Here is a 72,089-nt window from a genome sequence, read left to right on the forward strand (position 1 = left end):
TAATATTGAGAGGAACCACACAAAGTGACAGAGGGAGTGATGGAGAAAGTAAGAGATGAGGGGAAGTTGAGGAATTCACGCTAGTGGTAGTCATAGTGCCTGCCAGAGGGGGGGGGGGGGGGGGGGGGGGCAGGGAGGAGTGTGTGTGGTGTGTGACAGGATTTTAAGACCCTGAGTCACTTCGAGGGGAAACTGAACCAGACCTGGCTGGACTGACACTTTAAGATTGTCAAAGTAATCCAAAGGCTTTCAGTGCTCTCACTTTGTTATTTATACTTAGAAAAGTCAGTAGGTCGTTGTGAATGGTGCTGGGTTCTGTGTGTGCGAGTATGTGTGTGTGTAAGCCAATCCCAAGCCAACTGTGTGGTCCAAGCTATCTGGTGACTCACCAATTGTAGCTTGTTGATTGACAACCCCTTCCTAATGTGCCTTTCAGCACATCTAGTGTGTGTGTGTGTGTGTGTGTGTGTGTGTGTGTATAATCTCCTTCCCGTTGTCAAAGCAAAACCATAAACAGACCATACATGTGTCTATTTTAGCGTAACTGTAGCTAGCTGTAGGTATATCCTCACTACATATAGTAAATCCTACTATATTAAAAGCAGACATTTTGTAGAGTTCTATAGCAGTTGACATACACACTCTCCAATACTCACACACAGGGTCAGATCTGATGTACTGTACACACACCGCATGCACGTGTGTGCACAAACACACACACAGTACACACAGACAGTACAAACAAACTGGAACTGACATTACTCTCTGTGGAGCCATGGTTATCTAGAGTGTGTTGGATGACATACCAGAACAGCCAGACAAGGCCAGGGCCAAAGCCATACTAAAGGGCGGATAGATTGATAGGCAGGCAGGCAGGCAGGCAGGCAGGCAGGCAGGCAGGCAGGCAGGCAGGCAAGCAGGCAGGCAGGACAACAACAATGCAGCATCTGTGTCCGCTCTCCTTGAGCGATTACATTCCCTAACCCAGCCAAACCATTCTATGTTTTCTTCTTATCCCCCTTATATGGAAGAGGCTCTCTCTCTTTTACTTCCTTGAAGTGAACTAAAACATATACTGTTCGTATACTGTATCCGTTTTCTGGGTGTAGGTGCAGGCTTTTGTTCCAACCAAGCACTAACACATCCGATTCTCCTAATGAAAGTCTTGAATAAAGACTATGATTCATTTATTAGTAGAACCCACCACGTTACTGGTTGGCCAGAACAAAATATTGCTGTGGCATGTACATTATAACCTGAACTATAATAGCTCAATGAACGTATCAGTCATGAAACTGAGTGTTTATATAGTCGTAGACGTCACAGCATAACTGTTCTCAGATTAGCTTTCTTGGCGCAGACTGACACTGATACTGAATACGCGAAACTGCACATGCTCACGTTCAGTAAATATTTATACCACATGTTTTATAATATCAAATATTTGCCCGCCGATATTCAGTCCAGCTCAAAACTTTCCTCAAGCATTTCGCTACACTCGCATTAACATCTGCTAACCATGTGTATGTGACAAATAAAATTTGATTTGACACGTCACAGAAAGGCCGTCTGCCTTCAACGTAAGATTGTTTACCCATCTGATGCATGGATGTCCCCTATCTACGGTTGAACTAAACTGGATAGTTGAATAGAGTCTTGGCAGTGGCATTCGACATTGTGATCAAAACTTTGCATTGTGAATCATTCAGTGCAATCCCAGATAGATGCAGTGCAGTGCTAAAAAGCCAAAAGCAATAGCAGCTACATTAAAAACTGGGCTTTTTAAAAAATAATGTATTTTCTACCGTCAAAATATCCTCCAATGTGTCTGCAAGCAAACCTGAGCCCATAATGTCCATTCTCTACCACCACAGCTGTTCAGTCCTCACTCTGTTTTAGAACATCCGCTTCTGCTATCAGCCCTTATCCACATCCTGTATGCCAACCTATAAGAAGGCATGCCCTGTGCTGTGCCCTGTGCTGTGCCCTGTGCTGTGCCCTGTGCTGTGCCCTGTGCTGTTCCCTGTGCTGTGGCCTGTGCTGTTCCCTGTGCTGTGGCCTGTGCTGTTCCCTGTGCTGTGGCCTGTGCTGTTCCCTGTGCTGTGCCCTGTGCTGTGCCCTGTGTTGTGCCCTGTTCTGTGCCCTGTTCTGTGTCGTTCCCTGTGCTGTGTCGTGCTGGTGAACAGCTGGCTGGGGAACCAAAAACTACAGGGAACAGATTGTGGCAAAACATTGAGTCGAGTGCCATAATTGGTTTTGGCCCGAGGCTAGGTGTTAGTTAAATTGGGAGGTATTGAGTTGGACTCTGAGAGAAAAATAATCCATAAAAGAACAAATGGGTCACAGGATGGTGGAGTGAATATTGTTTGGCCAGAGTGATATGGGTGTTAGCCCAACAAATCAACAGAGGGAGAGAGGCCAAAAGCTTGTGATGTCTGTCACTGGATAATGGGACTATAGCCTAGACCAGAGGCACATAAAATCACTTCCTTCTAAAACTTGTCACACAATAATACAAATCATGTGTGAAGGGAAATACTCCAATACTGTATTTCACATCAATATCCATGTAGTAGAGGTGATTTTTCAACGCCGATACCGATTATTGGAGGACCAAAAAAAGCCGATACCGATTAATCAGCTGATTTTTATTATTTATTTGTAATAATGACAATTACAACAATACTGAATGAACACTTATTTTAACTTAATATAATACATAAATAAAAACTATTTAGCCTCAAATAAATAATGAAACATGTTCAATTTTATTTAAATAATGCAAAAACAAAGTGTTGGAGAAGAAAGTAGAATTGCAATATGTGCTATGTAATAAAGCTAACGTTTAAGTTCCTTGCTCAGAACATGAGAACATATGAAAGCTGGTGGTTCCTTTTAACATGAGTCTTCAATATTCCCAGGTAAGACGTTTTAGGTTGTAGTTATTATAGGAATTATAGGACTATTTCTCTCTATACTATTTGTATTTCATATCCCTTTGACTATTGGATGTTCTTATAGGCACTTTAGTATTGCCAGTGTAACAGTATAGCTTCCGTCCCTCTCCTCGCCCCTGCCTGGGCTCTAACCAGGAACACATCGACAACAGCCACCCTCGAAGCATCGTTACCCATTGCTCCACAAAAGCTGCGGCCCTTGCAGAGCAAGGGGAACAACTACTCCAAGTCTCAGAGCGAGTGACGTCACCGATTGAAACGCTATTAGCGCGCACCCCGCTAACTAGCTAGCCATTTCACATCGGTTACACCAGCCTAATCTCGGGAGTTGATAGGCTTGAAGTCATAAACAGCTCAATGCTTGAAGCATTGCGAAGAGCTCCTTGCAAAACGCATGAAAGTGCTGTTTGAATGAATGCTTACGAGCCTGCTGCTGTCTACCATCGCTCAGTCAGACTGCTCTATCAAATATCAAATCATAGACTTAATTATAACATAATAACACACAGAAATACGGGCCTTTGGTTGTTAATATGGTCAAATCCGGAAACGATCATTTCGAAAACCAAACGTTTATTCTTTCAGTGAAATATGGAACCGTTCCGTATTTTATCTAATGGGTGGCATCTCTAAGTCTAAATATTGCTGTTACATTGTACAACCTTCAATGTTATGTCATAATTATGTACAATTCTGGCAAATTTATTACGGCCTTTGTTAGGAATAAATGGACTTCACACAGTTCACAACGAGCCAGGCAGCCCAAACTGCTGCATATACCCTGCTTGCACGGAATGCAAGAAAAGTGACACAAAGTGACACAATTTCCCTGTTAGCAGGCAATATTAACTAAATATGCAGGTTTAAAAATGTATACTTGTGTATTGATTTTAAAGAAAGGCATTGATATTTATGGTTAGGTTTGGTGCAACGACAGTGCTAAATCATCACCCGTTTGGCAAAGTAGGCTGTGATTTGATGAGAAATTAACAGGCACCGCATCGATTATATGCAACGCAGGACACGCTAGATAAACTAGTAATATCAACAACCATGTGTAGTTAACTAGTGATTATGTGAAGATTGATTGTTTTTCATAAGTTTATTGCTAGCTAGCAACTTACCTTGGTATCTTGCTGCCCTCGCGTAACAGCTAGTCAGCCTCCTTGTGGAGTGCAATGTAAGGCAGGTGGTTAGAGCGTTGGACTAGTAACCAGAAGGTTGCAAAAACGAATCCCCGAGCTGACAAGGTAAACATTTGTCGTTCTGCCCGTGAATAAGGCAGTTAACCCACCGTTCCTAGGCCGTCATTGAAAATAAGAATGTGTTCTTAACTGACTTGCCAAGTTAAAAAAAGGTGTAAAAAAATTACAAAAAAACGGTGTCCAAAAATACCGATTTCCAATTGTTAGGAAAACTTGAAATCGGCCCTAATTAATCGGCCATTCCGATTAATCGGTCGACCTCTAACATGTAGTCTATTAATCAATGGTTATATGTAATGCGTAGTTTGATGTGTAACTAAAGAAAAGCCAGCCCTTACCTTTTGGAGAAATTCCAGAATTAGTATGGAACATGCTTCATTTTGCTTTCACGTGTGTGGAAAAAAGTAAGAAAGAGTATCTAAACCTCTCTCTCTATCTCTCACTTTTTCCCTCTGTCTTTCAGAATGCGACCCATGAGATTGGTGAGGAGGTGGAGGACGGGGTGGTATACACCATCACCCTGCGGAAGGTGCAGATGCTCCACCACCGCCACCATGTTGGTGGCAGCGGGGCCGTTAAGGGCCAACGCTGGCTAGGTCTGGACGCATCGCTCAGCCTGTATGAGACGTGCAAGGTGCGCACCATCAAGGCAGGCACGCTGGAGAAGCTGGTGGAGTACATGGTGGCGGCGTTCCGGGGCAACGACTCCACCTACGTTACCATCTTCCTCTGCACCTACCGCTCCTTCGCCTCCACCAAGCAGGTCCTGGACCTGCTGCTCAACAGGTGAGTAGAGGGGGGGAGAGGGAGGGATACATTGGTGCATAAATGGATGAATAGATGGATGAATTTACCGATGTATGCATGGGTGGATCCATTAGTTGATTGGTGGAAGAATTATAGATGGATGGAAAAGGTGGGTGGATGGAGTGATGCATGAATGACATGATGAATGGAGGGTGTGGATGAATACATGTCTTGATACAGGGATGGATATATGAATGGATGGATGGATGGATGGATAGATAGATAGATAGATAGATAGATAGATAGATAGATAGATAGATAGATAGATAGATGATAGATGATAGATAGATAGATAGATAGATAGATAGATAGATAGATAGATAGATAGATAGATAGACGACTAACAAACTGATTTCCACCTGTCTAATGTCCATTGCTCGTGTTTCAAGGCCCAAGCAAGTCTCTTCTTCTTATTGGTGTCCTTTAGTAGTGGTTTCTTTGCAGCAATTAATATCCTCTGAACAGTTGATGTTGAGATGTGTCTGTTACTTGAACTCTGTGAAGCATGTATTTGGGCTGCAATCTGAGGTGCAGTTAATTGCCCATTTCCGAGGCTGGTAACTCTAATGAACTTATCCTCTGCAGCAGAGGTAACTCTGGGTCTTCCTTTCCTGTGGCGGTCCTCATGAGAGACATTTTCATCATAGCTCTTGATGGTTTTTGCGACTGCACTTGAAAAAGCATTCAAAGTTCTTGAAATGTTCCTCATTGACTGACCTTCATGTCTTAAAGTAATGATGGACTGTCATTTCTCTTTGCTTATTTGAGCTGTTCTTGCCATAATATGGACTTGGTCTTTTACCAAATAGGGCTATCTTCTGTATACCAACCCCACCTTGTTCAGGTATGCCAAGCTCCAGCACCTGCCTGGCTCAGAGGGCCACAGACTGACTCATGATGATCGCACAGATCTGAGGAAGTAAGTCTCTGTCTGACTCAGAAACACATTGTGGACAATACTTCTCTCAAATAGCCTCCTTTTCAACACATACTGTACAGTGACATAAAACAGAGAAACTTACATCATTTTCACATTTTGTTGCCAGGAATGTGTAATATTTACACCTACAAGACATTATTCTAAGACATAAGAAAGGAAGCCACTTAATCTGTCCTACAAGCTAGTATAGTTGTAGGATCTTAATTTGATCACTCTTTTGTTGCTGGGAATTTTATTTCGCCGCAGGAAATGCCGATGAACTTTATGATTTACATAGATTCACTGAAAACCTGCACTAACACACTGTTAAGGTAACAGTATTCCACTTTTAATGTAGCCGCATTTTGACCAGCTAATATCCTACCCACTGATCAAGAAACATTATGGACTAAACACAGGTCAAATTAAAATCCTACATCTGTGTACCTCTTTTTTCTCCTTGCCACCAGCACTATTCTGCTGACGTAAGCAGTTTCGCCATTATGGACATTGGATATGTTTCTATTGTGTACAGTGGGGCAAAAAAGTATTTAGTAAGCCATTGTGCAAGTTCTCCCACTTAAAAAGATGAGAGAGGCCTGTCATTTTCATCATAGGTACACTTCAACTATGACAGACAAAATGAGAAAAAAAAATCCAGAAAATCACATTGTAGGATTTGTAATGAATTTATTTGCAAATTATGGTGGAAAATAAGTATTTGGTCAACTACAAACAAGCAAGATTTCTGGCTCTCACAGACCTTAACTTCTTCTTTAAGAGGCTCCTCTGTCCTGCACTTGTTACCTGCATTAATGGCACCTGTTTGAACAAGAACGGTGAGCATAAATCCCAGAACCACACGGGGGGACTAGGTCCTCCACCTGTTACCTGTATTAATGACACTTGAAACAGTCACACTCCAAACTCCACTATGGCCAAGACGAAAGAGCTGTCAAAGGACACCAGAAACAAAATTGTAGACCTGCACCAGGCTGGGAAGACGGAATCTGCAATAGGTAAGCAGCTTGGTTTGAAGAAATCAACTGTGGGAGCAATTATTAGGAAATGGAGGACATACAAGACCACTGATAATCTCCCTCGATCTGGGGCTCCACGCAAGATCTCACCCCGTGGGCTCAAAATGATCACAAGAACGGTGAGCAAAAATCCCAGAACCACACGGGGGGACCTAGTGAATGACCTGCAGAGAGCTGGGACCAAAGTAACATAGCCTACCATCAGTAACACACTACGCCGCCAGGGACTCAAATCCTGCAGTGCCAGACGTGTCCCCCTGCTTAAGCCAGTACATGTCCAGGCCCGTCTGAAGTTTGCTAGAGAGCATTTGGATGATCCAGAAGAAGATTCGGAGAATATCATATGGTCAGATGAAACCAAAATATAACTTTTTGGTAAAAACTCAACTCGTTGTGTTTGGAGGACAAAGAATGCTGAGTTGCATCCAAAGAACACCATACCTACTGTGAAGCATGGGGGTGGAAACATCATGCTTTGGGGCTGTTTTTCTGCAAAGGGACTAGGACGACTGATTGGTGTAAAGGAAAGAATGAATGGGGCCATGTATCGTGAGATTTTGAGTGAAAACCTCCTTCCATCAGCAAGGGAATTGAAGATTAAATGTGGCTGGGTCTTTCAGCATGACAATTATCCCAAACACACCGCCCGGGCAACGAAGTAGTGGCTTCATAAGAAGCATTTCAAGGTCCTGGAGTGGCCTAGCCAGTCTCCAGATCTCAACCCCATAGAAAATCTTTGGAGGGAGTTGAAAGTCCGTGTTGCCCAGCAACAGCCCCAAAACATCACTGCTCTAGAGGAGATCTGCATGTAGGAATGGGCCAAAGCAACAGTGAGTGAAAAAAGCAACAGTGTGTGAAAACCTTGTGAAGACTTACAGAAAACATTTGACCTCTGTCATTGCCAACAAAGGGTATATAACAAAGTATTGAGATAAACTTTTGTTATTGACCAAATACTTATTTTCCACCATAATTTGCAAATAAATTCCATAAAAAAATCCTACAATGTGATAAACAGGCCTCTCTCATATTTTTAAGTGGGAGAACTTGCACAATTGGTGGCTGACTAAATACTTTTTTGCCCCACTGTATATATCTTGCCTGTCCTTCTCAGAATTTAATGTATGCTAGTCTCCTTTATTTTCACTCTCCTATCATTTTCCTGTACTTGATACACCCCTCTGTCTATGTACTTTATCTTTCCTATCTCGCAACTCCATTTTCCTCTTTTTTTTATTATTAAAGGTAAAGAAATTTGCCATCCAAACACATGTATTAAACTCTCTCTCTCTCCACAGCACAATATCCTCCATCTTGGGGGCATGGCTTGACCAGTACTCTGAGGACTTCTGGAATCCTCCGGAGTACAGCTGCCTGCGACGTCTCATCTCCTACCTGCACCTCAACTTCCCGGGATCGGACCTGGAACGCCGCGCCTGCAACCTCCTGGCCCACTTCCACCACCGGCAGCTCCAAGAGCCCGAGAGTGAGTGTAAGACACTCACCTTACCCCCGACTAAACTTATGTCCTTTGAACCCTGACCCCAGCTCCTAAACATGGTCATGTAGAGTCCATATAATTCGTATTAGTGGAAGGCCAGAGATATTTTGGGTGGTACTCCAAATAAGAGAACACTGCTGTTTGTGAATCCCTTTTTGTGTTAGACAAAACTGTGTGACGTGATCATGTAGTAAAGTAGGACCAGCACAGTCAGATGCTCTATTACACACACACACCTGTATTAGCTTACGACATTTCGAGCTACATCTTCAACGAAAGTTATATCTGAGGGTGGTCACTTCACTACGTTAAGGACTTTACAAACCCCAGCCGCTCATAAAAAGTGGTGAAAGTGTGTTTGACTGTTACGCACGCCTCTATGAAGAGGGAACGCAACACCCTGCTACAACTAAACTCTCTGTGAAGTGAAAAAGGTATGAACTGTAGGTGCGAGTAAGAATGACAACAGACAGAATGTGGTACCGTTTACAAGGACTTTATTCCTTTACACGGTAATATGGGGAAAAGGGGCTGGACGGAAACAAAGCAAAGAAAGTAAATCTCAAAGCCCCCCCCCCTCTCCTATCTTACCTGCCTACCCACTACTTACCTAATTTAGCACCACCTGGTGCCCTAACCAAAATACAGGGGGTTGTCCGTCCAGGTCTTACCTAGTGTGCCTAGACAATGAATATACTACGGGTATATGTATGCCCGCGGGCCTCTCGCCTAAGCACTCCCAAGGTGCCTTCCCCTTTCCCCCTGGGAACAAATGAAACAGAATATTAAACAATTTCACAAACAAACTAAGAAACAAAGGACATCAAATAAGCTCTATCTGAGCAACAAACTCACAAAACATACCAACTTCCCAGCAATGAACTCCCAGCAAAATCTCTCAGTAATCCCTACCTCCAAAATCTCTCTCTCCTGAACAGAACACTGGCTTTTATATAGCTTCAGAATGAATGTAACTGGAGACAGCTGTGTCTTGACGAGGGGGCGGGGTCAGCTCTCCAATTAGTCGTGGAGTTGACCAATCAGCTGCTTGAGGGATTTCAGGAAGCCATTTCCTGAAATAAAACACATGCAAATACACAAACTACAACACATAAACTGGGGAACGTAACATTGACGTAATTAAGCTAATGAGTTGTGATGTCACCCCTCAGTGCTGGATCATGGCGGCTATCCTTTCACCTTATTGGAGGAGAATGGCTACGAGGATGACCGACTGGACTTTCTGAACTTTGACCCGGCGGTGGTGGCCGAGCAGTTCACCCTCATGGACGCGGTAAGATGACAAAACATTACAAAAACTCAGATTCCCAGCAGCACATGTCCTTGTACTAACAACATATCCTTATACAGTATTAACTCGATTTTTAAATTACATTTAGTCTATTATTTTCCATTATCATTTTCCACCATTGCACTTTATAGTGTTAAGTTACTTTCTCATTGTTTTCAAGAAGTTTGTGTATTTTTCCACGCCAGATTTGAAGCAAAATGAAAAATGAAACGCTGTAACTCTGTCATCTTGTGAGCATTGGAGCCCAGATAGAGTCCTGCACGGGTCAGTTTTTTGGAGCCGCACCCCGCCCCATCACAATGTGATGCAGCCACATTGACGACTTAAAACCCTTTGGGAAAAAGCCTTCTAATTAGCCTTCTTCTTACGTAATGAAAGCATAATAGCCGACATAACAAAACACAATATGGTTTAGATAATCAAATAGTTTAATTGAAACTTAAATGAACAGTTCCAAGAATCAACTAGATTATATGCTGAAAAAATTGCCTAGGCTACAGTTATTTAGTAGGCTATTTGCTACTGAAACTTTTACCAGCCTCACAGGTCTAAACTTTATATGGCTTGTGTATGGTCTAAATGACCTAAAGCCTGAATTAACATAATAATGAACAAATAGTTACCTGAATTATTGTAAATAAATACCTGCTTGCACTTTGTATCCATCTACCGGGTTGTTGTCCTCCTTGTCCACAATGACTCCAAAATTCTTCCAACCCGGGGATTTCACTCGCACGTTTCCATGATGGTGTAGCCTATTCCACCATCATAACCTTTCTTTTTATTTCTCCTGTTACTTTAGATATTTTCGCATGAGCTAGGAGTCAGGGAAAATAAACTTTGCAACATATTGTGGCGTGGTGGAAGGGAATATATAAGCCCTGCACGTGGACAAATTAGGAATGTTTCAGCACCACACAAATAATGGATAGTTCCCCGCTCCACTCTCTCGGCTGCGTGGCTGTCTGCCTCACCGCTCACTTAGCCTAATGGACTTCGCAACACAATTCATCACAACAAGCTCCTGTGTTTGTAAAATATATATTATCTTGATTTAAAAATGTTTTCGAGAATGTTTTCATTCCACCAGTTGATTTTTTTGCTGGTCAACGGCTGGGAACCGTGGGTATGTGACCTGATGCAGGACTATAAGCCGTGTTAGTTATCTTAGGAAGTGAAGAGAGACAGAAGACACCGAGGGCTTTATGCCCACTCTGCTGCTGAGTGTCCTACGGACTTTTGTTAGGAGACTGGAGTGCAGCAGACACTTTTATCATTCCTCCTCGAAGTCTTCTAAAGGATCTGCCTGCCTCTCTTTTCTCTCTCTTCTGTCCATGAGAGTGAAAACATGTTAAACTCATCTAAAATACATTACTGGTTGTGACAAGAGACCATTTTGTTTTATAGTTCTTACTCCCCTTTTTCCTCATAGGAGCTCTTTAAGAAGGTGGTCCCCTACCACTGTCTGGGGAGTATCTGGTCGCACCGGGACAAGAAGGGCAAGGAGCATCTGGCACCCACCATCCGTGCCACTGTCACACAGTTCAACTGCGTCACCAACTGTGTCATCGCCACCTGCTTGAGTGAGCGTCTGCTCAAACCCACACAGCGGGCCAAACTGGTGGAGCGCTGGATCGAAGTGGCCAGGGTGAGGAGCTGTTGTTAGCAGGAGTTGTTCTTGTTGTTGTTGTGGTTGTTGTTGTTGTTGTTGTTGGCATGAGATTCTGAGGTGTCCTTGGCTTCAGTTCCTGCAGAGGCACAGTGTGTGTTGTGTAGCATGATGACTACAGTACCCATAATGCTATGTTCAAAATATTTATTTGAGTAAAAAAAGTTCTAATGCTTCCCTTTCCTTAATAATACATTGGATTGATATGCCACCGGTGCTTAGTTGGGTTCATTGATATCTCCTTGATATTCATAGTCTTTTTTCCCTTCAGGAGTGTCGAATCCTGAAGAATTTTTCTTCGCTACGGGCCATCCTTTCTGCTCTGCAGTGCAACCCGGTCCACCGGCTGAAGAGGACATGGGATGAGGTGTCCAGGGAGAACTTTCGCATCTTCCACGAGTTGTCAGAAATATTCTCAGACGAAAATAACCATTCGCTCAGCAGAGAGCTGCTCATCAAGGTAGGATGTGTGTGTGTGTCTACAGTACCAGTAAAAAGTTTGGACACACCTACTCATTCAAGGGTTTTTACTTTATTTTGACTATTTTCCACATTGTAGAATTAAAAACTATGAAATAACACACATGGAATCATGTAGTAACAACATTTTTTTTAAACAAATCAAAATATATTTGACATTTGAGATTCTTAGTAGACACCCTTTGCCTTGATGACAGCTTTGCACACTCTTGGCATTCTCTCAACCAACTTCACCTTGAATGCTTTTCCAACCGTCTTGATGCCGTTTCCACATATGCTGAGCACTTGTTGGCTGCTTTTCCTTTACTCTGGGGTCCAACTCATCTCAAGCAATCTCAATTGGGTTGAGGTCGGTGATTTTGGAGGCCAGGTCATCTGAGGCAGCACTCCATCACTCTCCTTCTTGGTCAAATAGCCCTTACATAGCCTGGTAGCCATTGTCCTGTTGAAAAATAAATGATAGTCCCACTAAACGCAAACCAGATGGGATGGCGTATCGCTGCAGAATGCTGTGGTAGCCATGCTGGTTAAGTGTGCCTTGAATTCTAAACAAATCACAGACAGTGCCACCAGCATAGCACCATCAAACCACCTCCTCCATGATTCACTGTGGGAACCACACACATAATCTGTTCACCTACTCTGCGTCTCACAAAGACACGGCATTGGAACCAAAAATCTCAAATTTGGACAGATTTCCACCGGTCTAATGTCCATTGCTCATGTTTCTTGGCACAAACAAGTCTCTTCTTATTATTGGTGTAATTTAGTAGTGGTTTCTTTGCAGCAATTCAACCATGAAGGTCTGATTCACACAGTCTCCTCTGAACAGTTGATGTTGAGATGTGTCTGTTACTTGAACTCTGTGAAGAATGTATTTATGCTGCAATTTCTGAGGCTGGTAACTATAATGAATGTAATGATCTTATCTTCTGCAGCAAAGATAACTCTGGGTCTTCCTTTCCTGTAGCGGTCCTCATGAGAGCCAGTTTCATCATAGCTCTTGATAGTTTTTACAACTGCACTTGAAGAAGCTTTCAAAGTACTTGAAATGTTCTGTATTGACTGATCTTCATGTCTTACAGTAATGATGGACTGTCGTTTCTCTTTGCTTATTTGAGCTGTTCTTGCCATAATATGGACTTGGTCTTTTACCAAATAGGGCAATCTTCTGTATACCATCCCTACCTTGTCACAACACAAATGATTGGTTCAAACGCATTAAGAAGGAAAGAAATTCCACAAATGAACTTTTAACAAGGCACACCTGTTAATTGAAATGCATTCCAGGTGACTACCTCATGAAGCTGGTTGAGAGAATGCCAAGAGTGTGCAAATCTGTCAACCAGACAAATGGTGAAGAATCTTAAATATAACATCTATTTTGATTTGTTTAACACTTTTTTGGTTACTACATGATTCCATTTGTGTTGTTTCACTGTTTTGATGTCTTCACTATTATTCTACAATGTAGAAGAAAAATCCCTGAATGAGTAGGTATGTCCAAACTTTTGACTGGTAATTGTATGTTGCTGGCTTTTGGGCAAAAAAGATATTTGAAAAGTCCCAAAATAAACCTGTTGCCGGCCAAAATGACCGGGAGGAAAAAAATCCCATTGCAATTTAATGCTTTTTTATTAATGGAGTTACTAGTAAATACGTTTGACCATCATGCTCATCGTTCTATAGGTTAATTTGTATTTATTATGGATCCCTGCTGGCAGCTACTCTTCCTGGGGTCCAGAAAAATTAAGGCAGTTATACATTTAAAAAACATTATAATAGATTCACAACAGATTTCACAACATATTAAGTTTGTGCCCTCAGGCCCCCTCTACTACTACATATCTACAATACAAAATCTATGTGCACGTGTGTATAGTGCGTATGTTATCGTGTGTTTGAATGCATGTGTCTGTGACTATGTTTGTGTCCCCGCTGTTCCATTAGGTGTATTTTTAAAAGTTTTTAAAATCTAATTTTACTGCTTGCGTCAGTTACTTGATGTGGAATAGAGTTCCATGTAGTCATGGGTCTATCTAGTACTGTGCACCTCCGAGAGTCTGTTCTGGACTTGGGGACTGTGAAGAGACCTCTGGTGGCATGTCTCGTGGGGTATGCATGGGTGTCCAAGCTGTGTGCCAATAGTTCCAACAGACAGCTCAGTGCATTCAACATGTCAATACCTCTCCCAAATAAGTAGTGATGAAGTCAATCTCTGCTCCACTTTGAGCCAGGAGAGATTTACATGCATATTATTAATGTTAGCTCTTTGTGTACATCCAAGGACCAGCCTTGCTGCCCTGTTCTGAGCTATTTGCAATTTTCCTAAGTACCTCATTGTGACACCTGACCACATGACTAAACAGTAGTCAAGGTGTGACAGAACTAGGGCCTGTAGGACCTGCCTTGTTGATGGTGCTGTTTAGAATGCAGACTGGCTCTTTATTATGGACAGACTTCTCCCCATCTTAGCTGCTGTTGTATCAATATGTTTTGATCATAACAGTTTACAATCCAGGGTTACTCCAAGCAGTTTAGTCTCCCCTTGCTCAATTACTGTCACGTGTGCTCCCTCTCCGGCTTCTAGGTCACCAGGCTGCTCGTTATGGCGCACACCTGTCCCCATCGTTACATGCACCTGCACGTCATCAGACTCACCTGGACATCATCACTTCCCTGATTACCTTCCCCATACATGTCACTCCCTTTGGTTCCTTCCCCAGGCATCATTGTTTCTGTTCCTGTGTTAGTTCTGTGCGTTGTTCGTGATTCTTATTTTTTGTATAATGTTGTGTTTAATTATTAAAACACTCACTCCCTGAACTTGCTTCTCAACTCTCAGCGCACATCGTTACAGAATGACGCCTCACCTAAGGGAAGCATCAGGGAATGTTTTTTTTTCTGGTGTGAATGATGTCGGGTCCGGGAGCCACTACAGATTCTCATGCCTCAGACAGATGGCCAGGCTTCCCTGCTACAGCCAGCTCATCGGGCTTTCATGCCTTCACTGGATCGCCAGGCTCCCCTGCTTCCATCGGCTCGTCAGGCTCTCATGCCTCAGCCGGATAACCAGCTCCCCTGCTTTAGCCGGTCTGTCAAGTTCTTGCGCCCCAGCCGGTGACAGGTTCCCGCGCATCAGCAGGGGTGACCGGTCTGCTCCTGATCCCCGGGATAGTATTTTTGGTCGGTGTCCTGCGGCTGGAGCCGTGCGTCAGAGAGGGGGTACTGTCACGTGTGCTCCCTTTCCGGCCTCTAGCTCACCAGGTTGCTTGTTATGGCGCACACCTGTCACCAGCATTACGTGCACCTGCACGTCATCAGACTCACCTGGACTCCATCACTTCCCTGATTACCCTCCCTATAAATGTCACTCCCTTTGGTTCCTTCCCCAGGTGTCATTGTTTCTGTTCCTGTGTTAGTTCTGTGCGTTGTCCGTGTTTCTTATTTTTGTATTATGTTGTGTTTTATTTACTAAAACATTCACTCCCTGAACTTGCTTCCCGACTCTCAGCGCACATCGTTACAATTACCATGTTATTCATTGCAAGATTTAGGTTAGGTTTAGGGTTTCGTGAATGATTTGTCCAAAATACAATGCTTTTCGTTTTTTAAATATTTAGGACTAACTTATTCCTTGCCACCCATTCGGTCACTAACTGCAGCTCTTTAAGTGTTGCAGTCATTTCAGTCACTATGGTAGCTGACGTGTGTTGTGTCATCGGCATACATAGACACACTGGCTTTACTCAAAGCTAGTGGCATGTCATTAGTAAAGATTGAAAAAAGTAAGGGGTCTAGACAGCTGCCCTGGGGAATTCCTGATTCTACCTGGATTTTGTTGGAGAGGCTTCCATTAAATAACACCCTCTGTGTTCGGTTAGACAGGTAACGCTTTATCCACAATATACCAGGGGGTGTAAAGCCATAACACATACGTTTTTCCAGCAACAGACTATGCTCGATAATGTCAAAACCCACACTGAAGTCTAACAAAACCGCCACAACAATCTTTTTATCATTGATTTCTCTTAGCCAATCATCAGTAATTTGTGTCAGTACTTGTTGAATGTCCTTCCCTATAAGCGTGCTGAAAGTCTGTTTGTCAATTTGTTTACTGTAAAATAGCCTTATATGTGGTCAAACACAATTTTTTCCAAAAGTTTACAAAGCATTTGTAACAGGCTGATTGGTCAGCTATTTGAGCCATTAAAGAGGGCTTTACTATTTTATTTATTTAACCTGTTGCGACGACCAAACCCGGATCCGGGATTCTATTTATAGACCTAAGCTCATTACCATAACGCAACGTTAACTATTCATGAAAATCGCAAATGAAATGAAATAAATATGCTATCTCTCAAGCTTAGCCTTTTGTTAACAACACTGTCATCTCAGATTTTCAAAATATGCTTTTCAACCATAGGAAAACAATAATTTGTGTAACAGTAGCTAGCTAGCGTAGCATTCAGCGTTAGCATTAGCGTTAGCATTTAGCAGGCAACTATCACAAAAACAAGTAAAGCCTTCAAATAAAATAACTTACCTTTGAAGAACTTCTGATGTTTTCAATGAGGAGACTCTCAGTTAGATAGCAGATGCTCAGTTTTTCCAAAAAGATTCTTTGTGTATTAGAAATAGCTCCGTTTTGTACATCACATTTGGCTACCAAAAAAAAAAAAAAAAAAAAAAACGAAAATTCAGCCCTCAAAACGCGAACTTTTTTCCAAATTAACTCCATAATATCGACTGAAACATGGCAAACGTGGTTTAGAATCAATCCTCAAGGTGTTTTTCCACATATCTCTTCGATGATATATCCTTCGTGGAAGCCTGGTTTCTCCTTGCTCTCAAATGGAAAAATAATTGCACCTGGCTTTGCGCTCCAATTTCGACGCAGGGACACCAGGCGGACACTTGGAAAATGTAGTCTCTTATGGTCAATCTTCCAATGATATGCCTATAAATACGTCACAATGCTGCAAACACCTTGGGGAAACGACAGAAAGTGTAGGCTCATTCCTTGCGCAATCACAGCCATATAAGGAGACAATGGAAAACAGAGCTTCAGAGATTCTGCTCATTTCCTGGTTTCGCCTGTAGAATGAGTTCTGGGGCACTTACAGACAATATCTTTGCAGATTCTGAAACTTCAGAGTGTTTTCTTTCCAAAACGGTCAATAATATGCATAGTCGAGCATCTTTTCGTGACAAAATATTGCGCTTAAAACGGGAACGTTTTTTATCCAAAAATGAAATAGCGCCCCTAGAGATCCAAGAGGTTAAACTTTATTTAACTAGGCAAGTAAATTAAGAACAAATTCTTATTTACAATGAGGGCCTACTATCCTTATGTAGGGGAATACCTTTTGCTTCCCTCCAGGCCTGAGGGCTTACACTTTCTAGTAGGCTTAAATTGAATATATGGCAAATAGGTGTAGCAATATCGTCCACTATTATCCTCAGTAATTTTCCATCCAAGTTGTCAGACCCCGGTGCCTTGTCATTGTTGACAGATAACTATCATTTTTTAACCTCTTACAGTTCTTGTCTTTCATAATTTGGTCAGATATACTCGGATGTGTAGTGTCAGCATTTGTTGCTGGCATGTCATGCCTAAGTTTGCTAGTCTTGCCAATTAAACAATCATTTAAATAGTTGGCAATATCAGTGGGTTTTGTGATGAATGAGTCATCTGATTCAATGAATGATGGAGCGGAGTTTGCCTTTTTGCCCCAAATGTCATTTAAGATGCTCCAAAGCTTTTTACTATCATTCTTTATGTCCTTTATCTTTGTTTCATAGTGTAGTTTCTTCTTCTTTTTTTCAGTGATTTTTTTAATTTGCAGTACGTTTTCAAATCGGTTGTACAGCCAGACCTATTTGCCATTTATTTTGCCTCATCCCTCTCAACCATACAATTGCTCAATTCCTCATCAATCCACAGGGGTTTAACAGTTTTTACAGTCATTTTCTTAATGGGTGCATGCTTATTAGTAACTGGAATAAGCAATTTCATAAATGTGTAAAGTGAAGCGTCTGGTTGCTCCTCATTACACACCATGTACCAATAAATATTATTTACATCAACAACATAGGAATCGCTACAAAACGTATTGTATGACCTCTTATACACTGTATTAGGCCCAGCCTTTGGAACTTTGGTTTTCCTACATATGGCTACTACATTGTAATCACTACATCCAATGGATTTAGATACGGCTTTTCAAACACATTTCTGCAGCATTAGTAAAGATGTGATCAATACATGTTGATGATTTAATTCCTGTGCTGTTTATAACTACCCTGGTGTAGGTTGATTGATAACCTGAACCAGGTTGCAGGGACTAGTTACAGTTTGAAGCTTTCTCTTGAGTGGGCAGCTTGATGAAAGCCAGTCAATATTTAAATCACCCAGAAAATATTCCTCTGTTGATGTCACATACATTATCAAGCATTTCTCATATGTTATCCAGATACTGACTGTTAGCACTTGTGGGTCTACAGAGACTATATTGAGCATACAGAGCCTATTTTGAGCCGGATTTCTCCTGCAGGGAGGTGGTTGATGGTGGTTGGTGGTTGATGCTGGAGTAAAACGTGCTTTTATAAGCCCATTCATTGCCCAACAATTTCAAATGCAATCGCCTGTTAAAAACTGTTTCTATATGTGCTCAGGCACGCACTTACTCAACATGATCAGAACAGAGAAACCAGACACATGCTCATTGCTCACATGGAGCACTCCAAACAAAAGGCAAATGAACTAATTACAAATCTAGAAAATGATTGTTATGAAATCAACCAAAACTTCTCACAAGTGTAGCAGCTTGTGAACTCTCCAAAAAACATTACCACTCCAAGAATGAGAATGGTAAATGACTGTAATTAATACATGCATTAACATAAATTAATGTAACCAAATGATCAGGATAAACGGTACATTTACGACTGGTGACGTGTAATGGGGAATATATTTTTTTTTAAATCAAAGGGCAAACAATTCACAAAATGAAACAATGAATGCGCAAGAATTGGAGGGAGACAGCTGAGCCATTCTGGAGAGCGACTCGCCTATATCGCCACACACCCCTCCCCCTCTTCTTGTCTCAACATTTTAAATTACACTCAAGACACATTAGCTTCACACATATTTTAAAGATGCTTTTCACTGATAAGCGAAACTCAATAATCAGCTATGCCTATTGTCACGCACGCTGCCCAAATAGTGGGCTTCTCAAATAGGCCTACGAGCTTGTGATTTGAAACATTCCACAGCAATTTTTTAAAAGAATCTATTGATCCTCTATTCTTCTGTGGCCAAGTAATGCTTTCTGGTGAAGTATTTTGAATGATTTTATTTATAGACACGATTCTGTGTATAAACAGGAGTAATTATATAATTTATTCTCATTTATTACCATTTACTTCCTTATTGGACCCACCGCTATGACATTTCTCTCCTGTTCTATTGGTTTTCATATTTCTTTTGTTGTCCAGAAAACAAAGGAACAATCCCAGTCATATTACCTCTTTCTAAGTTTCTAACAGTGATTTTTATCTCTTTCACTAATGGAACCGCTATCAGGTGCCCTGTTTAGAATGGTGTTTTCCCAGGTGTTCTGTTTAGAATGGTGTTTTCCCAGGTGCGCTGTTTAGAATGGTGTTTTCCCAGGTGTTCTGTTTAGAATGGTGTTTTCCCAGGTGTTCTGTTTAGAATGGTGTTTTCCCGGGTGTTCTGTTTAGAATGGTGTTTTACCAGGTGTTCTGTTTAGAATGGTGTTTTACCAGGTGTTCTGTTTAGAATGGTGTATTCCCAGGTGCTCTGTTTAGAATGGTGTTTTACCAGGTGTTCTGTTTAGAATGGTGTTTTACCAGGTGTTCTGTTTAGAATGGTGTTTTACCAGGTGTTCTGTTTAGAATGGTGTTTTCCCAGGTGTTCTGTTTAGAATGGTGTTTTACCAGGTGTTCTGTTTAGAATGGTATTTTCCCAGGTGGTCTGTTTAGAATGGTGTTTCCCCAGGTGTTCTGTTTAGAATGGTGTTTTCCCAGGTGCTCTGTTTAGAATGGTATTTTCCCAGGTGGTCTGTTTAGAATGGTGTTTTCCCAGGTGCGCTGTTTAGAATGGTGTATTCCCAGGTGTTCTGTTTAGAATGGTGTTTTCCCAGGTGGTCTGTTTAGAATGGTGTTTTCCCAGGTGCGCTGTTTAGAATGGTGTTTTCCCAGGTGTTCTGTTTAGAATGGTGTATTCCCAGGTGTTCTGTTTAGAATGGTGTTTTCCAGGTGGTCTGTTTAGAATGGTGTTTTCCCAGGTGCGCTGTTTAGAATGGTGTTTTCCCAGGTGCGCTGTTTAGAATGGTGTTTTCCAGGTGTTCTGTTTAGAATGGTGTTTTCCCAGGTGGTCTGTTTAGATTGGTGTTTTCCAGGTGGTCTGTTTAGAATGGTGTTTTCCCAGGTGCGCTGTTTAGAATGGTGTTTTCCCAGGTGCGCTGTTTAGAATGGTGTTTTCCAGGTGTTCTGTTTAGAATGGTGTTTTCCCAGGTGGTCTGTTTAGATTGGTGTTTTCCCAGGTGGTCTGTTTAGATTGGTGTTTTCCCAGGTGGTCTGTTTAGATTGGTGTTTTCCAGGTGGTCTGTTTAGATTGGTGTTTTCCAGGTGGTCTGTTTAGAATGGTGTTTTCCCAGGTGCGCTGTTTAGAATGGTATTTTCCCAGGTGGTCTGTTTAGAATGGTGTTTTCCAGGTGGTCTGTTTAGAATGGTGTTTACCCAGGTGGTCTGTTTAGAATGGTGTTTTCCCAGGTGCGCTGTTTAGAATGGTGTTTTCCCAGGTGCGCTGTTTAGATTGGTGTTTTCCCGCGAATCGCCTTATGGCAAAGGTTTGAAAACAACCTTTTATTGGCTGCTTCATTACACGAGTTGTTGAGATGCATTACCTTAACATCCTGTTAAGATGCATTACCATAATCTAAATGTGATCTCTGTCATTCTGAGCATCGTGGGTTATGCACCCAATGCATATGGGTCATGTATATTTTGCAAATGGCCGGTAAATTAAAATCTTCCCGGTCACGTTGTCCGGTGCCACATTTTCCTAACAGAAACCCATGCACACCTATATGTGTGTGCGTGCATTATGTATTTGAGGGGCAGAATCATTAATAAATATGTTATACACCTACACACAGTTGAGTGATATGATTTCCTTTGTGTGGGGTCACATCCCTCTAGGACTACTCCTACACACACACTGATGGTGTCATCACTCAGGATCAGATGACAGGGTGTGGCTGACACACTACCCCCTGCAGTAAGTAGCATAATAGGGTAACTAACGTGTGTTGCGCTTGGTGCCCAAAAAGGGCATTCTGAAATTAAATTGTGACACATAAAACAAGACTTTATTTAGGTAGTTGAATGGACAGCAATACAATTTCTCCACCATCAAATTGAAAAACAAAGTATGGAATTCTGTCGTCAGGAGTTTCCCATCTTAATGTAATATCTTGGTGAAATGTCTGGTCATCTTCCCTATGAGTAGAGTTCTTACCTAACAATGTATGGTGCTTTGTGCACTTGGGAACATGATTAATTTAGCTAATCCATTATCAACTGTTATGTAACAGAACAGAACGATGTAAAGGGCAGGTCATGGGTGGTTGGTCTTCACTTGGACGTGGGGGTGTGTTTGTTTGGAGGGATAGTAACTAAGCCCGCTTACGCACACTTGGACCTCAAACCCTAACATTCCCCAAATTCCAAAGCACACACAGACACAGATGTCAGGGCATCTAGAGGTAGCCATTATGTGTGTATTAAGGATGGGTAGGTGTGTTATTGGGGGGGTGCGGAATCCCCCAGTGACATCATAGCATGGTGGTAGGCTGTGCCAGTTGAGGATATGCCTACTCTGCCTGTTCCTCTGAAGTAGAATGTGGGAGTCTGTATGTTCACCATTTCATAGCTTGATAAAGGACAGGATGTATTCCAGGAAAAAGTGTGTATTCTTCCATTTAATTAACCATGTTTAACCAAACAAAAACAGAAACCAGTGTTATTTGATCGCTGAAATAGGGGCTTAGGCATTTGATCTCACTGGGTTTTTGTTGTCTGTTTTTCTCTCTGTCTAGGAGGGCACGTCCAAATTTGCCACCCTGGAAATAAACCCCAAACGAGCCCAGAAGAGACAGCAGCAGCCCCGAGACCTGGTAAGGACATTAAGATAGAAGGAATGCAACAAAGGAGGGGGAGATTGACTGGACAGAGAGAGAGAGATAAAGGACTAAAAAGATTGATGAGGAAGATAGAAAAAGTGGCTTTAGGGAAATGGAGGATGACATGAAAAGCAGGGAGGGAGTGAAGAGAGAAATTAAATGACCTGGCAGACAGAGGGCAGGAGAAGAGAGTAAAGGGGAGCTCAAAAAATGAAAGTGAAAGCGTGAGAGTCAGAGAGAAAAAGAGAGAGAGGGATATGGAGGGGAGGGAAAAGAGAGAGAAGACAGAGAGATGGAAAGAGAGAAAAACAGGGAAAGAGAGAAGGGAGAGAGAGATAGAGATATACAGTTGAATTCTGAAGTTTACATACACTTAGGTTGGAGTCATTAAAACTCGTTTTTCTACCACTCCACAAATTTCTTGTTAACAAACTATAGTTTTGGCAAGTCGGTTAGGACATCTACTTTGCAAGAAACAAGTAATTTTTCCAACAATTGTTTACAGACAGATTATTTAACTTATTATTCACTGTATCACAATTCCAGTGTGTCAGAAGTTTACATACACTAAGTTGACTGTGCATTTAAACAGCTTGGAAAATTCCAGAAAATTATGTTATGGCTTTAGAAGCTTCTGATAGGCTAATTGACATAATTTGAGTCAATTGGACGTGTACCTGTGGATGTATTTCAAGGCCTACCTTCAAACTCCGTGCCTCTTTGCTTGACATCATGGGAAAATCAAAAGAAATCAGCCAAGACCTCAGAAAAAAGATTTCCAAACGCCTGAAGGTACCACGTTCATCGGTAACAAACAATAGTACATACACCATGTATGTACACCATGGGACCACGCAGCCATCATACCGCTCAGGAAGGAGACGCGTTCTGTTTCCTGGAGATAAACATACTTTGGTGCAAATCAATCCCAGAACAACAGCATAGGACCTTGTGAAGATGCTGGAGGAGACAGGTACAAATGTATCTATATCCACAGTAAAACGAGTCCTATATCGACATCAGCAAGGAAGTTACACTCAGCAAGGAAGTTACACCAGCTCTGTCAGGAGGAATGGGCCAAAATTCACCCAACTTATTGTGGGAAGCTTGTGGAAGGCTACCCAAAACGTTTAACCCAAGTTAAACAGTTTAAAGGCAATGCTACCAAACACTAATTGAGTGTATGTAAACTTCTGACCCACTGGGAATGTGATTAAAGAAATTAAAGCTTAAATAAATCATTCTCTCTACTATTATTCTGACATTTCACATTCTTAAAGTAAAGTGGTGATCCTAACTGACCTAATACAGGGAATTTTTTACTAGGATTAAATGTCAGGAATTGTGAAAAAGTGAGTTTAAATGTATTTGGCTAAGGTGTATGTCAACTTCCGACTTCAACTGCCTGTTTCAAGAGACAGATAGGGAGAGAGAGAAGGAGGTGCCAGATGTAATGAAAGCACTCCCATCTTGGCCCTATAGACAAGACTGGCGGGAGTAATTGGGTTTTGTCAATTAACGCGGGTAAGATCCATCGAACAGAAAACAAGCAGCCCCTCTCTCTGTTCTCACTGAACTCTGCTGACGCATTCACTTTAACACACATACACACACACACACACACACACAACACACAGGTGTGCATAGTCATTCATAGACAAACACATACACACAAACAAAACGCTCTCCACTTGCCCTTTCACTCTCACTTGTCTTATCCTCTTTAAAATCACTGTCTTTGAAATTGGCCCACTTTGTAGCAAATGACTGTCATGGATGTATCTAATATAGATAGCTTAGAGGAGCAGTATTTTTCTTTTCAAAATTCATAGTTATTTGCTCTCTATCGGTGGAGGATAGAAGGGAGACACACCTTGTCACGCCCTGACCTTAGTTATCTAGGTAGTTTGTATGTCTATGGTTGCCTAGATTGGTTCTCAATTAGAGGCAGCTGTCTATCGTTGTCTCTGATTGGGAACCATATTTAGGCAGCCATATTCTGTGGGTACTTTGTGGGTGATTGTTTCCGTGTCTGTTTCGGTTTTCACATTTATTGTTTTGCATTTTGTAGTGTTCTCGTTTGTCGTCTATATTAAAGATATTGAACACTAACCACGCTGCATTTTGGTCCTCCTCTCCTTCAGCGGAAGAAAACCATTACACACCTATCTAGTGGTTATTTATGGAATCATTCTTACTCGCAAAAGGCTCACAGCTCGTTGATCCAGAGCATCTCAAACATGCATAATGGGTGACTTGTCTGGTGAATATGCAGGCCATGGAAGAACTGGGACATTTTCAGCATCCAGGAATTGTGTACAGTCGTGGCCAAAAGTTTTGAGAATGACACAAATATTAATTTCCACAAAGTTTGCTGCTTTAGTGCCTTTAGATATTTTTGTCAGATGTTACTATGGAATACTGAAGTATAATTACAAGCATTTCATAAGTGTCAAAGGCTTTTATTGACAATTACTTGAAGTTGATGCAAAGAGTCACTATTTGCAGTGTTGACCCTTCTTTTTCAAGACCTCTGCAATCCGCCCTGACATGCTGTCAATTCACTTCTGGGCCACATCCTGACTGATGGCAGCCCATTCTTGCACAGTCAATGCTTGGAGTTTGTTAGAATTTGTGGGTTTTTGTTTGTCCACCCGCCTCTCGCGGATTGACCACAAGTGCTCAATGGGATTAAGGTCTGGGGAGTTCCCTGGCCATGGACCCAAAATATCGATGCGTTGTTCCCCGAGCCACTTAGTTATCACTTTTGGCATTGTTCCTCACCAAACTGTTCCTGGGTGGTTGGGAGAAGTTGCTCTCTTAGGTTGTGTTGGTACCGTTCTTTATTCATGGCTGTGTTCTTAGGAAAAATTGTGAGTGAGCCCACTCCCTTGGTTGAGAAGCAACCCCACACATGAATGGTCTCAGGATGCTTTACTGTTGGCAGGACACAGGACTGATGGTAGCGCTCGCCTTGTCTTCTCCGGACAAGCTTTTTTCCGGATGCCCCAAACAATCGGAAAGGCGATTCATCAGAGAAAACGACTTTACCCCAGTCCTCAACAGTCCAATCCCTGTACCTTTTTCAGAATATCAGTCTGTCCCTGATGTTTTTCCTGGAGAGAAGTGGCTTCTTTGCTGCCCTTCTTGACACCAGGCCATCCTCTAAATGTCTTCGCCTCCCTGTGCGTGCAGATGCACTCACACCTGCCTGCTGTCATTCCTGAGCAAGCTCTGTACTGTTGGTGCCCCGATCCCGCAGCTGAATCAACTTTAGGAAACAGTCCTGGCACTTGCTGGACTTTCTTGGGCACCCTGAAGCCTTCTTCACAACAATTGAACCGCTCTCCTTGAAGATCTTGATGATCCGATAAATGGTTGATTTAGGTGCAATCTTACTGACAGCTATATCCTTGCCTGTGAAGCTCTTTTTGTGCAAAGCAAAGCAATGATGACGGCATGTGTTTCCTGCAGGTAACCATGATTGACAGAGGAAGAACAATTATTCCAAGCACCACCCTCCTTTTGAAGCTTCCAGTCTGTTATTCGAACTCAATCAGTATGACAGAGTGATCTCCAGCCTTGTCCTCGTCAACACTCACACCTGTGTTAACAAGAGAATCACTGACACGATGTCAGCTGGTCATTTTGCATGTTAAAAGGGACTTTGCAAATAATTGCAATTCATCTGATCACTCTTCATAACATTCTGGAGTACATGCAAATTGCCATCATACAAACTGAGGCAGCATACTTTGAAAATTAATATTTGTGCCATTATCAAAACTTTTGATCACGACTGTAGTAGTGATATGCAACTTTACAGTTTCATTTGACTGTAATTACAGTGTAGTCATATGGTCAGTTGTGCAATTATTAAATTGGGAACAATAGCCAACTGGAGATAGTTATTTAACCTAATCATTGTACACAGAGGGAGATTAATACATCTTTTTATTTATTTTCATCTACATGTGTCCTCAGCGGGGGAAAAAGTCTGTAATGCATTATTTCATCACTAGCAAAGTCATGTACACACACACACACACACACACACACACTAACCCCAGTCTCTGTCTGCCTGTGTGTGTGTGTATTTCAGAGTGTGATGCAGGGGACCATTCCCTACCTGGGTACTTTCCTGACAGACCTAGTCATGATGGATACTGCCATGAAGGACTACCTGGACGTGAGAGTCACACACACGCACGCACGCATGAACACACACCTTCTTAAACAATTTCTGTTCTAAAGAACATATTTTCTTGCTTACAGGGAGGGCTGATACATTTTGAGAAGAGGAGGAAGGTAAGGAATGCAACATGTATTTAATGTGTGATGATGATGAAGATGAACACCGCATACTTACCCTTATATTTCCTCTGGTCTTGTAGGAGTTTGAGGTGATTGCCCAGATCAAGCTTCTGCAGCTGGCCTGCAACAATTATAACTTCACCCGCAACAAACGTTTCCGACAGTGGTTCTCCTGTGTGGACAAACTCACTGAGGCCGAGAGGTAAGAGAAGGAACAGACTATTCTGTTAGAAATACATTAAATAATATTTTCATAAACACTAGAAATAGATTATGGTGGGTGTGACAAACAGTATGTATTAGAATTAGAATGGGAGAGAGGAGAGGATTATGAGAGGGACAGTGGAAGAGAGGGAAGGGGAGGACTAGACACTTGAAAAGACAGGAACACACACATACTCTTCTTCGTGTGCTTTCCACAGCTACAGTCAGTCGTGTGAGATCGAGCCGCTGTCAGAGTCGGCCTCAAATACTCTGAAAAAGAAGAACACAGGAATCATCAAACGCTGGAGCGAGTGAGTAAAGAAGGAAATCCTCCCAAAATGATTGCAGAAAGTATTTCCGCTCAATGGGTGCAATATGGGTCCGATTCAGTCTTAGGAAATGTACATCTTTTAGACTTACCGTATTCATTTGCGTAACGTGCTCTGCATGTGCTACCTTGTCTGAATAAATGTTATTAAACAACTGAAAACCCTCACACTTGTTGGCCAAAAGATTTTCTCGTGGAGTTTTCATACAGTAGGATTTTCAGTATCTTAAGCCATCCCTTTAAATACACTGTACCTTTTTAGTTAGAATTTTGTCAACAGAATTACTAGAATATATTGAGAGAACGTGTTCAGAATATTAGGGATCAATGAAAGAAAGCCATCTAAATATATGCATATTCGTCTCTGTTTCAACACCAAGTGGTAGATCTAAAATTACTCTGATCTTGTAGATTAGTTAGGTTTAGTAAAGTATTTAGGAATCATAGAAAACAGATTTGGAGAGCCTTTACGCACAAAAGAAAGATTCATTCTGAAAATTGCCACATTCATTTCTTCAACCGATTGTAATATTGGAAGATTAGTGTACAAATAATTATAATAGGGAGAATAGTGTGCAATAGTAGACTATACCCTCCTCTGTTGCCTGCACTAACCATGGAACTGTGTGATGACACAGCCAAGTAATGTTTAACATGATAGAAATAGGGAAAAGAGTATGTCGGGCTAGCCTATAATTAAGACATTCGAGAGTGCCTACTTTACTGTGGGAAAGTTGATATGTTGATATGATTCAGTTTGTTGCCATATGACTGGTTTCACATTTGTCTCCAGTGCTCATAATAAGACAATATAGATCTAAAACAAGTGTAATTTATATTTACAATCCCCTTATTCAAATGGATTACTCATTTACTTACCTCTGATCAATAGCTTTGTAAGTTATAAATTACAGTGCATGGAAAATTGTATTATTTCTATTGAAAAAATGAAGTAGGTGCTTTTCCCACCAGTTCTCTCGACCTTATTCATGGTTCCATCACGCGTAAAGGTGGTGGAGTTATTAGGGAATTAGTCAAGGTCAGAATATGGTGTATCTGTAGACATACCTCTGCCACACCTTCAAGTTTCCAAGTTTTAATGTCACATGCACAAATACACTGAAATACCTTTCTTGCAAACTCAAAACTCAATAACAATGTATTACTAGAAAAACCCCACAAGAAATAAAAAAATAAGAAATATGAAAGTAAGTAAGTGTTAGGTTCTAATTTTCAGAGTAAATAACTCACGGACACCAGAGAAGCTTAACCATGTTTAATTATTACCAAAGGGACGATACAGCTGCATTCAGACAAAAACATGTTTCCACCACCACAAGTATACAGTGGGGAGAACAAGTATTTGATACACTGCCGATTTTGCAGGTTTTCCTACTTACAAAGCATGTAGAGGTCTGTAATTTTTTTATCATAGGTACACTTCAACTGTGAGAGACGGAATCTGAAACAAAAATCCAGAAAATCACATTGTATGATTTTTAAGTAATTAATTTGCATTTTATTGCATGACATAAGTATTTGATCACCTACCAACCAGTAAGAATTCCGGCTCTCACAGACCTGTTCGTTTTTCTTTAAGAAGCCCTCCTCTTCTCCGCTCATTACCTGTATTAACTGCACCTGTTTGAACTCGTTACCTGTATAAAAGACACCTGTCCACACACTCAATCAAACAGACTCCAACCTCTCCACAATGGCCAAAACCAGAGAGCTGTGTGAGGACATCAGAGAAACAATTGTAGACCTGCACAAGGCTGGGATGGGCTACAGGACAATAGGCAAGCAGCTTGGTGAGAAGGCAACAACTGTTGGTGCAATTATTAGATAATGGAAGAAGTTCAAGATGATGGTCAATCCCCCTCGGTCTGGGGCTCCATGCAAGATCTCACCCTGTGGGGCATCAATGATCACGAGGAAGGTGAGGGATCAGCCCAGAACTACACGGCAGGACCTGGTCAATGACCTGAAGAGAGCTGGGACCACAGTCTCAAAGAAAACCATTAGTAACACACTACGCCGCCATGGATTAAAATCCTGCAGCGCACGCAGGTCCCCCTGCTCAAGCCAGCGCATGTCCAGGCCCGTCTGAAGTTTGCCAATGACCATCTGGATGATCCAGAGGAGGAATGGGAGAAGGTCATGTGATCTGATGAGACAAAAATAGAGCTTTTTGGTCTAAACTCCAATCGCCATGTTTGGAGGAAGAAGAAGGATGAGTACAACCCCAATAACACCATCCCAACCGTGAAGCATGGAGGTGGAAACATCATTCTTTGGGGATGCTTTTCTGTAAAGGGGACAGGACGACTGCACCGTATTGAGGGCAGGATGGATGGGGCCATGTATCGCGAGATCTTGGCAAGGTATCGCGAGACGATTGAAGATGGGTCGTGGCTGGGTCTTCCAGCATGACAACGACCCGAAACACACAGCCAGGGCAACTAAGGAGTGGCTCCGTAAGAAGCATCTCAAGGTCCTGGAGTGGCCTAGCCAGTCTCCAGACCTGAACCCAATAGAAAATCTTTGGAGGGAGCTGAAAGTCCGTATTGCCCAGCGACAGCCCCGAAACCTGAAGGATCTGGAGAAGGTCTGTATGGAGGAGTGGGCAAAAATCCCTGCTGCAGTGTGTGCAAACCTGGTCAAGAACTACAGGAAACGTATGATCTCTGTAATTGCAAACAAAGGTTTCTGTACCAAATATTAAGTTCTGCTTTTCTGATGTATCAAATACTTATGTCATGCAAATTAATTACTTTAAAATCATACAATGTATTTTTCTGGATTTTTGTTTTAGATTCCGTCTCTCACAGTTGAAGTATACATGCTTTGTAAGTAGGAAAACCTGCAAAATCGGCAGTGTATCAAATACTTGTTCTCCCCACTGTATATTCTCCACTTTAGGCCCCTCCTCCTTCTCTCCAATCCTTACATCTTATAGTTTCGACAGGAAGCGGGAAATCGGGTAATAAACCATAATTTCTACCTTCAGGGGATCTGACCTGACCTCAACCCCTCCTTTGCCTAATCCACATATGTCCATCCGCTTCCCCTATAGCAATCCTGTGACTTTCTCCCATTCACTCAACACGTTCCAAAGCCATCTGTCTCCTACAGATAACCATTAACTTCGGATATAAAAACCAGTCACTTTCACTCCTTTATATGCTATGCTTCTGAGTATTACAATGTTCCAAGTTTCACCCAGAATCTAACATAAGTAAGTAAGCATTCTAGATACAGGAAATATATATTTTTATGTCAGTTCCAATACCATATTTACAATGTGCAGGGATACTTGAGTGATGGAGGTAGATGAGTATAGCGGTAAGGGGACAAGGCAACAGGATATAAGATAAGCAGAGTAGAAGCAGCTTGTATGTGAGTGGGTTTGTGGGTGTGTAGAGTCAGTTTAAATGTGTGCGCATATTATGTGTAAGTGAGCAAATGATGGAGTGAGTGTTTGTGTGTGTTCATTTATTCCATCTCCACCTCAACCCAATGGCGAGTGAATAGCATGCTGTTCTCATGCTTAAATTCAAGGTCAGAATACGTGTATCGAGGAAAGTGCATAAAAAGGGAATTACATTCCAATTACACGTGCTTAACTCGGGCCGGAATTCCCTTCTAATGATTTGCAGTCGATTTGTGTCAATGTTTCATTTATTTAACTCATTCTTCTTTCTCTTACTCTTCCTCTCATTCTGCATTTTCTTTGCCATCTCTCCCTCCTCCCTCTCCATCCCATTCCTTCACACCCTCTTTCAGTCGCCAGCCGGCCAGCTCGGAGCCAGGCTACTGCTGTGCGGGCAGCTCTCACTCCAAGTCCTTTGACCAGCTGCGCTACGCCCCCTGCTTGGGGGGCTCAAGTGGAGGTGGAAGGGGTGACGGAGCAGACTCCCTGAGCGTCACCTCAGCCGGCTCCAGCAGCTCCGACGTCGAGGAGATAAATATCAGCTTCATCTCCGACTCGCCTGACGCCCACGAGCGAAAGGTGAGAGAGATGTTTTATTTATCCATTTATACTGGAAGGTAAGTTAAGAATAAACTATTTACAATGAAGACATGTCAGAGGACAGTGTGCTATTGAATTCTGTCATTGTTGATGTCTGTAAGCAGGAAGTTGCTCCACTGTGTAAGATGTTGATGTCATATCATTGAGTCTACCTTTAAAGACCATGATACCAGAATGATCACTATAGCGGTACTACTGTCATAGCATAGTATAACTCTTCCAGCCCACAAGAAACAGCCCATGTGAAGCCCACTGGTGACTGTAGCTCTTAATTCCTTTTCTATAGACCTCCACGCCTTCCGTAAAACATTCCAATTCCACGTTAGGGAAGTGCGGCCCCTTGCCTGACCTGGCACCCACGGTACTATTTACTACTTCCTGTACCATATTTCTGTTTCACCTACACTAGCTTGTGGCACAGCCATTTCACACTACCATCAAAGGACTGTGCTGTTTGCACTGTTTCTATCTATCTGTGTGACGTCACCATTACATCATCCCTGTAGCCATTTTTGGGGCGAGAATGGCGTGTGCATGTTGAGTAGTTTTGATTCATGCGTCTGCTCACGTTGATCATCATCGCACTTTGACCTGTTTGTTTTGACTGGTTTCATTTGTTGTGTCTTTAATTGGGGATGAAGAGTTCACCTTGTATCCATACTGCTCATAACAACTCAATAGAAGTAGCATTGTGGGTTTCACCCGGTCGCACATTCATCACTCCATATTTTTCATTGTGTTTTCTTCATGCATGTCATGTTAATTTAATTTAATTTTTATTTCACCTTTATTTAACCAGGTAGGCAAGTTGAGAAGAAGTTCTCATTTACAATTGCGACCTGGCCAAGATAAAGCAAAGCAGTTCGACACATACAACGACACAGAGTTACACATGGAGTAAAACAAACATACAGTCAATAATACAGTATAAACAAGTCTATATACGATGTGAGCAAATGAGGTGAGATAAGGGAGGTAAAGGCAAAAAGGCCATGGTGGCAAAGTAGATACAATATAGCAAGTAAAACACTGGAATGGTAGATTTGCAATGGGAGAATGTGCAAAGTAGAAATAAAAATAATGGGGGTGCAAAGGAGCAAAATAAATAAATAAATAAAATACAATACAGTAGGGAAAGAGGTAGTTGTTTGGGCTAAATTATAGGTGGGCTATGTACAGGTGCAGTAATCTGTGAGCTGCTCTGACAGTTGGTGCTTAAAGCTAGTGAGGGAGATAAGTGTTTCCAGTTTCAGAGAAGATGGCATGTTCAAGTCATGCAAGCACTATCCCATTACTCATAATGTAAAACAACACCAGTCACAATTCCAGTGTTCCCAAATGTTTGTCAAAATACACTGGAATTCATTCAACAGTTTCCAAACATGTGAAATGTACCTGTTTAAGATGCATTGCTTTCCTTGATTGCATTTCAATAGTCCCCCTTCTCTCTTGGTCTCTCTCCAGTTCTGGGAGTCCACTTCTCTGTCCTCCTTGGACGCCTCTGGTGTGGGATCTGGCTCGGGCTCCAGCAGCGCCTCCTCCTCCTCCATGTCCTCCACGCCCGTGGTAGGGGCCGGCTCCCGCTCGCACAAGCGCTCCGTGTCAGGTGTGTCCAACTACTCGTCGCTGTCACTGCCCCTCTACAACCAGCAGGTGGACGATTGCTGCATCATACGGGTCAGCCTGGACGTGGACAACGGCAACATGTACAAGAGCATCTTGGTGAGCTGCTGCGTTCGTGATGATTATGGTAGATTGGAAAGAGAAATTCCCTGCCAATGTGTTTGGTGGTTGTGGGGTCTGGTTGAGCCAATCCCAATGTCTTAATGTGGTCATAATGTGATCTCCAGGTGACCAGTCAGGACAAGACGCCGGCGGTGATCAGGAAGGCCATGGTGAAACACAACCTGGACCGGGAGAGGGCGGAGGACTACGAACTGCTGCAGAAGATCTCTGAGGAGAAAGGTCATTCAGCTGTCTGTCATGCTCACCTCAAGACTGGAATCTGAAAGATACAGTGCCTTGCTAATGTATTCGGCCCCCTTGAACTTTGCGACCTTTTGCCACATTTCAGGCTTCAAACATAAAGATATAAAACTGTATTTTTTGTGAAGAATCAACAACAAGTGGGACACAATCATGAAGTGGAACGACATTTATTGGATATTTCAAACTTTTGTAACAAATCAAAAACTGAAAAATTGGCAAAATTATTCAGCCCCTTTACTTTCAGTGCAGCAAACTCTCTCCAGAAGTTCAGTGAGGATCTCTGAATGATCCAATGTTGACCTAAATGACTAATGATGATAAATTACAATCCACCTGTGTGTAATCAAGTCTCCGTATAAATGCACCTGCACTGTGATAGTCTCAGAGGTCCGTTAAAAGCGCAGAGAGCATCATGAAGAACAAGGAACACACCAGGCAGGTCCGAGATACTGTTGTGAAGAAGTTTAAAGCCGGATTTGGATACAAAAAGATTTCCCAAGCTTTAAACATCCCAAGGAGCACTGTGCAAGCGATAATATTGAAATGGAAGGAGTATCAGACCACTGCAAATCTACCAAGACCTGGCCGTCCCTCTAAACTTGCAACTCATACAAGGAGAAGACTGATCAGAGATGCAGCCAAGAGGCCCATGATCACTCTGGATGAACTGCAGAGATCTACAGCTGAGGTGGGAGACTCTGTCCATAGGACAACAATCAGTCGTATATTGCACAAATCTGGCCTTTATGGAAGAGTGGCAAGAAGAAAGCCATTTTCTTAAAGATATCCATAAAAAGTGTTGGTTAAAGTTTGCCACAAGCCACCTGGGAGACACACCAAACATGTGGAAGAAGGTGCTCTGGTCAGATGAAACCAAAATTGAACTTTTTGGCAACAATGCAAAACGTTATGTTTGGCGTAAAAGCAACACAGCTCATCACCCTGAACACACCATCCAAACTGTCAAACATGGTGGTGGCAGCATCATGGTTTGGGCCTGCTTTTCTTCAGCAGGGACAGGGAAGATGGTTAAAATTGATGGGAAGATGGATGGAGCCAAATACAGGACCATTCTGGAAGAAAACCTGATGGAGTCTGCAAAAGACCTGAGACTGGGACGGAGATTTGTCTTCCAACAAGACATTGATCCAAAACATAAAGCAAAATCTACAATGGAATGGTTCAAAAATAAACATATCCAGGTGTTAGAATGGCCAAGTCAAAGTCCAGACCTGAATCCAATCGAGAATCTGTGGAAAGATCTGAAAACTGCTGTTCACAAATGCTCTCCATCCAACCTCACTGAGCTCGAGCTGTTTTGCAAGGAGGAATGGGAAAAAAATTCAGTCTCTCGATGTGCAAAACTGATAGAGACATACCCCAAGCGACTTACAGCTGTAATCGCAGCAAAAGGTGGCGCTACAAAGTATTAACTTAAGGGGGCTGAATAATTTTGCAAGCCCAATTTTTCAGTTTTTGATTTGTTAAAAAAGTTTGAAATATCCAATAAATGTCGTTCCACTTCATGATTGTGTCCCACTTGTTGTTGATTCTTCACAAAAAAAATACAGTTTTATGTCTTTATGTTTGAAGCCTGAAATGTGGCAAAAGGTCGCAAAGTTCAAGGGGGCCGAATACTTTCGCAAGGCACTGTACAAACCTCAGAGTTGATGCATTTTGAACTACATTCTAAAGTTACAAACATTTCCGTGTTCCTAACCCATTTCCAATTTGTTCCTATCTCTGGTTCTACTGTACTTTTTTTTGAAATATCTGTACACTATAAGCCTTGTCTAACTATCTCTCCGTCCATCTTCTCAACCATATTTTAACATTCCATTTTGTCTGTTGGTTCAATGTGTCTTTTAACCATACCTGTGTTTCTTTTGCAACCCCTTCCCTCCACAGAGCTGAAGATTCCAGACAATGCCAACGTTTTCTATGCCATGAACTCCTCGGCCAACTACGACTTTGTCCTGAAGAAACGTGGCTTCCCCATGGTGGGCCGGACCAAGCATGTGGCCAGCTCCACACTGCCGCGGATGAAGCAGAACGGCCTGAAAATCGGCAAGGGCATCTTCTGAGGGGCTACACCATGTCCTCGCCCGCCTCCCACTTCCTGCTGGGCTCTCTGGGTGCCATCTTTTAGTACCACCCTTGATGTGCCATGGTAGAGGGGCCAGCCGCCAGCTCGGTCTTGTGTTCGGCGTCTGAGCGTCAAAGCCTCAGAGGACTAATTCAGCTGAGTGGGATGGAAAGCACTATAGGCCAATGAACTTGCACAAATCACTCCCTGTTAGCTTCAGCTCTCTGTGGACGTCCTAATCGATAGTGAGCACTCAAGAAGGAAAACTGAGGGAAAATGGTAACTGTATTTTATCCAGGTGCGTCTGAAAATGCCTTCCCTCTAAAGGAGTTACACTCCCTGTCATTTCTACAGAACCCTCCCTCAGCCGATGCAGCGTGTGTGTGTGTGTGTGTGTGTGTGTGTGTGTGTGTGTGTGTGTGTGTGTGTCAAGCACTCAGAGAAAGAGCGAGAGAGAGATGGACAGAGATGGAAACATGAATATTGTATTGTGAAATGAACCGTGGTCTTTAAATGTCTAGTCTTTTTGTTCTATGTAGTGTAAAGAAAAAAACATGAATGAAAGGACTGTTCTGGTCTGCTCCCTCCTTTATTTCTCTCTTTCATTAAGGCCTGTTTTCCTAGTGTACCAGGGTAGGGGTCAACTTCATTTCAATTCAGTTAATTCAGGAGATAAATGAAAGAGAGGAAAAGAAAGAACTCTAATTAAAACATACTGGTCCACTCCGCGTGTGCCAAAGAGCAGAGAAGAGTGGAATATGAGATATGATCATAGACTGTTTTTGGGAGCATAGAGATTGTAGTGGGGGAGTGAGTTTGCTTGCTGTTGATAGATTCCTTGCACAGATGTGTGATTCTTTGTCTATGACTCTGATAGAAGATAATCTGATATGACGAGTCCTTGGTTTGTAGTACCCCATGTCTATCCATTTCTTACAGTATTGCAGCACTTATGATCAAACCTAACGTCCCTAATTATCAGCAGCCAGGTCAGTGGATTACAGTGTTAAAGCCTGTGTTCGTGCTCAAAGGGTTTTCTGAAATGATTTACTTTTTGAATGTGACCGTGTCACACTGTGTCCTGTGCATGACAGTAAACATTCTAAAAGGGACACAGGATTGGGTCTCTATCAGAGGGCAGGCTATATGTAGGCTGGCTATACTTTACTTCTATAGCCTTTTTACATATTGTGCCAACCTGAACCATAGTGTGCTGGCTGGCTCTGATATTTTATTTTTAACATGGTCCTTTCCAGCACAGTTCCAGCCACTATGGTTGATGCATAACTAGGCCAGCGCAGTACAGCTTGGCTCAGCTCAGTACAGTAGTGTAAAAAGGGTATGTTTTCAGGTGCTATAATGACAGTTTTTCATATGTTAATTATCATAAGGATGGGTGGTCATAGGGGAGTGGCTATATGGACACTCCTGGTGCCCAAATTGCTGACGTTTTTTGTGCAGTGAGAGTCGAGTGGTGACGAATGGATTCAGTTCAGTCATTTCAGACAGTCTTCCTGATGTGCCGTTCCCAGCAAGCTAGTTTAATGCTTGTGGCTAAAAACTTGTCGGTCGAAGTTGGGACTTGGGAGTGTTCAGAATCCTTTAGTTTTTGTCTAATTAATAATTGTACAAAATGTAACGTTAGAGGTTTATGTCGTAGTAGTACATTTTCTGTGAAAATCACTATTGACTACACTATCTACTTCCCTATCCTTACTGCGTCAAGCGGGAGAGAAGGACACGGCGCCCTGTGTTGCGTTGGCTTGATGTGCAAACTCTCCCCATTGAGCAGTGTAGCATAACGGTGACATCCATCTAGATTACTACCAACATTACAAGTTATTTTTCATGTAGGCTGCTATCCTACTCAAAATAAAATAAAGTGGGATGGAACAAATTGGAGATGGTGACCAAAGCTGGGAAGGGCTGGGAACTAGCTGGGAAGGGCCTATCAGGACGACTGACTGAACCAAATCCACACTCGACTCTCAGCTGCGCGACATATGTCTATCACCTTTTAAGGTATGACCCAGGTGCAGACAGTGTTGAAGAAACAAAAGTTTATTATTTAAACAGAGGCAGACAAATGACAGGTCAATGCAGGCAGAGGTCAATAATCCAGAGAGAGTGTAAGGCAGGGGGGCTCATGGTCAGGTCAGGCAGAGGTCAATAATCCAGAGAGAGTGTAAGGCACCGGAACCGCAGACGGGCTCACGGTCAGGTGAGGCAGAGGTCAATAATCCAGAGAGAGTGTAAGGCACCGGAACAGCAGACGGGCACATGGTCAGGTCAGGCAGAGGTCAATAATCCAGAGAGAGTGTAAGGCACCAGAACAGCAGGCGGGCTCATGGTCAGGTCAGGCAGAGGTCAATAATCCAGAGTAGAGTGTAAGGCACCGAAACCGCAGACGGGCTCATGGTCAGGTGAGGCAGAGGTCAATAATCCAGAGAGAGTGTAAGGCAGACGGGCTCATGGTCAAGTCAGGCAGAGGTCAATAATCCAGAGAGAGTGTAAGGCAGACGGGCTCATGGTCAAGTCAGGCAGAGGTCAATAATCCAGAGTAGAGTGTAAGGCACCGGAACAGCAGACGGGCTCATGGTCAGGTGAGGCAGAGGTCGGTAATCCAGAGTAGAGGCAAAGGTACAGGACGGCAGGCAGGCTCAGGGCAGGTCAGGCAGAGGTCAATAATCCAGAGAGAGTGTAAGGCACCGGAACAGCAGACGGGCTCATGGTCAGGTGAGGCAGAGGTCGGTAATCCAGAGTAGAGGCAAAGGTACAGGACGGCAGGCAGGCTCAGGGCAGGCAGGCAGGCTCAGGGCAGGCAGGCAGGCTCAGGGCAGGCAGGCAGGCTCAGGGCAGACAGGCAGGCTCAGGGCAGGCAGGCAGGCTCAGGGCAGGCAGAAAAGGTAACACCTGTGAAACTACAAAACAGGGACTATAGCGAAGACAGGAGCAAGGGAAATCGCTGGTAGGTTTGAACGAACAAAACGAACTGGCACAGACAGACAGAAAACACTGGTATAAGTACCCAGGTGATAATGGGGAGGATGGGCGACACCTGGAGGGGGATGGAGACAACCACAAGGACAGGTGAAACAGATCAGGGCATGACAATGTCATCCATTTGAGCACCGGTGTGTCCGTATAGCCTCTCCCTAGTCACATTATGTAAGTACTGCGTTATGAATGCATGCAACTGTGCTGGTTGGTGACAGTGATGGTTGCTGTATGTTTGTGAATAGTGGAGTCCGGGAGTCTACTGCCCTTATGTCATTCGTTGGACTTCATATCGGTGGTGTTGATGGAAGTTGCCCCTAAGCCCTGATTCAATGTCAGTTTATATTCCTACGTCCTATGACCAAGGTTAGGATTGAGGTTGGGAACGCTAAACCTAGATCTGTGGTTAAAGTCAACTTCTGTAATGCGTCAATGAATGAGGGATGGATCCTTTGTGCACATCTCAAACTTTTGTGTATGTGTGCTTGTTGTTTCTCTTTTTTTGCGAATGTCTGCCATAAAGGGGGGGGGGGGGGGGGGTCGGTCTGTCATAAAGATGTCAACATTTCAGGTTTGTGTGTGTGTGTGAATGAGACTCTCTTCTGTGTCTGCATTGTTGTTGGTAAAAGTAAGGGCCAAAGACTGCACCGATCAAACTAAGTTAGTCCCTCTCAGAAACACTGCCTGATCAGGAATATGTCCTCAGGCCTCACCCTCTCACAATGATCCTCCTTAAAACCTTTGTGCCATCGCTCTCCATCACTGTCAACGACTCAGAACTCTAACGATTATCTGTTCAATGTTTTTTCTATGTTCCTTTTGTATTTTTTGTATTATAAAAGACTCAATGTCCTTTGTACTTTAGATTTTTTTGTGTGTGTTTGCTTTATTTATTAACTTGTAAATACTTTTGTAGCATTTTACATTTAGTTTCTTTTCCCATGCAATTACAAATGAATATGTAAATATACATGCGATTGTTCTACCACTGTATTTGCAGGGCCACTTGTCTCCATATCCCTTTGGCTTTGGCTGCTTTACATCAATCCTGTCTTTTGTATAATGGTCAGTTTTGATATTGCTTTTCCCCTTATTGCGCTGTTTGTAATGGAGAAAAACCCACCTAATAAACACTTACCATGTGTCAAATCATCTGCATTTGTCTCTGCTGTACTACACTGTATATAAGAATACCCCACTGAAAAACACGTTAATGGGTATACATAATGCAGTCATAACACCATTCAGAGTTGCAGTATGGTTCATAAAATCTTTATCTTTATAAAATCTTTATTTATTATCATCCATGGAGTGATGTTTTCAAAATAAGTTGCTTTCAATACAGTGGAACAAAATAGTAATAAAACTGGGATATCAAAAGATGTGAAATATAATTAAATTCTACATCAAATCAAATGCAAGCTCTGTGTCCAGATACAATACATCAGTTCAAATGTCCTGTTGAACAAATTAGCAGTGATTACTGTCGCTCAGAAACTCACTTACTGCTCTTTGTTAGGGCTCGACTCAATCACTATCGCAGAAGATCTGTGGTATAGTGCAATTGAAATGTAAAGGTAAATTACGATTGAGCGTTTGCCGTGAATGCTGTCACGCGATCCCTAGAACATTGCCTTTAAATGTAAATTGTGATACAGATTGAATGTAGATTCCGTGATACAGCTTGAATCAAGCTGGCGGGTTGGTATTCTGGTGACGTCGTACGCCAGAATGGAAGAGCAGGAGCAGGCATGACACCCTCTCCCCACACAAGGCACTTAGGCTATTCCCTCTGAGTTGGGCTCCTTTTAAATACAATACACCTGTTGTAAAGTCCTGTTTTTTTCTCTGCTATTTCTTGTTTCATTGGATGACCATTGTGATGTGGTAATATGTTTTTTTTATGTGCACCTATTGCACTTGATGAAATAAAGCTTTTCCACACACAGGTCACATATACAATCAGTTGCCAGTTTATTAGGTACATCCATCTATTACCGGGTCGGAACCCCCTGTAGCCATGAAGGGATGCATCAGGTCAGCAACAATGTTCAGGTACACTGTGGCGTTCAAAACATTCGCCACACCATTACACCACCACCACCAGCCTGTACCGTCGACACCCGATAGGATGGGGCCATGAAGTCATGTCGCTTACGCCACAAATCCTGGTTCCACCGTCAGCATGACGCAACAGGAACCGGGATTCGTCAGACCAGGCAATGTTTCGCCACTCCTCAATAATTGTGTTCTGCTGTTGGTGATCGTGTTCCCACTGGAGCCACTTCTTCTTGTTTTTAGTTAATAGGAGGGGAACCTGGTGTGGCCATTCTCAAATTCCATTCTACACATCACTATTGTACTGCACCGTTATTTGCCTATTTGTGGCCCGTCTCTTAGCTTGCCTGATTCTTGCCATTCTCCTTCGACCTCCCTCATCACCGAGCTGTTTTCGCCCACAGGACCGCCACTGACTGATGTTCTTTGTTTATGGCACCATTCTCGGTAAACCTTAGACACGGTCATGCATGAAAAGCCCAGGAGGCTGGCCGTTTCGGAGATACAGGAACCGGCGCGCCTGGCACCAACAATCATACCACACTTAAAGTCGTTTAGGTCACTCGTTTTCCCCATTTTAACGTTCAATCAAACAGCAACTGAATGTCTCAATACCTGTCTGCCTTTATATAGCATGCCATGGCCACATGACTCAATGTCTGTAGGAGCGAACCATTTTTGTGAACGGGGAGGTGTACCTAACAAATTGACTACTGAGTGAATGATCTCTCCCCTATATGAATCCTCATGTAAATTGTCAGAGAAATGTGAGCGGTGAAACACAAACTGCAATTAAGGGATTTCTCCAGTGTCAATTTCTCCCCTGTGTGTCTCGTCATGTGCACTTTATCTGTGCCAAAGCGGAAACATTTACCACAAAAACGACTAATATGTAGTATGAAGTTTCTCACAAGTGTGAATCCTTATATGCAACATGTATGCTTTCTGAATTAATCCTTTGCCACAAAAGTGATACGATTTCTCCCTTGTGTGGCTCCTGATGTAAACTTTCAGATGAGAGCTATTGCTGAAACCTTTGCCACAAAAGTGATACGATTTCTCCCTTGTGTGGCTCCTGATGTAAACTTTCAGATTAGAGCTATTGCTGAAACCTTTGCCACAAAAGTGATACGATTTCTCCCTTGTGTGGCTCCTGATGTAAACTTTCAGATTAGAGCTATTGCTGAAACCTTTGCCACAAAAGTGATACGATTTCTCCCTTGTGTGGCTCCTGATGTAAACTTTCAGATTAGAGCTATTGCTGAAACCTTTGCCACAATGAGGACATTGATAGGTTTTCTCCCTTGAGTGGCTCCTAATGTGTTGAATCATATTAAAGCTGTTGCTGAAACATTTCCCAAAATTTGGCCATTTTACTCATTTCTCCCCTTTGTGAATTCCCATATGCATTATTAACTTAGTACTCATAGTGAAGTACAATGAGTCACTTTCACTATGAGTTTGGAGATGAACTTGCATACTCTCTGTGGAATCAAAGCGTTTTCCACACACACCACAAAAAAGCTCTTTATCCATTGTATGCATTTTCATGTGACTAACTAAAGAAATCATGGAGATTAAATGCTTTCCACACACCTTACACCAATGAAGAGGCGGAGCAGCAGGACTTTGACTTACACAACTAGGTGATTTCAAATGGGACAACTCCATGTATTTCCTACCCCTATTACCACTGATGCAGGACCTTTGACTAAATTAGAAACGTGTAATATCTGAAGACGTAGCTAGCTAGACTCTCTTACCCGGATGGACTCTTCTCCCTCTCTGTCACGGATGCCATGGTTGCTCTTAGTTTGAAGATGTAATCCGGAGACAGCTGTTTTATACAACAGCCTTCTGTGTGTTCTCTTTTTGACTCTGTCTGCATATTTGCAATCAAACGCCAGAAAGTCTCCATCTCCTTAGCTATCATACTCTAATTCCACTGATTTCAAAACTCTCCAGAAAGCCCTCCAGAAAGCGGAGAGCAACACTTAAGCAGTTCTACTACATGATATCTTTCAAAAAAGTCACGTTAGAAAGGATTACCTACACATAGACAGAAGCGTGCTGCATCTGTAAATAAAGCGTCTGTAAATAAATATCGATAATGGAAAGAAGTGGAGGGCGTCCAACCAATGTGAGTCAAAGTGCAACCATTGAAAAGGAAAAGGCACATAGGTTAGGCTACTTTGGTGAGAGAGCGTTGAGCATTTCAATTTTCAATAAGTATTGATTACCCATTTATTTGTCTCTGTCTGCAAATCATCCTCCTAACAGGTAGTCTATATCCTATAGGCCTATGCAGAACGTAGCAAGTGTCATCCTTGCTGCTTTAAGTTCAGTAGCCATGAGATCAGGTGTGAGATCAGGTGTGCATATGGTCTCAATTAAATAGAGTAGGCTATAGCCTAGGCATTGGCGGAGAAGCATGGGGCAGTTATCTTTCCAATGAAATGTACTTCCTAAATAGGCCTATGGTTAGGCTATAATTTACTACATTGTCTAGAAATATTGATCAGACATATTTCTCTGTCAACTCTGCTCTCTTCAAACTACATCTAGCATATTGGCTGATATAGCCCAGTAATATAATATAATGGCCATGTGAGAATCTCTGGTAATTTAACCTATTTCTTAAGTTATTTTTTAGCATTTAATATTGACTACATGGTGCAAAATTGCTGGAACCATGGCTGGCAAGTGAGTTGCGTCACATACGCCTAAAATAACATTGCGGGACTGAGGTTGGGTTTAGGAGCAGTTCTCGTGGTAGCGGGTGGGAGTCGGACCGTACTGTAAGCCAGTGGCTAAGGGTGGGAGCGGGATGAAGAAATCAGTGCACCATGACAGTGAAGCCTGTAAAGTTAGAGCTGTTTATTACTGTGCCCGTGTGAAAAGTAGGGAATTAGCTAGGGACACTAACAGATCAATAACGTTACATTGCCATACTGACTAATAAAAAGCTCATTTGATCCTGAAACAGAACAAAACAAAGGCTTAAAAACATTTCCATCAAACAACAGCTGTTATTATATTATTAACAACAGCCACCTCATTTCGCTATTCGACAGCTCATATCGCTATTCGACAGCTCATATCGCTATTCGACTGCTCATATCGCTATTCGACAGCTCATATCGCTATTCGACAGCTCATATCACTATTCGACAGCTCATATCGCTATCTGCTCTGGTATCAAGAATGTTCCACCACCCAAAGGACATCCAGGAAAATTGACACAACTGTGGGAAGCATTGGAGTCAACATGGGCCAGATTTACTGTGGAACGCTTTCGACACCTTGTAGTCCATGCCCCGAAGAGGCTGTTCTGAGGGAAAAAGGGGGTGCAACTCAATATTAGGATGATGTTCCTAGAAGTGGTAGACCACAAAAGGTCACAAGAAGTCCCCGCAGCAATGTTCCAACATATAGTGGAAAGCCTTCCCAGAAGTGTCACGTTCTGACCATCGTTCTTGTGTGTTTTCCTTGTTTTAGTGTTGGTCAGGACGTGAGCTGGGTGGGCATTCTATGTTGTGTGTCTGGTTTGTCTATTTCTATGTTTGGCCTGATATGGTTCTCAATCAGAGGCAGGTGTTAGTCATTGTCTGTTTGGGAACCATATTTAGGTAGCCTGTTTTGTGTTGGGTTTTGTGGGTGGTTGTTTCCTGTGTCAGTGTTTGTACCACACGGGACTGTTTGGGGTTTTCATGTTTCTTGTTTTGTAGTTTATTTCATGTATAGTTTTCGTTATTAAAAGAACCATGAATTATAACTACGCTGCGTCTTGGTCCGATCCCTGCTGCACCTCTTCTTCAGAGGAAGAGGAAGAAGACAACCGTTACAAGAAGATGCAAAGGGGGGACCAACTCCATATTAATGCCTATGATTTTGGAATGAGACGAGCAGGTGTCCACATACTTTTGGTCATGTAGAGTAGCTACTGGACTATGGGGCAGACAGTCCTTGATTCATATCGCTATCTGAGCAGAAAGGCCAGGTGTATCATTGCACATGAAAGGACAGTGAAGACCGACACACACCTAAACAATATCCCCTATTGATCCTGTTTAGGGATAATGCAAATATCCTACCTAGACTAGCCTACAACACCACAATGCAATGAATAATTGCATTATTGTTTTCAAGTGAGTACACCATTCTACTCTAGGCTGCAGTGAAAATGTCATTTGAATAATGTCCTGTGATTTGAATGTAAACTAGTGTTTATTCTCGGTGCTGAGCTGGTATTCTAACTGACATGTAACGTTAGTTAATGTTTCATCCCCTCTCGACTGAGGTGAATGAATAAGCTACACTAGTGGGAAGCTACCACAGCCAGGGCAGCTCTAGCCTCTAGCTATCTGCTGCCCATCAGCTATTCCTATTTTTCTTGTTGATTTATATAAAAATGTATGCAGCTTTGAATGTTTTTATGTGTGCTATTTTTGGGTAGGGAAAAAAATACACTACCCTCCCCTGTGCCAAAAAAAACAAAAACAACCCTCCACAAAGCACACAACCCTCCACTATTTTGGACCACCCCTCCCCCCAGTAAATTGCCATATGTCTGTCACACCCTGGTCTGTTTCACCTATCTTTGTGATTGTCTCCACCCCCCTCCAGCTGATGCCCATCTCCCCCATTATCCCCTGTGTATTTATACCTGTGTTCTCTGTTTGTCTGTTGCCACTTCGTTTTGTTTCGTCAACACTACCAGCGGTTTTCTCGCTGTTCCTGTATCTCAATTGTGCCTGTTTTCTAGTTTTCCCGGTTTTGACCTTTTCTGCCTGCCCTGACCTTGAGCCTGCCTGCCGTCCTGTACCTTTGCCCCACCTATCTGGATTACTGACCTCTGCCTATCCTGACCCTGAGCCTGCCTGCCATCCTGTACCTTTGCCCTGCCTTGCCTGCTGCTGTTAGATTAACCTTTCCAGCACAGGGGTTCCGCTAGCGGAACAACGTTCCGCTAAAAAGGCAAAAATATTTTTCTGAAAAATTTTACTTTCACACATTAACAAGTCCAATACAGCAAATGAAAGAGAAACATCTTTCAAAAATGCTTTCAAAAATGCTTTACAACTAAAGCACAACATCTGATTATGTTAGATCACCACCAAGTCGAAAAAACACACAGACATTTTTCCAGCCAATGATAGGAGTCACAAAAAGCAGAAATATTGATAAAATGAATCACTAACCTTTGATTATCTTCATCAGATGACACTCATAGGACATCATGTTACACAATACATGTATGTTTTGTTCGATAATGTGCATATTTATATCCAAAAATCTCAGTTTACATTGGCGCCTTATGTGCAGTAATGTTTTGATTCCAAAACATCCAGTGATTTTGCAGAAATACTCATAATATACATTGATAAAAGATACTAGTGTTATTCACAGAATTAAAGATAGACTTCTCCTTAAACAGCTGTGTCAGATTTCTAAAAAAACTTTACGGAAAAAGCATAATCTGAGAACGGCATTCAGAACCCAAAACAGCCAGAGGAATATCCGCCATTGTGGAATCAACAAAGTTAGAAACAAAACCATAAATATTAACTTACCTTTGATGAGGCACTTCCAGGAATCCCAGTTCGACAATAAATTACTGATTTGTTCCATAAAGTTCCATCATTTATGTCCAAATAGCCACTTGTTGTTAGCGTGTTCAGCCCAGTAATCCATCTTCATGAGGCGCAGGCACTTCAAAAACTCGAAAAGTTCTGTTACAGTCCATTTGAAACATGTCAAACGATGTATGGAATCAATCGTTAGGATGTTTTTAACATAAAACATCACTAATGTTCCTAATTCCTTTGTCTTCTTAAAAGCACTGGAACGCGAGGTAACTCTGTCGGGAGCGCATGTCATGAGACCAAGGCTCTCAACCAGACCACTGACTCAAAGAGGTCTCATGAGCCCCTCCTGTTACGGTGAGTGAATGAGGACCCAAAAGCGAATTAACTTAAACAGAGCTTCTTTAATAACCAAACATAGGTAGGCTCAGATAGACCGGCAGATTCCGACAGGACAGGACAAGGTTACAGCAAACATGACGATAGTCTGGTTCAGGCATGAAACACAACAAACAAGAATCCGACAAGGACAGGAACAAAAACAGAGAGAGATATAGGGACCTAATCAGAGGGAAAAAGGGAACAGGTGGGAAACGGGGTGAATGGGTAGTTAGGAGGAGACAAGGCACAGCTGGGGGAAAGAGGAGGAGAAAAGGTAACCTAACAACGACCAGCAGAGGGAGACAGGGTGAAGGGAAAGGACAGAAACACACAACATGACAATACATGACAGTACCCCCCCACTCACCGAGCGCCTCCTGGCGCACTCGAGGAGGAAACCTGGCGGCAACGGAGGAAATCCTCGATCAGCGCACGGTCCAGCACGTCCCGAGAGGGAACCCAACTCCTCTCCTCAGGACCGTACCCCTCCCAATCAACGAGGTACTGGTGACCACGGCCCCGAGGACGCATGTCCAAAATCCTGCGGACCCTGTAGATGGGTGCGCCCTCGACAAGGATGGGGGGGGGGGGGGGGAGACGAGCGGGGGCGCGAAGAACGGGCTTAATACCGGAGACATGGAAGACCGGGTGGACGCGACGAAGGTATCGCGGAAGAAGAAGTCGAACTGCGACAGGATTAATGACCCGAGAAATACGGAACGGACCAATGAACCGCGGGGTCAACTTGCGAGAAGCCGTCTTAAGGGGAAGGTTCTGAGTGGAGAGCCAAACTCTCTGACCGCGACAATATCTAGGACTCTTAGTTCTACGCTTATTAGCAGCCCTCACAGTCTGCGTCCTATAACGGCAAAGTGCAGACCTGACCCTCTTCCAGGTGCGCTCGCAACGTTGGACAAAAGCCTGAGCGGAGGGGACGCTGGACTCGGCGAACTGAGATGAGAACAGCGGAGGCTGGTACCCGAGGCTACTCTGAAAAGGAGATAGCCCGGTCGCAGACGAAGGAAGCGAGTTGTGGGCGTATTCTGCCCAGGGGAGCTGTTCTGACCAAGACGCAGGGTTGCGAAAAGAAAGACTGCGTAAGATGCGACCAATAGTCTGATTGGCCCGTTCTGCTTGACCGTTAGACTGGGGGTGAAAGCCGGAAGAGAGACTGACGGAAGCCCCAATCAAACGGCAAAACTCCCTCCAAAATTGAGACGTGAATTGCGGACCTCTGTCCGAAACAACGTCTGACGGAAGGCCATGAATTCTGAAAACATTCTCGATGATGATTTGTGCCGTCTCTTTAGCAGAAGGAAGCTTAGCAAGGGGAATGAAATGAGCCGCCTTAGAGAACCTATCGACAACCGTAAGAATAACAGTCTTCCCCGCTGACGAAGGCAGTCCGGTGACAAAATCTAAGGCGATGTGAGACCACGGTCGAGAGGGAATGGGAAGCGGCCTGAGACGGCCGGCAGGAGGGGAGTTACCGGACTTAGTCTGCGCGCAGACCGAACAAGCAGCCACGAAACGACGCGTGTCATGCTCCCGGGTGGGCCACCAAAAACGCTGGCGAATGGAAGCAAGCGTACCCCGAACGCCAGCGTGGCCGGCTAACTTGGCAGAGTGAGCCCACTGAAGAACGGCCAGACGAGTAGGAACGGGAACGAAAAGAAGGTTCCTAGGACAAGCGCGCGGCGACGGAGTGTGAGTGAGCGCTTGCTTTACCTGCCTCTCAATTCCCCAGACAGTCAACCCGACAAGGGAGAATCCCCTCGGGGTCAGTGGAGGCTACTGAAGAACTGAAGAGACGAGATAAAGCATCAGGCTTGGTGTTCTTAGAGCCCGGACGATAAGAAATCACAAACTCGAAACGAGCGAAAAACAGCGCCCAACGCGCCTGACGCGCATTAAGTCGTTTGGCAGAACGGATGTACTCAAGGTTCCTATGGTCAGTCCAAACGACAAAAGGAACGGTCGCCCCCTCCAACCACTGTCGCCATTCGCCTAGGGCTAACCGGATGGCGAGCAGTTCGCGGTTTCCCACATCATAGTTACGTTCCGACGGGGACAGGCGATGAGAAAAATACGCGCATGGGTGGACCTTGTCGTCAGAGAGGGAGCGCTGAGAAAGAATGGCTCCCACGCCCACCTCTGACGCGTCAACCTCGACAACGAACTGTCTAGAGACGTCAGGTGTAACAAGGATAGGAGCGGATGTAAAACGATTCTTGAGGAGATCAAAAGCTCCCTGGGCGGAAACGGACCACTTAAAGCACGTCTTGACAGAAGTAAGGGCTGTGAGAGGAGCTGCCACCTGACCGAAATTACGGATGAAACGACGATAGAAGTTCGCGAAGCCGAGAAAGCGCTGCAGCTCGACGCGTGACTTAGGGGCGGGCCAATCTATGACAGCTTGGACCTTAGCGGGATCCATCTTAATGCCTTCAGCGGAAATAACAGAACCGAGAAATGTGACGGAGGAGGCATGAAAAGTGCACTTCTCAGCCTTCACAAAAAGACAATTCTCTAAAAGGCGCTGGAGGACACGTCGAACGTGCTGAAGATGAATCTGGAGTGACGGTGAAAAAATCAGGATATCGTCAAGGTAAACGAAAACAAAGATGTTCAGCATGTCTCTCAGGACATCATTGACTAATGCCTGAAAGACAGCTGGAGCGTTAGCGAGGCCGAAAGGAAGAACCCGGTATTCAAAGTGCCCTAACGGAGTGTTAAACGCCGTCTTCCACTCGTCCCCCTCCCTGATGCGCACGAGATGGTAAGCGTTACGAAGGTCCAACTTAGTGAAAAACCTGGCTCCCTGCAGGATCTCGAAGGCTGAGGACATAAGAGGAAGCGGATAACGATTCTTAACTGTTATGTCATTCAGCCCTCGATAATCTATGCAGGGGCGCAGAGACCCGTCCTTCTTCTTGACAAAAAAAAACCCCGCTCCGGCGGGAGAGGAGGAGGGGACTATGGTACCGGCGTCAAGAGCTACAGACAAATAATCCTCGAGAGCCTTACGTTCGGGAGCCGACAGAGAGTATAGTCTACCCCGGGGGGGAGTGGTTCCCGGAAGGAGATCAATACTACAATCATACGACCGGTGTGGAGGAAGAGAGGTGGCCCTGGACCGACTGAACACCGTGCGCAGATCGTGATATTCCTCCGGCACCCCTGTCAAATCACCAGGCTCCTCCTGTGAAGAAGAGACAGAGGAAACAGGAGGGATAGCAGACATTAAACATTTCACATGACAAGAGACGTTCCAGGAGAGGATAGAATTACTAGACCAATTAATGGAAGGATTATGACAAACTAGCCAGGGATGGCCCAAAACAACAGGTGTAAAAGGTGAACGAAAAATCAAAAAAGAAATGGTTTCGCTATGATTACCAGAAACAGTGAGGGTTAAAGGTAGCGTCTCACGCTGAATCCTGGGGAGAGGACTACCATCCAGGGCGAACAAGGCCGTGGACTCCCTTAACTGTCTGAGAGGAATGTCATGTTCCCGAGCCCAGGTCTCGTCCATAAAACAGCCCTCCGCCCCAGAGTCTATTAAGGCACTGCAGGAAGCTGACGAACCGGTCCAGCGTAGATGGACCGACAAGGTAGTGCAGGATCTTGAAGGAGAGACAGGAGTAGTAGCGCTCACCAGTAGCCCTCCGCTTACTGATGAGCTCTGGCTTTTACTGGACATGAAGTGACAAAATGACCAGCAGAACCGCAATAGAGACAGAGGCGGTTGGTGATTCTCCGTTCCCTCTCCTTAGTCGAGATGCGGATACCTCCCAGCTGCATAGGCTCAGCTCCCGAGCCGGCAGAGGAAGATGGTAGTGATGCGGAGAGGGGGGCAACGGAGAACGCGAGCTCCTTTCCACGAGCTCGGTGACGAAGATCAACCCGTCGCTCAATGCGAATAGCGAGTTCAATCAAGGAATCCACGCTGGAAGGAACCTCCCGGGAGAGAATCTCATCCTTTACCTCTGCGCGGAGACCCTCCAGAAGACGAGCGAGCAAAGCCGGCTCGTTCCAGCCACTGGAGGCAGCAAGAGTGCGAAACTCAATAGAGTAGTCTGTTATGGATCGATTGCCTTGACATAGGGAAGACAGGGCCCTGGAAGCCTCTTCCCCAAAAACAGATCGATCAAAAACCCGTATCATCTCCTCCTTAAAGTCCTGATACTGGTTAGTACACTCAGCCCTTGCCTCCCAGATTGCCGTGCCCCACTCACGAGCCCGTCCAGTAAGGAGAGATATGACGTAGGCGACACGAGCAGTGCTCCTGGCGTAAGTGTTGGGCTGGAGAGAAAACACAATATCACACTGGGTGAGGAACGAGCGGCATTCAGTGGGCTCCCCAGAGTAACACGGCGGGTTATTGATTCTGGGCTCCGGAGATTCGAAAGCCCTGGAAGTGGCCGGTGGATCGAGGCGGAGATGGTGAACCTGTTCTGTGAGGTTGGAGACTTGGGTGGCCAGGGTCTCAACGGCATGTCGAGCAGCAGACAATTCCTGCTCGTGTCTGCCTAGCATCGCTCCCTGGATCTCGACGGCTGCGTGGAGAGGATCCGAAGTCGCTGGGTCCATTCTTGGTCGGATTCTTCTGTTACGGTGAGTGAATGAGGACCCAAAAGCGAATTAACTTAAACAGAGCTTCTTTAATAACCAAACATAGGTAGGCTCAGATAGACCGGCAGATTCCGACAGGACAGGACAAGGTTACAGCAAACATGACGATAGTCTGGTTCAGGCATGAAACACAACAAACAAGAATCCGACAAGGACAGGAACAAAAACAGAGAGAGATATAGGGACCTAATCAGAGGGAAAAAGGGAACAGGTGGGAAACGGGGTGAATGGGTAGTTAGGAGGAGACAAGGCACAGCTGGGGGAAAGAGGAGGAGAAAAGGTAACCTAACAACGACCAGCAGAGGGAGACAGGGTGAAGGGAAAGGACAGAAACACACAACATGACAATACATGACACCTCCTTTATAGTAGATTCCTCATTCAAGTTTCAAAAGATGGTTGACATCTAGTGGAAGCCGTAGGAAGTGTAACCTCATCCATATCTCAATGTGTATTCGGTAGGCCAAGCTTTGAAAAAGTACAAACCTCAGATGTCCCACTTCCTGGTTGGATTTTTCTCAGGTTTTCGCCTGCCATATGAGTTGTTATACTCACAGACATCATTCAAACAGTTTTAGAAACTTCAGAGTGTTTTTTTATCCAATACTAATAATAATATGCATATATTAGCATCTGGGACAGAGTAGGAGACAGTTCACTCTGGACACGCTATTCATCCAAAAGTGAAAATGCTGCCCCCTATCCCAAAAAGGTTAATAAACTGTTGTTAATTAGACATTGTCTGGATCTGGGTCTTACCTTGAAACGTGATACTGTCCCTTATTAATTACACTTTGGATGGTGTATCAATACACCAAGTCACTATAAAGATACAGATGTCCTTCCTAACTCAGTTGCCGGAGAGGAAGGAAACTTCTCAGGGATTATTCCTGCACCATAAGGCCAATGGTGGCTTGGAAACAGTTAGAGTTTAAAGACTGTGATATGAGAAAAGTGAGGATGGATCAACAACATTGTAGATACTCCACAATACAAACCTAAATGACAGATTGAAAACAAGAGCCTGTACAGAATAAAAAATATTCCAAAACCTTGTTTGCAATAAGGCACTCAGTAAAACTGAAAAGAATGTGGCAAAGAAATGAACTTGATGTCCTGAATAAAGTTTGGGTCAAATCCAACACATCACTGAATACCACTGTTCGTATTTTGGTGGCTGTCACGCTCACTGTCTTCAAACTCCCTGTCATAGATGAGCCAAGGCACAGCGTGCATGTAATTCCATATCTTTAATAAAGTGAAACCTTCACAAAAAACAGGTAAACAGAAACCGAATGTGACGCAACCGTGGCGCACACAAACACACAGACAAAATAAATAATTACCCACAAAATTAGATAGACAGCTGCCTCTGATTGGGAACCACACTCGGCCAAAAACAAAGAAATAGAAAACATAGAATTCCCACCCAAATCACACCCTGACCTAACCAAATAGATAAAATAAAATGGCTCTCTAAGGTCAGGGCGTGACAGTACCCCCCCCCCCCCCCAAACGTGCGGACTCCAGCCGCAAAACCTGACGCTATAGGGGAGGGTCCAGGTGGGCATCTATCCTCGGTGGCAGCTCTGGTTCAGGACGTAGCGCTCGCTCCACACGCTGATCCCTCTGCTTCCGTGGAACCGGAATCGTCGCCAGAGACTCTGGACCGTGGTTTGTTGCCGGAGGAACCGGACTGTGGATCATCGCCGGAGGCTCTGGATTGGGAACCCCTGCTGGAGGCTCCGGACTGCGGACCGTCGCTGGTGGCTCCGGACTGCGGACCGTCGCTGGAGGCTCCGAACCGCCGCTGCAGGCTCCAGACTGGGGACCGACGCTGCAGGCTCCGGACTGGGGACCGTCGCTGGAGGCTCCGTGCCCTGGATTTTCACTGCAGGCTCCGGGCCATGGATCATCACTGGAGGCTCGGGGCCATGGATCATCACTGGAGGCTTCGTGCCATGGATCATCACGAGAGGCTTCGTACGTGGAGCCGGAACAGGTCTCACCGGACTGGGGAGATGCACTGGGAGCCTGGTGAGTGGAGCAGGCACCGGATACACTGGGCCGTGGAGGCGCACAGGAGGTCTCGAGCGTAGAGCTGGCACAACCGGTCCTGACTGGATGCCCACTAACGCCCGGCAAATGCAGGGCACTGGCACAGAGCGCACGGGCCTGTGAATGCACACTGGAGACACAGTGCGCATCACCGCATAACACCCTGCCTGACCGGTCACATGCTCCCCACGGTAAGCGCGGGGAGTTGGCTCAGGTCTAAACCCTGACTCCGCCAATCTCCCCGTGTGCCTCTCGGGCTTCCGTGACCGGGTCTTGTCCCCCGCCATTCTCTCCTCCCCGGTCCAGCTCGTCTTCCACGTTGGCGCACGCTGCTTGGTCTTTTTGTGGTGGGTAATTCTGTCACGTTCACTGTCTTCAAACTCCCTGTCATAGATGAGCCAAGGCACAGCTCTCTAAGGTCAGGGCGTGACAGTGGCTATATCACGTTATGGATATGGTCGTCATTGGCAAAGATTCAGCAGTAAAAAAAAACTAAATACTGAATGGAGCTAAGCACAGGCAAAATCCTAGAGGAAAACCTGGCTTTCCAAAAGACACTGGGAGACAAATTCACCTTTCAGCAGGACAATAACCTAAAACACAAGGCCAAATATACACTGGAGCTGTTTTTCCAACATTTTTATTGTTTTTAGTGGGGAAGGGTGTTGTTTACCTTATTTACATAAGTATTCAGACCCTTTGCAATTAGACTAGAACTCAAGGTCCAGTTTCCATTGATCATCCTTAATGGTCAACATTCACACCAGTCTGTGGTCCTGAGTGCTCTGGAGCAGGTTTTCATCAAGTATCTCTCTGTACTTTGCTCTGTTCATCTCTCCCTCGATCCTGACTAGTCTCCCAGTCCCTGCCACTGAAAAATACCCCCACTGCATGATGCTGCCACCACCATGCTTCACAGTAGGGAGGGTGACAGGTTTCCTCCAGACGTGACGCTTGGCATTCAGGCCAAAGATATCAATCTTGGTTTCATCAGACCAGAGAATCATGTTTCTCATGGTCTGAGTCCTTTAGATGCCTTTTTCTGAGGAGTGGCCGTTCTACCAAAAATGCCTGATTGGTGGAGTACCGAAGAGATTGTGGTCATTCTGGAAGTTTCTCCCATCTCCACAAAGGAACTCTGGAGCTCTGTCAGAGTAACCATCGGCTTCTTGGTCACCTCCTGCCAAGGCTCTTCTCTCCAGATTAATCATTTTGGCCCGGGTGGCCAGCTCTAGGAAGAGTCTTAGAGGTTCCAAACTTCTTCCATTTAAGAATGATGGAGGACACTGTGTTTCCGGGGACTATCAATGCTACAGACATTTTTGGTACCCTTCACCAGATCTGTGCCTAGACACAATCCTGTCTCAGAACTCTATGGACAATTCCTTTGACCTCATGGCATGGTTTTTGCTCTTACATGCATTGTCAACTGTGGGAACTAAAATAGACAGGTGTGTGCCTTTCCAAATCATGTCCAATTAATTGAATTTACCACAGGTGGATTCCAATCAAGTTGTAGAAACATCTAAACGATGATTAATGGAAACAGGATGGAATGAGCTCAATTTCGAGTCTCATAGCAAAGCATCTGAATACTTATGTAAATAAGGTATTTCTGTTTTGTATTTTTAATACATTTGCAAAAATATCTAAAAACCTTTTTTTGCTTCGTCATTATCGGCTTTTGTGCATATTTTGATGAGGGACATTTTTTTAAATAAATGTTTAAATAAGGCTGTGACGTAACAAATGTGGAAAAGGTCAATGGGTCTGAATTATTTCCGAAGGCACTGTATATATACAATACCAGTCAAAAGTTTTAGAACACCTTCAAGGCGTTTTAATTTTTTACAACTATTTTCTACATTGTAGAATAATAGCGAAGACATCAAAATTATGAAATAACAAATATGGAATCATGTAGTAACCAAAAAAGTGTTAAACAAATCAAAATATATTTTATATTTGTACAGAAGATAGCCCTATTTGGTAGCCCTATTTGGTAAAATACCAAGTCCATATTATGGTAAGAACAGTTTAAATAAGCAAAGAGACAGTCAATCATTACTTTAAGACATGAAGATCAGTCAATACGGAATATATAAGTGCAGTCGCAAAAACCACCATGTTGAAACCACCAGCGCTATGATGGCTCGAATGAGAACCACCACAGGAAAGGAAGACCCAGAGTTACCTCTGCTGCAGAGGATAAGTTCATTAGAGTTTACCAGTCTCAGAAATTACAGCCCAAATAAATGCTTCACAGAGTTCCAGTAACAGATACATCTCAACATCAACTGTTCAGAGGAGACTGTGTGAATCAGGCCTTCATGGTCGAATTGCTGCTAAGAAACCACTACAAAAGGACAACAATAATATGAAGAGACTTGCTCGGGCCAAGAAACATGAGGATTGGACATTAGACCGATGGAAAATTGTCCTTTGGTCTGGAGATTTTTGGTTCCAACTGCCGTGTCTTTGTGAGACGCGGTGTGGGTGAACGGATGATCTCTGTATGTGTATTTCCCACTGTGAAGCATGGAGGAGGAGGTATTGTGGTTTGGGGGTGCTTTGCTGATGACATTGTCTGTGATTTATTTCAAGGAACACTTACCCAGCATGGCTACCACAGCATTCTGCAGAAATACACCATCCCATCTGCTTTGGGCTTAGTGGGACTATCATTCGTTTTTCACCATGACAATGACCCAACACACCTCCAGGCTGTGTAAGGGGTATTTTACCAAGAAGGAGAGTGAAGGAGTGCTTCATCACATGACCTGGTCTCCACAATCCCCTGACCTCAACCAAATTGAGATGGTTTGGAATGAATCAAACCGCAGAGTGAAGGAAAAGCAGCCAACAAGTGCTCAGCATATGTGGGAACTCCTTCAAGACTGTTGGAAAAGCATTCCAGGTGAAGCTGGTTGAGAGAATGCCAATAGTGTGCAAAGCTGTCATCAAGGCAAAGGGTGGCTACTTGGAAGAATCTCAAAAATAAAATATATTTTGATTTGTTTAGCACTTTTTTGGTTATTAGATGATTCCATATGTGTTATTTCATAGTTTTGATGATGAGTAGGTGTATATATATATACACACACACACACACACACACAAGTATGTGGACACCCCTTCAAATTAGTTTACTTGGCTATTTCAGCCACACAGGTGTATAACAGGTGTATAAAATCGAGCACAGAGCCATGCAATCTCCACAGTCAAACATTGGCAGTAGAATAGCCTTACTGAAGAGCTCAGCGACTTTCAACGTGGCACCATCATAGGATGTCATCTTTCCAACAATTCAGTTCATAACATTTCCACCCTGCTAGAGCTGCCCTGGTCAACAGTAAATGCTGTTGTTGTGAAGTGGAAAAGTCTAGGAGCAAATAAAAATACATTCTCTCAACCAGCTTCACCTGGAATGCTTTTCCAAAAGTCTTGAAGGAGTTCCCACATACGCTGAGCACTTGTTGGCTGCTTTACTCGCTAGTGTCCAGTTTCTAGATAACAAGGTTGATGCAATCAGGGCAATGGTCCCTTTCCAGAGAGACATCAGGGATTGTAACATACTCTGCTTCATGGAAACATGGCTCTCTCGGGATATGCTGTCGGAGTCGGTTCAGCCACCTGGATTCTTTGAGCGTCGTGCCGACAGGAATAAATATCTCTCAGAGAAGAAGAAGGGCGGGGGTGTATGTTTCATGATTATTAACCACTCATGGTGTAATTGTAACAACGTACAGGAACAGAAGTAATTTTGTTCTCCTAACCTATAATTCCTCACAATGAAATGCCGACTGTATTATCTCCCAAGAGAATTCTCTTTGGTTATTGTCACAGCCGTGTAGATTCCCCCTCAAGCCGATACCACTACGGCCCTCAAGGAACTTCACTGGACTTTATGCAAAATGGAAACCATATTGTAACGAATGCACTGAGAGTCGGGAAGCAGGTTCAGGGAGTGAGTGTTTTAATAAACAAAAGAAACAATGAAGACAAAACACAAACAACGCCTGACATTAAACAGGAACAATGACGACTGGGGAAGAAACCAAAGGGAGTCACATATAAAAGGTAGGTAATCAAGGAGGTGATGGAGTCCAGGTGAGTGTCATGGGCGCAGGTGTGCGAGACGATGGTGACAGGTGTGTGGGATAATCAGCAGCCTGATGACCTAGAGGCCGGAGAGGGAGTATAGGTGACACATATATTCTGAGGCTGCATTTATTGTAGCTGGGGATTTTAACAAAGCAAATTTGAGAACTTGAGAAGGAAAACACTGGATCACTGCTACTCTAACTTCCGCAATGCCTACAAGGCCCTCCCCCGCACTCCTTTCAGCAAATCTGACCACGACTACATTTTGCTCCTCCCTTCCTATAGGCAGAAACTCAAACAGGAAGTACCCGGACTATTCAATGCTAGTCTGACCAATCGGAATCCACGCTTCAAGATTGTTTTGATCATGCGGACTGGGATATGTTCTGGGTAGAAAAGAGAATAATATCAACGTATACTCTGATTCGGTGAGTGAGTTTATAAGGAAGTGTATAGGAGATGTTGTAACCACTGTGACTATTAAAACCTACCCTAACCAGAAACCGTGGATAGAAGGCGGCATTCACGCAAAACTGAAATCGCGAACCACCGCATTTAACTATGGAAAGGTGACTGGGAATATGGCCGAATATAAACAGTGTAGTTATTTCCTCCAGCAAGGCAATCTAACAAGCAAAATGTCAGTATAGAGACAAAGTGGAGCCACAATTCAACGGCTCAGACATGAGGTGTATGAGGCTGGGTCTACAGACAATCACGGACTACAAAAGGAAAACCAGCCGCGTCATGGATACCGAGGTCTTTCTTTCAGACAAACTAAACACTTTCTTTGCCTGATTTGAGGATAATACATAGACGCGGCCTGCTACCAAGGACTGTGGGCTCTACTTCTCTGTGGCCGACCAGCTGGCTGGTGTGTTTACGGACATATTCAATCTCTCCCTATCCCAGTCTGCAGTCCCCACATGCTTCAAGATAGCCACCATTGTTCCTGTACCCAAGAATGCAAAGGTAACTGAACTAAATGACTTTTGCCCTGTAACACTCACTTCTGTCATCATGAAGTGCTTTGAGAGACTAGTCAAGGATCATATCACCTCCACCTTACCTGTCACCCTAGACCTACTTCAATTTTCTCACCCCCCCAATAGGTCCACAGACGATGCAATCTCCATCACATTGCACACTGCCATACCCCACCTGGACAAGCGGAATACCTATGTAAGAATGCTTTTCATTGACTAGAGCTCAGCATTCAACATCATAGTACCCTCCAAGCTCATCATTAAGCTTGAGGCCCTGGGTGTCAACCCCGCCCTGTGCAACCCCGCCCTGGACTTCCTGACGGGCTGCCCCCAGGTGGTGAAGGTAGGAAACAACATCTCCGCTTCGCTGATCCTCAACACTGGGGCCCCACAAGGGTGTGTGCTCAGCCCCCTCCTCTACTCCCTGTTAACCTATGACTGCGTGGCCATGCATGCCTCCAACTCAATCATCAAGTTTGCGGACGACACAACGGCAGTAGGCTTGATTACCAACAATGACGACACAGCCTACAGGGAGGAGGTGAGGGCCCTCGGAGTGTGGTGTCAGGAAAACAACCTCTCACTCTCACGTGTCCTATTTATTACCAGTATGCTCCTAAGCATTACGAAACTTGTATTCAATCAAATAAGCCACTTGTAGAAAATAGGCCATAAAAAATGTTAACCACCAAATTCGATAGTCTCTCATTGACCTCTATACAAAAACTCCTTGCTTGGTGAGCACCACCAGCTAGAGCCCAGTTAAGGGCCCAGTTACGTAGGGTTTTGACCAGAGGCGGCGCATCAGCTTGACAATGTTTCACTCCAACGCAGGGTTCTCGCCGCTCACCTTCCAACAAACCTCCGCACATTTCTCTGCGTGCCCTCCTTAAAAATGAATGAGGGCGGAACTTCTGCTGAATTCGTTGTTGGTGAAAACCTACTGTTAAGTACATTGAAAGTCAATATATATATATATTTAAAAAATTATTAAAAAAGAGTTCATAACAGGGTGTGTTTTTTTTTTTTTTCCCTCGCAGGTATGCGGTAAATTGTGGCTCACTTGTGGGTGTGCCATATAGCAGAACGTTCGATTGTGCTTCAAGAATGAATTATAGCAATGTTAAACTATGGATAAATAGTTTAATCCATCCATCCATTCTCCGTTTCATGAATTTATTCCTAGGTAAATAGTAATATGCTCTAAACCTTTCTGTGACAAACAAACTGTGCTGCCCTGTTTCCAAATGTCCACATGGCTGGTAGAACCTATTCAAGTACTGTAAGTAAATACATTTAAAATCTATTATTAGCTAACTAGCTAAAGTGCAGGCTAACTCAAATGTGCTGCTAACGTAGCTAGCTACCCATCTAGCCAACTTTACATACTGCATGGCTATCTAGCTAAGTTAATTAAATATCACCAGCTACCTAACTTCATTTTAGCTAGCTATCTTGATGTATTTATGATTGTAAAAAACTAACTCAAAATGCATTTGTAGGTAGCTAGCGAACAGCCATGGAGGAGGGTGAAAGGATAGCAGCCCCAACTCTCAAAGTGAGAGAGTAGGCTATTCTAGATTGGGCAGGTACCTGTGTGTAGTTCCAGTCCCTAGAAGTGATGACAGAGATAATAGTAACATAATATTCAGTGCTGTCTAATTTGTGTATAATTAGGTATCTTAACCGCCATCGATAAGAAACATTGCTGTGCAGCCGTATTCATTGATCTGACCAAGGCTTTCGACTCTGTCAATCACCACATCCTCATCGGCAGACTCGACAGCCTTGGTTTCTCAAATGATTGCCTCGCCTGGTTCACCAACTACTTCTCTGATAGAGTTCAGTGTGTCAAATCGGAGGGTCTGCTGTCCGGACCTCTGGCAGTCTCTATGGGGGTGCCACAGGTTTCAATTCTTGGACCGACTCTCTTCTCTGTATACATCAATGAGGTCGCTCTTGCTGCTGGTGAGTCTCTGATCCACCTCTACGCAGACGACACCATTCTGTATACTTCCGGCCCTTCTTTGGACACTGTGTTAACAACCCTCCAGGCAAGCTTCAATGCCATACAACTCTCCTTCCGTGGCCTCCAATTGCTCTTAAATACAAGTAAAACTAAATGCATGCTCTTCAACCGATCGCTACCTGCACCTACCCGCCTGTCCAACATCACTACTCTGGACGGTTCTGACCTATAATATGTGGACAACTACAAATACTTAGGTGTCTGGTTAGACTGTAAACTCTCCTTCCAGACCCATATCAAACATATCCAATCCAAAGTTAAATCTAGAATTGGCTTCCTATTTCGCAACAAAGCATCCTTCACTCATGCTGCCAAACATACCCTTGTAAAACTGACCATCCTACCAATCCTCGACTTTGGCGATGTCATTTACAAAATAGCCTCCAAAACCCTACTCAACACATTGGATGCAGTCTATCACAGTGCAATCCGTTTTGTCACCAAAGCCCCATATACTACCCACCATTGCGACCTGTACGCTCTCGTTGGCTGGCCCTCGCTTCATACTCGTCGCCAAACCCACTGGCTCCATGTCATCTACAAGACCCTGCTAGGTAAAGTCCCCCCTTATCTCAGCTCGCTGGTCACCATAGCATCTCCCACCTGTAGCACACGCTCCAGCAGGTATATCTCACTAGTCACCCCCAAAACCAATTCTTTCTTTGGCCGCCTCTCTTTCCAGTTCTCTGCTGCCAATGACTGGAACGAACTACAAAAATCTCTGAAACTGGAAACACTTATCTCCCTCACTAGCTTTAAGCACCAACTGTCAGAGCAGCTCACAGATTAATGCACCTGTACATAGCCCACCTATAATTTAGCCAAAAAAACTACCTCTTTCCCTACTGTATTTAATTAATTTATTTATTTTGCTCCTTTGCACCCCATTATTTGTATTTCTACTTTGCACATTCTTCCATTGCAAAACTACCATTCCAGTGTTTTACTTGCTATATTGTATTTACTTTGCCACCATGGCCTTTTTTGCCTTTACCTCCCTTCTCACCTCACTTGCTCACATTGTATATAGACTTGTTTATACTGTATTATTGACTGTATGTTTGTTTTACTCCATATGTAACTCTGTGTCGTTGTATCTGTCGAACTGCTTTGCTTTATCTTGGCCAGGTCGCAATTGTAAATGAGAACTTGTTCTCAACTTGCCTACCTGGTTAAATAAAGGTGAAATAAAAAAATAAAAATAAAAGGTATTTTTCGTGTGATGTTGTCTGTCCTTAGATACTGAGAGCTGTGAAAGCCTGTCTGCAGATGAAGAGGTACCAATGAAGGGCAGTGGTTCGCAGATCTGGTCCTGGAGACTCAAAGGCATGCACATTTTTGTTTTTGCCTTAGCACTACACAGCTCACTCAAATGATCAACTCATCATCAACCTTCAATTGGTATTTATGTATTCATTTGTGATGCTATCCTTGATATGATCCTGCTGTTGTCACATGCACATGCATCTATATATCCAATGTTAGCATGATTTGTTATAAGATAAATAATACATTAGTAATTCACAATGAGCTGGTGATGTAAAAGTCTAATAATGACATTTTCCATATTCCTGCAGATACCTTGCAGGAGATTGAAGATTCCTTCAAAACGATTGCCTACAGTTACAAGGTTGGGTGACCATGGCCATCTGGGACTGCCTCCTCGAGGAATTCAGGCATGTGAAGGCTACCTGTGTCCTCCATAACTTCATGAGGATGGACATGAGGACTAGGAGGGGATCTGTAGCTCGCCGCCGTGTGTCATAGGAGAGATCTGCTGCTCTGCAGAATGTTTCAAACGTACAAAATTCAAACGTACAAAATTACATTTGCAGTAAATGCTTAATCTAGTTAGATTCTTTACACCCACTGTTTCACAAGACAACAGCCTAGTTTACTAGTTCTCAGGAGTCCCTAAAACAACATGGATTACATCCGACGAGCGTCATACTCATGTCACCATTCCCATAAAGATAGCTATCTTACTAGTGGTGGCTATCGAATCGTACTACACCGGCTCCGACGCTCATCGGATGTGTCAGGGCTTGCAAACTATTACAGACTACAAAGGGAAGCACAGCCGAGAGCTGCCCAGTGACACGAGCATACCAGATGAGCTAAATAACTTCTATGCTCTCTTGGAGGCAAGTAACACTTAAACATGCATGAGAGCATCAGCTGTTCTGGACGACAGTGTGATCAGGCTCTCCGCAGCCGATGTGAGTAAGACCTTTAAACAGGTCAACATTCACAAGGCCGGATTACGTGTACTCCGAGCTTGATTACGTGTACTCCGAGCATGCGCTGACCAACTGGCAAGTGTCTTCACTGACATTTTCAACTGTCCCTGTCTGAGCCTGTAATACCAACATGTTTCAAGCAGACAGCCATAGTCCCTGTGCCCAAGAACAGTAAGGTAACCTGCCTAAATGACTACTGACCCATAGCACTCACATCTGTAGCCATGACATGCTTTGAAAGGCTGGTCATGGCTCACATCAACACCATTATCCCAGAAACCCTAGACTCACTCCAATTTGCATACCACCCCAACAGATCCACAGATGATGCAATCTCTATTGCACTCAACACTGCCCTTTCCCACCTGGCAAAAGGAACACCTACGTGAGAATGCAATTCATTGACTACAGCTCAGTGTTCAACACCATAGTGTCCTCAATGCTCATCAATAAGCTCAGAACCCTGGGACTAAACACCTCCCTCTGCAACTGGATCCTGGACTTCCTGACGGGCCGCCCCCAGGTGGTAAGGGTAGGTAACAACACATCCGCCACACTGATCCTCAACACTGGGGCCCCTCAGGAGTGCGTGCTCAGTCACCTCCTGTACTCCCTGTTCACTCATGACTGCATGGCCAAGCACGACTCCAACACTATCATCAAGTTTGCTGATGACACAACAATGGCAGGTCTGATCACCGACAGCGATGAGACAGCATATAGGGAGGAGGTCAGACACCTGGCCATGTGGTGCCAGGACAACAACCTCTCCCTCAACGTGATCAAGACAAAGGAGTTGATTGTGGACTACAGGAAAAGGAGGACTGAGCATGCCCCCATTCTTATCGACAGGGCTGTAGTGGAACAGGTTGAGAGCTTCAAGTTCCTTGGTGTCCACATCACTAACAAACTAACATGGTCCAAACACACCAAGACCTATTCCCCCTCAGGAGACTGAAAAGATTTGGCATGGGTCCTCAGATCCTCAAAAGGTTCTACAGCTGCACCATCGAGAGCATCCTGACTGGTTGCATCACTGCCTGGTATGGCAACTGACCGGAAGACGCTACAGAGGGTAGTGCGTACAGCCCAGTACATCAATGGGGCCAAGCTTCCTGCCATCCAGGACCTCTATACTGGGGTGGCAGGGTAGCCTAGTGGTTAGAGTGTTGGACTAGTACCCGAAAGGTTTCATGTTCAAATCCCCAAACTGACAAGGTACAAATCTGTCATTCTGCCCCTGATCAGGCAGTTAACCCACTGTTCCTAGGATGTCATTGAAAATAAGAATTTGTTCTTAACTGACTTGCCTAGTTAAATAAAGGTCAAATTAAAAATATACTAGGTGGTGTCAGAGGAAGTCCCTGAAAATTGTCAAAGACTCCAGCCACCCTAGTCATAGACTGTTGCCTCTGCTACCTCGTGGTACCGGAGTGACTAATATGATTTGATCTCCCATGTTCCCCTCCCCCTGTCTCCCTCAACAGACATTTACCCTGCCTCCATCCCAATGGACACTGTTATTTTTACTACTATATTTTATTTATATTATTTAGTATTGTTTTTATTTCACATTGACCTGCATTGTTGGAGCTCAGAATTTAAGATGTACACCTTCAATCCTGTACATGTGACTATTAAACTTCTAATCCAAAATCTTTGAATTTGTTCAGGAGAATTTTACCAGACCTACCTTTTCCCAAGAGTACAGTGGACAGCGAAGAGGTGGAAGGGGTGGGGTAGTTTATGATGGGGAAATATGAGGAACATTGATTCAAATCAATTTAACTATGATGATACAGTAAGAAAACATTTGTCTGAAATTGTATTACACTGTTGTGCACGCAGAAGTGACACATGATACAATAAGAAAACGTTTGTCTGAAATTGTATTACACTGTTGTGCACGCAGAAGTGACACATGATACAATAAGAAAACGTTTGTCTGAAATTGTATTACACTGTTGTGCGCGCAGAAGTGGTGCTTTTGAACACCGCGGTTTGAGCATGCGTTGTGTAGCTTTGTTAATGTTAGCTACTTAGCTAGCTATTGTAAAAATGGCGTTAAGCAAAACCTTTGGCCAGAAGCCGATTAAATTGCAGCTAGAGCAAGATGGAGACTTCTACATGGTTGGATCAGAGGTTTGTATGAGCAATATTTATTTAGCAATACAGCATTTTGGCCATCATCAGCCTGCGCCATTGTTGTCTGTCATGAAAGCTAGCTAACGTTACATCTCATAGCTAGCAAAACATTGCGCTATGCAGAATGAATCATGTCTGGCTAGTTCTCTAGCACCGTCAAGCTCGCATGCAATTAGAGTGTAGTCTACATTGTCTATTGTAGTAATACGCACAAAATCAAGTGAGCGTACTATTGGCCCAATCAATGTCGACTAACTGCTTGCTAGCTAACGTTAGCCAAGTCAGTTATTGTTGTGACTGTGTGGTCTTGGTGGTTCTAACAAAAACACACGACAAATATGACGAACACGAGAAAGTAAGTAAGGTAGACAGAGTCAGTGCCAATACCATATTTACATTGGGCAGGGATACTGGCGTGGTAGAGGTAGGCATGTGCAGAGGTAAGGTGACTTAGGCATCAGGCTATATGATTAGACAGCAGGGTATATTAGTCCGTGTGAATGTGTGTGAGCAAATTAAGTGTGTGAGTCCTGTGGGTGTGCGTAGTCAGTGCTAAAATAAAAGGTCCTGATGGCAGGGACCTCGGCTCCAGTGATTTACTAGGCTGTCCACACCACCCCCTGGAGTGCCATGCGATTGAGGGTGGTGCAGTTTCCATTACCAAGCAATGATGCAGCCAGTCAATTATGGTCTCAATGGTGCACCTGAAGAACTCGAGGGCCCATGCCAAAAACTTTCAAACTCCTGAGGAGGAAGAGGTGCGATCTCGCCTTCTTCATGACTGTGTGTGGACCATTTTAATAAGTTTCTTAGTGAGGAACTCTCAACCCGATGTGGATGGAGGCGTGTTCGCCCCCTGTTTCCTGTAGTCCACGATATGCTCCTTGTCCTGTCTGAGGTTGATGGAGAGGTTGTTGACCTGGTCACTGACTTCCTCCCTGTAGGCCAAGGGTTCCCCAACTTTTTTGGCCTGCGACCCCGTTTTGATATCACTTTTGGGGGTGACCCCCACCCCCACCCATGTGGAAAAAAGTTATGTAATCAATGGCCAATGTTTAATTTGTAATTTAGGCTATGACTGTCTATTACAAATCAGTCTGACAGTATTTTTTTTTTTTTTTACAGTATTTCAATCTGAAGACAGTATGGTTTGAAGTGACTAACATGCATCGGAAAGGTATTTAAAAGGTCAGAAGATCATCAGGCAGTAATGTTTTATGATCGTTGATGATATTCTTGTCCACCAGTCTGATTTAGTGCCTGGTCTTGTCCACTCGGTTCTAATGGCTTGTGGGCAGAGTAGAGGGAAATAGTTTTGTCATACAGTGAGGCAAAAAAGTATTTAGTCAGCCACCAATTGTGCAAGTTCTCCCACTTAAAAAGATGAGAGGCCTGTAATTTTCATCATAGGTACACTTCAACTATGACAGACAAAATGAGAAAAAAAATCCAGAAAATCACATTGTAGGATTTTTAATGAATTTATTTAGCAAATTATGGTGGAAAATAAGTATTTGGTCAATATCAAAAGTTTATCTCAATACTTTGTTATATACCCTTTGTTGGCAATGACAGAGGTCAAACGTTTTCTGTAAGTCTTCACAAGGTTTTCACACACTGTTGCTGGTATTTTGGCCCATTCCTCCATGCAGATCTCCTCTAGAGCAGTGATGTTTTGGGGCTGTTGCTGGGCAACACAGACTTTCAACTCCCTCCAAAGATGTTCTATGGGGTTGAGATCTGGAGACTGGCTAGGCCACTCCAGGACCTTGAAATGCTTCTTATGAAGCCACTCCTTCGTTGCCCGGGCGGTGTGTTTGGGATCAATATCATGCAGGATTTGAGTCCCTGGCGGCGTAGTGTGTTACTACTGGTAGGCTTTGTAACTTTGGTCCCAGCTCTCTGCAGGTCATTCACTAGGTCCCCCCGTGTGGTTCTGGGATTTTTGCTCACCGTTCTTGTGATAATTTTGACCCCACGGGGTGAGATCTTGCATGGAGCCCCAGATCGAGGGAGATTATCAGTGGTCTTGTATGTCTTCCATTTCCTAATAATTGCTCCCACAGTTGATTTCTTCAAACCAAGCTGCTTACCTATTGCAGATTCAGTCTTCCCAGCCTGGTGCAGGTCTACAATTTTGTTTCTGGTGTCCGTTGACAGCTCTTTGGTCTTGGCCATAGTGGAGTCTGGAGTGTGACTGTTTGAGGTTGTGGACAGGTGTCTTTTATACTGATAACAAGTTCAAACAGGTGCCATTAATACAGGTAACGAGTGGAGGACAGAGGAGCCTCTTAAAGAAGAAGTTACAGGTCTGTGAGAGCCAGAAATCTTGCTTGTTTGTAGGTGACCAAATAGTTATTTTCCACCATAATTTGCAAATAAATTCATAAAAAATCCTACAATGTGATTTTCTGGATTTTTTTCTTCATTTTGTCTGTCATAGTTGAAGTGTACCTATGATGAAAATTACAGGTCTCATCTTTTTAAGTAGGAGAACTTGCACAATTGGTGGCTGACTAAATACTTTTTTTGCCCCACTGTACGTGTTCCTGAGAGTCGTATCTCTCAGTGATGGGTCATAATACTTTGTAGCTTAAACCTTTGAAAAGACAGAGCCACATTTGTAGGAAGAAAACAGAAACCGGTCTGTTTATTACAACCACATCTAACGGCTATCGGAGGTTTCTGACGTGATCTCCTCACCATGTTTTCACGTCAGGTGACCCCCTCATGGGGTTGCGACTCCTAGTTTGGGAAACCCTGCTGTGGGCTGTCTCATCATCTCCAGTGATCAGGCCTACCACCGTTGTGTCGTCAGTAAACATGATGATGGTGTTGGAGTCGTGCACGACCACGCAGTGGTAGGTGAACAGGGAGCTACATGAAGTGTAGGGTCTTGGGGTTGTTTCTGGACTGTCTGGGCCCTATACTCTTAACGCAAAAAAAAAACTATCTTCCTTGCCCTCAGGTTGGAAACTACCTCCGTATGTTCAGGGGCTCTCTGTATAAAAGGTACCCATCACTCTGGAGGAGGTTAGCCTCAGTAGAGGAAAGGAAGAAGATTGTAGCATCATCACACGGTGAGTAACACACTCTTGTCAGACACATTATCTTATGAAAACTGTATTTTTATTGTTTTTCACACAGCCACTTAGCCTATAAGTCCAGACCGCAAGTAGAACTCTAGGATATTATTAACACAACTTTTAGCCACAAGTGTGACTCTGCTGAAGGTGTCCGAATGTGAAGAGATCTTTGAGGGGAATGATGAGAAGTACAAAGCAGTTTCCGTAAGCACAGAGCCACCGGCGTACCTCAGGTAATGCCTCCCTCTTATCTCACCATATAGTCTTTTGCGTTAGGAAAGAACCGAGTACTGCTAGTGCATGACAATATGATTCATACCTAATTTCGGGAGTATGCCTGCCAAAACAGAAATTCCACTAAAACTATCTTTTGCTATTTGTTTCATTCGTCCACTGCTGATCCAGTCCCAAATTTGTTTGAATATTAGCATAATTTTTTCAAGATATAGAACTTTCAAAGTACAGAAAGTGTCACCGTTTGATGTGCTGTATTTGAGTAGAGCCTTTTTAGAGTGTGAACTAAGCCAAATGGGTTTTGTTCATCGTATGTCCTCATGTCAAAAGTCCCTAGTACTTCTCTGTCCATCCCAGGGAGCAGAAGGCAAAGAGGAACAGCCAGTGGGTCCCCACGCTGCCCAACTGCTCCCACCACCTGGATGCTGTGCCCTGCTCCACCACCATCAATCGCAACCGAATGGGCCACGACAAGAAGAGGACCTTCCCCCTGTGGTGAGGAAAGCAAACCCACATTGGCCAGTGGGTGTGTCTGTATTGATACACATACACTGAGTGCGTGTATGCAATTTTAAATAGATAGACCTGTGCCATTTCGTCTTGGAGCAATACACATGCATCTTTCTATAAACTAGGGTACAAGTGAGTATTTCCTAGGAACAATGCCTTTTCCAGCATGATGGAGCACCTTGCCATCGATATTTTGGGTCCATGGCCAGGAAACTCCCCAGACCTTAATCCCATTGAGAATTTGTGGTCAATCCTCAAGAGGCGGGTGGACAAACACAAACCCACAAATTCTGACAAACTCCAAGCATTGGTTATGCAAGAATGGGCTGCCATCAGTCAGATGTGGCCCAGAAGTTAATTGACAGCATGCCAGGATGGATTGCAGAGGTCTTGAAAAAGAAGGGTCAACACTGTAAATATTGACTCTTTGCATCAACTTCATGTAATTGTCAATAAAAGCCTTTGACTCTTAGGAAATGCTTGTAATTCTACTTCAGTATTCCATAGTAACATCTGACAAAAATATCTAGACACTGAGGCAGCAGACTTTGTGAAAATTAATATTTGTGTCATTCTCAAAACTTTTGGCCACGACTGTACACAATTCCTGGATGCTGAAAATGTCCCAGTTCTTCCATGGCCTGCATATTCACCAGACACGTCACCCATTAAGCATGTTTGAGATGCTCTGGATCAACGTTTACGACAGTGTGTTCCAGTTCCCACCAAAATATCCAGCACAGGTATTGAAGAGGAGTGGGGCAACAGGCCACAATCGACAGCCTGATCAACTCTATGCAAAGGAGATGTCATGCTGCATGAGGCGAATGGTGGTCACACACTGGTTTTCTGATCCATGCCCCTACCTTTTTTTGCGGGTTCTGTGACCAACAGATGCATATCTGTATTCCCAGTTGTGAAATCCATAGATTAGGACCTAATTAATTTATTTCAGCTGACTGTGTTCCTTATACTAACTCAGTCAAATCTTAGAAATTGTTGCGTTTACATGTTTGTTTAGTGTAGATCTCAGAAATCTATTTTGTGTTACGTGGTGAAAACGGTTTTCATGGGCACACAAATCCGCCCAAAATAATTGCAAAATAGAATGCGTCTTTGCAAAATACAATGTGTCTAACCGAAAGTCACCTTACCTTGAAGCTTACTTAACCTACAGTACCAGTCAAAAGTTTGGACACACCTACTCATTCCAGGGTTTTTCCTTATTTTAACTACTTTCTACAGAGTATAATAATAGTGAAGACATCAAAACTATGATATAACACATATGGAATCATGTAGTACATAAAGTGTTAATCAAATCTAAGTATATTTGAGATTATTCAAAGTAGCCACCCTTTGCCTTGATGACAGCTTTGCACACTCTTGGTATTCTCTCAACCAGCATTTCAATTAACAGGTGTGTCTTGTTAATTTGTGCAATTGCTTTCCTTAATGCATTTGAGGCAATCAGTTGTGTTGTGACAAGGTAGGGGTGGTATACAGAAGATTTGGTAAAACTCCAAGTCCATATTATGGCAGGAACAGCTCAAATAAGCAAAGAGAAATGACAGTTCATCATTACTTTAAGACATGAAGGTCAGTCAATCCGGAAAATTTCAAGAACTTTGGAAGTTTCTTCAAGTGCAGTTGCTACAGAGGATAAGTTCATTAGAGTTACCTGCCTCAGAAATTTCAGCCCAAATAAATGCTTCACAGAGTTCAAGTAACAGACACATCTCAACATCAACTGTTCAGAGGAGACTGTGAATTACGCCTTCATGGTCGAATTGCTGCAAGGAGAACACTACTAAAGGACACCAATAATAAGAAGAGACTTGCTTGGGCCAAGAAACATGATCAATAGACATTAGACTGGTGGAAATCTGTCCTTTGGTCTGATGAGTCCAAATTTGCGATTTTTGGTTACAACTGCCAGGCTGTGGCTGTGTAAGGGCTATTTGACCAAGAAGGAGAGTGATGGAGTGCTGCATCAAATGACTTGGCCTCAACAATCACCTGACCTCAACCCAATTGAGATGGTTTGGAAGGAGTTGAGGACCGCAGAGTGAAGGAAAAGCAGCCAACAAGTGCTCGGCATATGTGGTAACTCCTTCAAGACTGTTGGAAAAGCATTCCAGTTGAAGCTGGTTGAGAGAATGCCAAGAGTGTGCAAAGCTGCCATCAACTCAAAGGGTGGCTACTTTGAAGAATTTCAAATATGAAATATATTTTGATTTGTTTGACACTTTTTTTTTTTTTTTTTTTACTTCATGATTACACGTGTTGTTTTGAAGTCTCCACTATTATTCTACAATGTAGAAAATAGTCACACATACACAAAAAAACTTGAATGAGTAGGTGTGTCCAAACTTTTGACTTGTGCTGTAAATAGATACTTCGTTAACGTGGTTCTTCAATTTTGTAATACTTATGCATCCAACATTTGGTGTCGAGCTGTTTAATTACACTGTGATAATTCCACACATTATCTGATCCAGGAAGGAATTTTCTGAATGACAGTCAAGTGAGAAACGGCTCTTGTGGTGATACTTTTTTTATTTAATTATTTTAAAATCATGGAATATGTTTGTATTCATGCTGGTCTTATCAAGGGAATACGTTTGTAATTTGTCTCTGAGTCCTAAAGGGAAGTGTTTGTGTTGTCTTTTATTCCCAGACAAATCGCTGTAGAAACTGCCTAGATGTCATTGGATGACGGTAGGAATGAAATGGTATTTTATTTAGTGGTTTTTACTTTCTGTATTGACATTTTACTAGATTTCATAAAACAAGTGCTGAAAAAAAGGTGTTGTTGAGGATTGTCCAGAATATGTTGGTGTCTCATTTGTTACAGTACGTCGGTGAAGACCGTTGTGACTGGATGCACATGGGATCTAATGTCCCTGGCGAATTGATGTTGATCATCTGTTTTAGTCTGCTTGATTTACAGCAGGGTCTTGTTAGATTTAACAGAGAAAGCATCAAGGTAATGTGTTCATGTTTTCATATGTTTTTTTGTTCGCTTACTCATTATCAAAATAGATGTTGAGGTTAATGCTACTTTTGTTCATGGCTTTATTATGTGAGCCTGAATTTGCCACATAGGCTACAGAGAAATAAACATGCATGCATCCAATTTATTTAGTCAGGCAAGTCTATATTATGCTCATATTTTTTATATAATAATCATTTGAAAATCAGTGCATTGGCAAAGCCTAAAAAAGTAATTTATTCTTAGTGGTAATTGACCTTTTTAAAAATTTACCCTTTGCATATTTTTGGGGAGGGAGGGGTTCTATATTAAGCCTTACATTTTAGTCGTTCGGCAGATGCTCTTATCCAGAGCGACTTACAGGAGCAATTAGGTTGAAGTGCCTTGTTCAAGGGCACATCAACAGACTTTTCACCTAGTCGACTCTGGGATTCTGACCAGCAACCTTTTGGTTACTGGCCCAATGCTCTTAACCGCTGCTGCACAATTTTATAACATCGAGGTCCTTGAAAATGACAATTACGTACTTGGAAAAAGTTCCTCCCTGAAAGTCCTTAAATTTGACTTGTCTGTATCAACCCTGCTTAAGGATGTATAGTCCTAGGCTTATGATGTTGTAAGTGGACTTAGAGGAATATATGCAAATTGGCCCATAAGTACACATTTGGAACTGCATAAAAATATATGTTTTATTTCAAACCATTTTGAAATGTTGATCGCAATGTGACACATTGGCCCCATTATTTATAGAAAGACCTACATTGAGAATAATCTTTGCACTTTTCAGGCTGGGTTAGAAGGGCCCTTTTGATGACTTGTGCAAAAGTGTCTTTGTACTCTTTTTCTCATTGACCGAGGTACTTGCTCCATTTCTCTTGTGAAAATGAGCCTTTGGAAAAGTCCTGAGATGTCCACATTAGCGGATGAGTCTCCACTCTGCTCGTCATAACGTCGCTCAGTGACTGCATGACGGTGATCCTTAGTGTGGGGA

The 72,089-nt window shown here is 43.4% G+C and overlaps 2 protein-coding genes across 7 annotated transcripts in view; both read left to right on the top strand.

Annotated features, from left to right (window-relative positions):
• The first annotated feature begins 4,330 nt into the window (after positions 1 to 4,330).
• Positions 4,331 to 39,197, top strand: LOC110509485 (ral guanine nucleotide dissociation stimulator). Of its 6 annotated transcripts, none has more exons than XR_005040407.1 (17): positions 4,331 to 4,948; positions 5,814 to 5,888; positions 8,227 to 8,420; positions 9,602 to 9,723; positions 11,174 to 11,389; positions 11,682 to 11,870; positions 22,018 to 22,095; positions 26,204 to 26,290; positions 26,377 to 26,409; positions 26,496 to 26,617; positions 26,838 to 26,930; positions 30,734 to 30,959; positions 31,267 to 31,341; positions 32,445 to 32,702; positions 32,831 to 32,945; positions 34,878 to 37,724; positions 37,858 to 39,197. XR_005040407.1 is itself a non-coding variant. In XM_021590372.2 (16 exons), exons 1-16 carry the CDS (start codon positions 4,533 to 4,535, stop codon positions 35,051 to 35,053), a joined length of 2,475 nt encoding a protein of 824 aa, XP_021446047.2. In that variant the 5' UTR covers positions 4,331 to 4,532; the 3' UTR covers positions 35,054 to 39,197. The 6 variants fall into 6 exon arrangements, 3 of the variants coding, with proteins under 3 accessions (XP_021446047.2, XP_036823601.1, XP_036823602.1); XR_005040409.1 differs by having other exon boundaries at positions 34,878 to 37,529; positions 37,720 to 39,197; XR_005040408.1 differs by having other exon boundaries at positions 34,878 to 37,489; positions 37,546 to 39,197.
• Positions 39,198 to 64,176: 24,979 nt separating this feature from the next.
• The window catches only part of LOC110509486 (SWI/SNF-related matrix-associated actin-dependent regulator of chromatin subfamily B member 1-A), a 17,480-nt gene continuing 9,567 nt past the window's right edge, over positions 64,177 to 72,089 (top strand). Inside the window, 4 exon segments of the mRNA XM_036967766.1 lie at positions 64,177 to 64,270; positions 67,242 to 67,370; positions 67,453 to 67,592; positions 67,951 to 68,088. Coding sequence (XP_036823661.1) covers positions 64,187 to 64,270; positions 67,242 to 67,370; positions 67,453 to 67,592; positions 67,951 to 68,088 — 491 coding nt within the window. The 5' untranslated portion in view covers positions 64,177 to 64,186.

Source organism: Oncorhynchus mykiss, chromosome Y (genome assembly GCF_013265735.2).
Source record: "Oncorhynchus mykiss isolate Arlee chromosome Y, USDA_OmykA_1.1, whole genome shotgun sequence".
Taxonomy (NCBI): Eukaryota; Metazoa; Chordata; class Actinopteri; order Salmoniformes; family Salmonidae; genus Oncorhynchus; species Oncorhynchus mykiss.

Bases quoted from the DNA above. Each gene is read 5' to 3' on its own strand.
- LOC110509485 (XM_021590372.2), top strand. From the start codon at position 4,533: ATGCTTCATTTTGCTTTCACGTGTGTGGAAAAAAGTAAGAAAGAGTAT. The intron at 30,960-31,266 runs GTGAGAGAGATG...CCTTTTCTATAG, and splicing joins CTGACGCCCACGAGCGAAAG to ACCTCCACGCCTTCCGTAAA. The intron at 31,342-32,444 runs GTACTATTTACT...GTCTCTCTCCAG, and splicing joins TGCCTGACCTGGCACCCACG to TTCTGGGAGTCCACTTCTCT.